At 44.0% G+C, this 72089-nt stretch overlaps 2 protein-coding genes across 2 annotated transcripts; both read left to right on the forward strand.

Annotated features, from left to right (window-relative positions):
• Positions 1-6580: 6580 nt before the first annotated feature.
• Positions 6581-29610, forward strand: LOC140482454 (tubulin alpha-1D chain). Its single transcript, XM_072579960.1, has 4 exons — positions 6581-6836; positions 15850-16072; positions 23082-23230; positions 28203-29610. The coding sequence occupies exons 1-4, from the start codon at positions 6834-6836 to the stop codon at positions 29184-29186; spliced, it is 1359 nt and encodes a 452-aa protein (XP_072436061.1). The 5' UTR covers positions 6581-6833; the 3' UTR covers positions 29187-29610.
• A 4518-nt stretch (positions 29611-34128) lies between these two features.
• LOC140482458 (tubulin alpha-1D chain-like) lies at positions 34129-50346 on the forward strand. The gene is made up of 4 exons (XM_072579963.1): positions 34129-34249; positions 46995-47217; positions 47348-47496; positions 48558-50346. Exons 1-4 carry the CDS (start codon positions 34247-34249, stop codon positions 49533-49535), a joined length of 1353 nt encoding a protein of 450 aa, XP_072436064.1. The 5' UTR covers positions 34129-34246; the 3' UTR covers positions 49536-50346.
• The last annotated feature ends 21743 nt before the right edge of the window (positions 50347-72089 follow it).

Consider the following 72089-nt stretch of genomic DNA (forward strand, 5'->3'; position numbering starts at 1 on the left):
TTGGTTATGGAGAGAGATAGGTGCGCACAACAAGGAAGTTTTTACAATTGGGGGAAGGGAAATTACGATGCTGTAAGACAGGATTTGAGGAGCATACGTTGGGAGCATAGGCTGTCAGGGAAGGATGTGGTGGAAATGTGGGACTTTTTCAAGGAGCAGATACGACGTGTCCTTGATATGTATGTACTGATCAGGCAGGAAAGAAATGGTCGTGTGAGGGAGCCTTGGTTGACGAGGGAGGTTGAATGTCTAGTAAAGAGGAAGAAGGAGGCCTACATAAGGTTGAGGAAACAAGGTTCAGACAGAGCAGTGGAGGGATACAGGATAGCCAGAAGGGACCTGAAGAAAGGGATTAGGAGAGCTAAGAGAGGGCATGAAAAATCCCTGGCGGATAGGATCAAGGATAACCCCAAGGCATTCTATGCGTATGTGAGAAACCTGAGAATGACGAGAACGAGGGTAGGTCCGATCAAGGACAGTGGTGGGAGACTGTGTATTGAGTCGGAAGAGATAGGAGAGGTCTTGAACAAGTACTTCTCTTCAGTATTTACAAACGAGAGGGACCGTATTGTTGAAGAGGAGAGTGTGAAACGGACTGATAAGCTAGAAGAGATACCTGTTAGGAAGGAAGATGTGTTGGACATTTTGAACAACTTGAGGATAGACAAGTCCCCCGGGCCTGACGGGATATATCCTAGGATTATGTGGGAAGCAAGAGAGGAAATTGCAGTACCGTTGGCAATGATCTTCTCGTCTTCACTGGCAACGGGGGTGGTACCAGGGGGCTGGAGAGTAGCGAATGTTGTGCCCCTGTTCAAAAAAGGGAATAGGGATAACCCCGGGAATTACAGGCCAGTTAGTCTTACTTCTGTGGTAGGCAAAGTAATGGAAAGGGTACTGAGGGATAGGATTTATGAGTATCTGGAAAGACACTGCTTGATTAGGGACAGCCAGCACGGATTTGTGAAGGGTAGGTCTTGCCTTACAAGTCTTATTGAATTCTTCGAGGAGGTGACCAAGCATGTGGATGAGGGTAGAGCAGTGGATGTAGTGAACATGGATTTTAGTAAGGCATTTGATAAGGTTCCCCATGGTAGGCTTATGCGGAAAGTCAGGAGGCATGGGATAGAGGGAAATTTGGCCAATTGGATAGAAAACTGGCTAACCGGTAGAAGTCAGAGAGTGGTGGTAGATGGTAAATATTCAGCATGGAGCCCAGTTACAAGTGGAGTTCCGCAGGGATCAGTTCTGGGTCCTCTGCTGTTTGTAATTTTTATTAATGACTTAGATGAGGGAGTCGAAGGGTGGGTCAGTAAATTTGCAGATGATACAAAGATAGGTGGAGTTGTGGACAGTGAGGAGGGCTGTTGTCGGCTGCAGAGGGACTTAGATATGATGCAGAGCTGGGCTGAGGAGTGGCAGATGGAGTTCAACCCTGCCAAGTGTGAGGTTGTCCATTTTGGAAGAACAAATAAGAATGCGGAATACAGGGTTAATGGTAGGGTTCTTGGTCAGGTGGAGGAACAGAGGGATCTTGGGGTCTACGTACATAGATCTTTGAAGGTTGCCACTCAGGTGGATAGAGTTTGTAAGAAGGCCTATGGAGTATTATCGTTCATTAGCAGAGGGATTGAATTCAAGAGTCGTGAGGTGATGTTGCAGCTGTACAGGACTTTGGTTAGGCCACATTTGGAGTACTGTGTGCAGTTCTGGTCGCCTCACTTTAGGAAAGATGTGGAAGCTTTGGAGAGGGTGCAGAGAAGATTTACCAGGATGTTGCCTGGAATGGAGAGTAGGTCGTACGAGGATAGGTTGAGAGTTCTCGGCCTTTTCTCGTTGGAACGGCGAAGGATGAGGGGTGACTTGATAGAGGTTTATAAGATGATCAGAGGAATAGATAGAGTAGACAGTCAGAAACTTTTTCCCCGGGTACAACAGAGTGTTACAAGGGGACATAAATTTAAGGTGAAGGGTGGAAGGTATAGGGGAGATGTCAGGGGTGGGTTCTTTACCCAGAGAGTGGTGGGGGCATGGAATGCGCTGCCCGTGGGAGTGGTAGAGTCAGAATCATTGGCGACCTTTAAGCGGCATTTGGATAGGTACATGGATGGGTGCTTAATCTAGGATAGAAGTTCGGCACAACATCGTGGGCCGAAGGGCCTGTTCTGTGCTGTATTGTTCTATGTAATCTATCTATTCCATTAGATTGGGAAATAGTGAATGAACAAAAAGCTGATGACTACAGACCATTTAGTCTAATATCTGTTATTTTTAAAATTTGCTCATGGGATGTGGGCATTACTAGCATTTATTGCTCACCCCTAATTAAATTGGAAAAGGTGGTGGTGTGCTGTCTTTTTGAACTACGTCTGTCCTTGAGGTGAAGGGACACTGACAACACCGTTAGGAAGGATGTGCCATGATTTTGACACAAGGACGGAACATTGGTGTCGTTCCAAGTCAGGATGATGTGTGGCATGTGGTGGTGTTCCCATGTATCTGCTGCCCTTGCCCTTCGAGATGGTCGAGGTTTTAGGTTTGGAAGGGATTTTTAGTGGGATGCTGCAATGTATTTTGCAGATGGCATGCACTGCTGCCACTCTGAGCCAATGGAGAAGGGAGTGAGTGTTCAATTGACTGAATGATTGGTTTCTGATGTTGAGTTATACTAACAGCGTGGGTACAGTTCCTGTATCAGCTCAGGTCACCGTGATAGCTCCACCTCTACAACCTCGACACTCATCTAATGCATGGTGACCCTCAGGTTAAAATCAGCACCAGCCATCCTCTCTGTGATGAGAGAGCAGCTCTGGCCCCGTGCGGCTATGGCAGCTTTCATCTTGTTCACTTCCCAATGTTTAAGGTGGTGGTTGGGGTGCCAATCATGAAGATTTCTTTTATGTCAAGCTTCTTGAGTGTTGTTGGAGCTGCACCCAACCAGGCAAGTGTGGAGTAATCCATCATACTCCTGACTTCTACTTTCTAGATAGTGGACAGGAATCTGGGAGATTTAACTACCACTGACCTGTTCACCTCTCACTCACTCTTATGATCCAGTTCAGTTTCAGGTAAATAATGTGTATACCCACCTCGCATTACATGAGTGTGTTTTTACATTGATTGGAGATCTTGGTCAACCAGAATATTTAATGAACTGGCACTCTGCTGGTCCCATTGTTTCCAGTTCATAAACATTTAGCTGTGTTTAACATTTTGTAGTAACCTGTCAACTAATGGAATTGAGCATTGCTAATGTCTCCAAAATTTACTCAACTTGATATCCCACAAGCCTGCAAGTGGGATGGAGCTTAATTCAGATAAATACGAGGTGCTGCATTTTGGGAAAGCAACTCTTAGCAGGACTTATACACTTAATAGTAAGGTCCTAGGGAGTGTTGCTGAACAAAGAGACTTTGGAGTGCAGGTTTTTGGTTCCTTGAAGGTGGAGTTGCAGGTAGATAGGATAGAGAAGAAGGCGTTTGGTATGCTTTCCTTTATTGGTCAGAGCATTGAGTACAGGAGTTGGGAGGTCATGTTGCGGCTGTACAGGACATTGGTTAGGCCACTTTTGGAATATTGTGTGCAATTCTGGTCTCCTTCCTATCGGAAAGATGTTGTGAAACTTGAAAGGGTTCAGAAAAGATTTGCAAGGATGTTGCCAGAGTTGAAGGATCTGAGCTACAGGGAGAGGCTGAACAGGCTGGGGCTGTTTTCCTTGGAGCATCGGAGACTGAGGGGTGACCTTATAGAGGTTTATAAAAATCATGAAAGGCATGGATAGGATAAATAGACAAAGTCTTTTCCCTGGAGTGGGGGAGTACAGAACAAGAGGGCATAAGTTTAGGGTGAGAGGGGAAAGATATAAAAGAGACCTAAGGGGCAACTTTTTCACACAGAGGGTGGTGTGTGTGTGAGGAATGAGCTGCCAGAGGAAGTGGTGGAGACTGGTACAATTGCAACATTTAAAAGGCATCTGGATGGGTATATTGGGGTGGCACGGTGGAACAGTGGTTAGCCCTGCTGCCTCACAGTGCCTGAGACCCAGGTTCAATTCCCGCCTCAGGTAACTGTCTGTGTGGAGTTTGTACATTCTCCCCGTGTCTGCGTAGGTTTCCTCCGGGTGCTCCGGTTTCCTCCCATAGTCCAAAAATGTGCAGGTTAGGTGTATTGGCCATTCTAAATTGCCCGTTGTGTTAGGGGAAGGGGTAAATGTAGGGGAATGGGTCTGGGTGGGTTGCTCTTTGGAGGGTTAGTGTGGACTTGTTGGGCCAAAGGGCCTGTTTCCAAACTGTAAGCAATCTAATCATGAATAGGAAGGGTTTGGAGGGATATGGGCCGGGTGCTGGCAGGTGGGACTAGATTAGGTTGGGATATCTGGTCAGCATGGACGGGTTAGATCAAAGAGTCTGTTTCCATGCTGTACATCTATATGACTCTCTGACTCTATGACAACTCAGGATGTTGATAGTAACACAGGGAAGTTGCTCAAAGGACTATTAAGGCATTATAACAGGATACTTTGAAAAGTTCAAAGTAATAATTTGGTGTTAATATGTTTTATTTTTAAACAGACTTTAGCCACTGCGCTTCAGTGGTGAAGGGAGTGGATTTTATTGGAGCTGAACTCATCCAGGTAACTGGGAAGTATTCCATCACACTCTTGACTTGTGCCTTGTAGATGGCAGACAGGCTTTGAGGAATCAGGAGTTACTTGCTGCATATTCCTTGCCTACAAGAGCAGGTCAGAGGCTTAGTGTTTATATGGCTAGTCCAGTTGAGTTTCTGGTCAATGGTAACTCCCAGGATATTGATAGAGGGGAATTCAGTGATGGTAGTGTCATTGAAAGTCAAGAGGAGTTAGTCACATTTTCTTATATTGGAAATGACCTGGGAGAAAGTGAGGACTGCAGATGCTGGAGCTCAGAGTCGAGAGTGTGGTGCTGGAAAAGCACAGCAGGTCAGGCAGCATCCAAGGAGCAGGAGAATTGATGTTTCGGGCATAAGCCCTTCATCAGGAAATGGTCATTGCCTGTCACTTGTGTGGTGAATGTTATTTACCACTTATTAGGCCAAACCTGAATAATGTCAAGATTTTGTTGCATTTGGACATGGGCTACTTCAATACCTGAGGAGCCTCAAATGATGCTGAACATTGCGCAATCATTGGCAAACATCCCTACTTCTGACCTTGTGATAGAAGGAAGGTCATTGATCAAGTAACTGAAGGTGATTGGGTCTAGGACACTACCCTGGAGACCTCCTCCTGCGATGCTGTGGAGCTGAGATGACTATCATCCAAAACCATAACCTTTGTGTTAGATATAACTACAAGCAGTGCAGAGTTTTACCCCTGTTCGCCATTAACTCCAGTTTTGATAGAGTTCCAAATTGCCACATTCAGTCAAGGTCTGTCTCAATGTCAGGGGGCTTTCACCCTCATTTCCCCTCTTGAATTCTGTACTTCTGTCCTCGTTTGCATGAACAACCAGGCCAGGAGCTCAGTGGCATGGTGGAACGAAGCGTCAATGAACAGGTTATAGTTGATGATTTGGAGATGCTGATGTTGGACTGGGGTGTACAAAGTTAAAAATCACACAACACCAGGTTTAATTGGAAGCACACTAGCTTTCGGAGTGCCACTCCTTCATCAGGTGATTGTGGAGGACACAATTGTAAGGCACAGAATTTATAGCAAAAATTTACAGTGTGATGTAACTGAAATTATACATTGAAAAATACCTTAGTTGTTTGTTGAGTCTTTCATCTGTTCAAATTCCACAAAAGTTTCACTTTTTGTGATTTACACATAAAAGAAGTGAAAGTACCATTGTATTCAAACAGATGAAAGACTCAACAGACAATCGAGGTATTTTTCAATGTATAATTTCAGTTACATCACACTGTAAACTTTTGCTATAAATTCTGTGCCCGACAATTGTGTCCTCCACAATCACCTGATGAAGGAGCGCTGTTCTGAAAGCTAGTGCTTCCAATTAAACCTGTTGGACTATAATCTGGTGTTGTGTTATAGTTGAGCAAGTGTTGTTGCTTGATGACACCCAACAACGCGCCCCACACCTCCCCCCCCCCACCACCCCCCTCACTTTACTAATCAAGAGTAAACTGGTGGGACTATCCTTCAAAAACACGACCTTGGCAGTGATGAGAATGAGGTCATGCAACTTATTGTATGATAATTTCTAGTTATTTCTTAACCTCGCTCCCTCCCCCTAATTAGTTGCTACTTTCCTGATCCTAATCACAATACATGCTTGGCTGAGCAGGCGGCACTATTTGATGCAAGTTTTTCCTCTTTTCTCTCTTACATTCTCCCACCACCCAGCATTCCTCCACCCCATTCCCCAGTCATACACAGTCAAGGTTAATAAAGGAAACACTTTTGATAATATGATCGAGGCATGAAATGCAATCTGCAGATATACTTGCTGGAGCTGATTGCTTGGGGGCTGAGAGTGAAAAATGCAGGCACCCTGTTTGGCTAGTTTCAGTGTGTTTGCGAGTACTGTGTTTAACGTCTTGTCACCAGGACGTCGCTCCCTTGGTAGCTTGTCTCTGTTGCGTTGGTGACCAAGTCGAGTAATTTGAGCACTCATCTCCTGGAGAAAGCGGATTGCATAAACAATCGGATCTCTCTGCTGGTTGCTACCAACAAACTCCCTCTGCCTCCCCTCACCTACCCCCACCAACGGGTATTTTTTATAACAAGCCTTTGTCTCTGTTCGGCTATAAATCCAGGCAAGGAGGCAGCTTTCAGTCTGCTGAAAATCTTCTTCGTCGATTCCTGAAGGTTGTACGAGAGGAGAGCTATAATCATGGTGAGCTTGCTGGTTTTATTTGTGCATGTAAAAATGTACAAGTTGCATTTATACAGAGCCTACAGTTTAGTAAAGAAAGTTGTTAGGTTCTTCATGGGAGCATGACTCAGACAAGAATTTGATATGAGAGGTTAGGACAAGTAAACTAAAACTTGGTCAAAGAGATAGGATTTTAAGAAGCATTTTTGAAAAGAGGAAAAAAATCAAGTGAGAGAGAGGGAGAGAGAGAGACAGGTGGATGGGCTCAGGGAGCAAATTTCAGAGCTTAAAACCTGCGAAGTCAAAGTGAGGAGGTAGACAAAACGTCAGAATTGGGTGAAGTTGAGAGTTAGAAGAGTTTCCCAGATTTAAGGTCGTGGGTAGGGGGGTAGGCAGTCATTGTTTTTACCTGGTAGGCACTGCTGTTGAATAAGGTAGTAGAGGGATTTGGATGGGAATTTTCAATGCACTGAAACGGTGTGCAGTATCAAGATTGTTGATATCATTGCCCCTATGATAGTGAGGCAATGAACTTGGGGTGATGTGTGTGGTTAATGGTACAGAGCTAGTGTAATGGACCCAACACCACATCATAATCTCTCAAGATTGTGCATTGCCAACATATTGACCTTATCGAAGTTTAGAAAATCTTGAGGGGCATAAATAAGATGAATAGCCAAAGTCTTTTGCCCAGGGTGGTGGAGTCCAGAATTATAGGGTGTAGGTTTAAGGTGATGCAGAAAGGTTTAAAAGGGATCTGAGGGGCAATTTTGCCACACAGAGGGTGGTGTCTATATGGAACAAACTGCTGGAGGAAGTGCTAGACGCAGGTACAATTACAAAATTTAAAAAGACATTTGCACAAGTACTTGGTTAGGAAATGTATAGAGGGATATGGGCCAAATACAGGCAAATAGGACTTGTTCAGTTTAGGAACCATTTTCCAACTGCCAGGAAATGAAACTGGGATAAAGGAACCCTGGTTTACAAAGTTTCCCAGGGATAGTCTCCCCTAGACAGAGACTCCCTAGACAGCAAGACCTCTGATAAACAAGACTCCTCAACCAGAGAATCCTTAGGCAAAGAACACCCAACAAGGGATCCAAAGGTGCTCAGGGGATAGGCAGGAAAGTGGAATTGAGGTCACAATTCATGATCAGCACGGACGTGCTGTATACCTTTATGTCACTGTAACTAAGCCATCCTGGCAGGGAAGTCTGGCAATTGGCTGGCCATTGTGGAAGGCTGGAGCGATCGGAGGAGTCTACAGTCCTGCAGAACCGATACTTTCTGCTGATTTTCACCATCACGAGAATCTTTTCTATGTAAGAGGTTAGTCTGTGTTGTGGCTGAAGCATATAAAACAGCTGCAGTAGTAGCCTTTTCTGCCATTTAGTAAGATGATGAATTCCTGATGAAGGGCTTTTGCCCGAAACATCGATTTTCCTGCTCCTCGGATGCTGCCTGACCTGCTGTGCTTTTCCAGCACCACACAAATCTTAGCTCATGAATTGTGACCTCAATTCCACTTTCCTGCCTATCCCCTGAGCACCTTTGGATCCCTTGTTGGGTTTCTTTGCCGAAGGATTCTCTGGTTGAGGAGTCTTGTTTATCAGAGGTCTTGCTGTCTAGGGAGTCTCTGTCTGGGGGAGACTATCCCTGGGAAACTTTGTAAACCAGGGTTCCTTTATCCCAGTTTAATTTCCTGGCAGTTGGAATGTACGTATACAATTGGGGTTCTCTGCTGTAAATAGATTGTGCAGATCAGACTACTATGAGCATGGATGCTGGAATAAGAATTTATCAAGAGGATTCTGAAGGGAACTAGACAGGTTCCTTATTATAGAATGGGAGGGGGCTGCAAGGCTGGAAGCTTCTGTCTACCCTGAAAGTGTTGCAGTGCTACTGTGCAACCAAGCATGTTATGGTGAGGTGGAAGTGATTGGATGAAAGCAGTGTAGAAGCTGAGACAGCAGGATAACTAGAGCTTCAATAAGTGACATTTTTTCATTGATTTTATAGAGTCATACAGATTTACAGTGCGCAACCAGATCGTCTGACCCAACTGCAATTTACCAGATAATAATCCCCTCTTCTCACATATCTCATCTCATTCTAACACCATATCTTTCTATTCCTTCTCTCTCATCAAGCTTCCCTTAAATGAATCTCTAAACTAGGATCCGGAATAGGCAATTCAGCCCTTCAAGTCCGCGCTGCCATTTAGTTTGATTACAGCAGACCCTCTGTCTTCAAGCCATGTTCCCATTTTCTCCCTATATTTGCCCTGACGCTTTTAATAGCTAAGAAAATAATCTTTCTTGAATATATTCAGTGACTTGCCTTCCAAGACTTTCTGTGGAAGAGAATTACACAGTTTCACTGCCCTTTGAGTGAAGAAATGTTTCCTTATCTCCATCCTAAATGGTCTGCCCTATATCTACACTACTTGCCTCAATCCTTCTCTGAGGTGATGATATCCACTTTCTCACCATCCTGGAGATAAAGGGCTTTATCCTGAATTTCTAATTAATTTAACGTGGACCAAATAACATTTACTTAATGGGTCACCGAAAAGCAAGAATGAAGGAAATCAGCGGAATTCACTCTTGAATCTTAGCCCTGGTTTTGGTTTTTCCCATAAATAGAGACATTCTCTCTTCATATAGTTTATCAAACAGATTTATAATTCTAAACATCTCTATTAGGTCAACTCCTGTACCTCCCCTTTTCTAGAAGTTGGAGGCTGGTACAATTACAGCATTTAAAAGGCATCTGGATGGGTAGTTGAATAGGAAGGGTTTGGAGGGATATGGGCCGGGTGCTGGCAGGTGGGACTAAATTAGGTTGGGATATCTGGTTGACATGGAGAAGTTGGACGGAACCGACTGTTTCCGTGTTGTACATCTCTTTGACTCTATGACTCTAAGTATCTTTGAGAGGACCATCTAAGTATCATTTGCCTGCTTTTTGCCTGCAGTCCACTTCAAGTAAATGGTCAGTCTGGATCTCTCTGTAACAAACCAGAAGTTTTTTTTAATGAAAATGCTCACAGAATTCTGGAATGTTGCAGATTCCAGAAGTGTGCTTTAAGTTGGTAGGAGAAGAAGGGGACTGGAAGTCAGAGGAGGCTAATGGAATGTTGGCCTTATTTCAAGGGGGTTTGAGTCAAGGAGTAAGAAAAATTTGGTAAAAACAATGACTGCCGATGCTGGAAACCAGATTCTAGATTAGAGTGGTGCTGGAAAAACACAGCAGTTCAGACAGCATCCGAGGAGCAGGAAAATTGATGATTCGAAGGGCTTTTGCCCAAAACATCAATTTTCCTGCTCCTTGGATGCTGTCTGAACTGCTGTGCTTTTCCAGCACCACTCTAATCTAGAATCAAAGAGTAAGAAAGCCTAATTGCAACTGTACAAGGTTCTGGGGAGACCACATCGGGACCACTGTCAGCAGCTTATTTAAGGAAAGATACATTACAAGCAGTTCAGAGAAGGTTCACTAGGATGAGTGCTTAGTACTGGGGGGGGGGGAATTGTCTTATGAACAAAGGCAAAACAAGTTGGGACTCCACTCACTGGAGTTTAGAAGAATGAGAGGGTGATCTCCTTGAAACATTTTGGACTCTTCAGGATTTGACAGAGTAAATGCTGAGTTGGTGTTTCTCCTCATGGGACAGACTGGGACTAGAGGTGTAGTCTCAGAATAAAGGGGTACCAATTTGAGTCTGAAATGAAGACAAATTTCTTCTCTCAGAGGGTTTTGAGTCATAGAGACGTACAGCACGGAAACAGACCCTTCGGTCCAACTCATCCATGCCGACCAGACATCCCAACCCAATCTAGTCCCATTTGCCAGCACCTGGCCCATATCCCTCCAAACCCTTCCTATTTACATACCCATCCAGATGCCTTTTTAAATGTTATAATTGTACCAGCCTCCACCACTTCCTCTGGCAGCTCACTCCATACACCCACCACCCTTTGCCCCATTTTAAATCTTTCCCCTCTCACCCTAAACCTATGCCCTCTAGTTCTGGACTCCCCACCCCCAGGAAAATACCTTGTCTATTCACCCTATCCATGCCCCTCATGGTTTTATAAACCTCTATAAGATCACGCCTCAATCTCTGATGCTCCGGGAAAACAGCCCCAGCCTATTCAACCTCTCCCTATAACTCAAATCCTTCAACCCTGGCAACATCCTTGTAAATCTTTTCTGAACCCTTGCAAGTTTCACAACATTCTTCCAATAAGAAGGAGACCAGAATTGCATGCAATATTCCAAAAGTGGCCTTACCAATAACCTGTACGGCCTTTGTAACTCCTTGTTGTGGTTCTGTTCGCCGAGCTGGGAATTTGTCTTGCAAACGTTTCGTCCCCTGTCTAGGTGACATCCTCAGTGCTTGGGAGCCTCCTGTGAAGCGCTTCTGTGCTGTTTCTTCCGGCATTTATAGTGGCCTGTCTCTGCCGCTTCCGGTTGTCAGTTCCAGCTGCCCACTGTAGTGGCCGGTATATTGGGTCCAGGTCGATGTGTTTGTTGATAGTATCAACAAACACATCGACCTGGACCCAATATACCGGCCACTACAGTGGACAGCTCGAACTGACAACCGGAAGCGGCAGAGACAGGCCACTATAAATGCCGGAAGAAACAGCACAGAAGCGCTTCACAGGAGGCTCCCAAGCACTGAGGATGTCACCTAGACAGGGGACGAAATGTTTGCAAGACAAATTCCCAGCTCGGCGAACAGAACCACAACAACGAGCACCTGAGCTACAAATCTTCTCCCAAACTTTGTAACTCCTTGCTACAGGTATGAGGGGCAAAGTCCTTGAGTATATTTAAGGCTGAGATCGATAAATTCTTGATCAGTTGGGGAATCAAAGGTTACAGGGAAAGGGCAGGAAAGTGGACATGAGGAATGTTGGATCAACCATGATCCTACTGAAGTGGGGAGCAGGGCCAAGGGGCTGAATGGCCTTTTCTTGTTTTTAAAAGTCTTATGGTGCAGGAGTAGGGGAGAAAGGGGTGAGACAAAGAAGGAGACACATTGGAATGGTCAAGTAAAAAAGGAGTAAGATAGAAAGGAAGATGGAGAAATAGAAAAAGGGGGAGATATAGGATTTAGCATGGGGAGGGAGAGAGGGGAGAGGGTGATGACGGGGATGCCAGGAGAACTAGGTCAAAATCCTGGAATCCCCACCCACCCACCCAAAAGCATTGTGTCGATATCTATATCAAATGGACTGCAACAGTTCAAGAATGCAGCTTCCCCTACCTTCTCCTGGAGAGTGAGGGAAGGGCAATTAATGCATCCCATGACTGAGTGAAAAAACAAGATGGAAACAGAGAAGTGGAAGCATTTGGAGCTGATACCCTGGCATGGGAACAAAGTTAGTCGTATAAAAGTATACAAGTATACAAGTATACAAGTATAAAAGTATAAAAGGAGTTGCTGCTCAATCAATGAGAGTTGAAAGGTAGGGTTGAGAAAAAGGGAGGGTCAGAAAATACAGACTGCAATTTACATTCCTCGGATTTCCTGAGAAGTTTGAGCTTCAGATCTTGTGTGTCAGCAAAAAGTTCCATCGGTTGAGTTTTCATTATTTCATTCAGAGTGTTGGCTTGTGATTTTCATCAGAATTCAATATGTGCCCTACACAGGGAAATAGTTTTTAAAAAATATTAACTGGATGTGGGATGGGTGAGGCATTGTTCCTATTACTCCATAACTAGGGGCCTAACCTACTCCCGATTATAGGAATCGAGCTTTCACCTCCCTTTCTTTCTCTCCACTTTCGCCATGGCATCTCTCTCTCTCTCTCGCTCTCTCTCGGAGTAACTCCCATTCTCTCCTCAGAGAAAATCTAGCGAATCCCTCTCTAGATTTCCAGCTGTTCTTCTGAAATTGTCTGCATCACTCTCTGCTCTCTCTCTCTCTTCTCCAAACTATCTGTAAATCTCTCCACCTGTTCTATATCTTCGCATTCCTTCCTCTCTCCCTTCTTTCTCAGACTTCTCTCTGATTCTGCTCTCAAATCTATTTTCTAAGCAACCTGCTCAGGGATATCATTACACACCTCTGGAGCAAGTGGGACTTGAACCCCAGCCTGCTGTTTCAGTGGGAGGGACACTACCACAGTGCCACAAGAGGGCCCTTTCCAATCCTCTGACTTTTTATCCCATCCTTTTCACATTCCCTCTCTCTCTCTCTCCCCAGTTCCTCTCTCTCTTTCTCCCACCTCCTCCATCATCTCTTACTTCCATCACACTCTTGTCTCTACCATATTCTCTCCCACCCCGACTCCTCGGTTACTTTCCTTTCTCACATCTCCTCTGCCCTCTTTCAGCTCTCTCGTTCTCACTTCAATCTCACCTTCTCATTCTCCGTCCTCACATTCTGTCCCCCTTTCAACTTCTACCCCATCAGTCTCTCATTCTCTCTCTAGCAAGCTCTCTCTCACACTGTTTCTCTTTCAAATTCCCATCCCAAGGTCTCTCTCCCCCTCTGTTTTCTCTCAATCTGTACTCTCACTTCCTCATGTGCTCTATCTGTTTTCCCCATTCTCAGCATTGACAAAGGGTCAGTTAGACTCGAAACGTCAGCTCTTTTCTCTCCTTACAGATGCTGCCAGACTTGCTGAGATTTTCCAGCATTTTCTCTTTTTTGGTTTCAGATTCCAGCATCCGCAGTAATTTGCTTTTTTCCCCATTCTGTTCCAGTAGAATTGAAAACAGGATTACTCGGGTGCGGCAGCATTCTGTTGAGTGAAGGAAGTATAAACTCCAATATTAGTTTATTTGACGAACCAACATCAGACATTAGTACAGTTGAATCTAAATTGTGGCAGGTTTTAACACTTTTTGTCCCCTCATACTGCTAAAGTGGCTTCTTTCCTTCGGTGAAATCTGAAAATCTTATGGGAGCAAGTACTAAAAGGAAGTTTAACACCAGTCACTTAAAGAAGTCTTGGTGTGGGTAAGGAAATGATCGCTCAAAGAAGTGGGCTTAAAAGAATTTATAACAGGAGGAAACAGAGGTGTAGACATTGAAGGTGGAATTCCAAAATTTGGGCACAGCCAGCCAAAGGCACAGTGACCAACAAGTCACAGATGTACAGCACTGAAACAGATCCTTCCGTACAATCGGTCATAAAGTCATAGAGATGTACAGCGCTGAAACAGACCCTTCAGTCCAACTCGTCCGTGCCAACCAGATATCCTAAATTAATCCAGTCCCATCTGCCAGCACTTGTCCGACATCCCTCTAAACCCTTCCTATTCATATACCCATTCAGACGCCTTTAAAATATTGCAATTGTGCCAACCTCCATCACTTCCTCTGGCAGCTCATTCCATACACTCACCACCCTCTGTTTCAATCTTTTCCCCTCTCACCCTAAACCTACGTCCTCTAGTTCTGGACTCCCCCACCTCAGGGAAAAGACCTTGCCTATTTACCCTATCCATGCCCCTCACAATTTTATGAACCTCCATTAAGTCACCCCTCAGCCTCCAACGTTCCAAGGAAATGAGCCCCAGCCTATTCAGCCTCTCCCTACATTCAAATCCTCTAACCCTGGCAACATCCTTGTAAATTTTTTCTGAACCCTTTCAAGTTTCACAACATCTTTCCGATAGGAAGGAGACCAGAATTGCACACAATATCCCAACAGTGGCCGAACTAATGTCCTGTACAGCAGCAACATGGCCTCCCAACTCCTGTACTCAATACTCTGACCAATAAAGGAAAGCATACCAAACGCCGCCTTCACTATCACGTCTACCTTTGACTCCACTTTCACAGGAATATGAACCTGCACTCCAAGGTCTCTGTATTCAGCAACACTCCCTAGGACCTTACCATTAAGTGTATAAGTCTAGTCCTGATTTGCTTTCCCAAAATGCAGCACCTCACATTTATCTGAACTAAACTCCACCTGCCACTTCTCAGCCCATTGGCCCACCTGGTCAAGTTTCTGGTGTACTTTGAAGTAACTTTCTTCGCCGTCCACTACTCTTCCAATTTTAGTGTCATCTGCAAACTTACTAACCATGCCGCCTATGTTCACATCCAAATTATTTACGTAAGTGAAAAAAAGCAGTGGACCTAGCACCAATTCTTGTGGCACACCGTTGATCACAAACCTCCATTCTGAAAAGCAACTCTCCACCGCCACCCTCTGTCTTCTAACTATGAGCCAGTTCTGTATCCAAATGGCTAGTTCTCCCTGTACCTCATGTGATCAAAAAGCTGAACAGAAAACACTGGAATTACTCAGCAGGTCTGGCTGTATCTTCAGCGAGAGAAACACCATTAATATTCCAGCACAATGATCACCTATCATCTTAATTTAGTAACTCAGTTTCTCTCCCTACTGATGTTGATGAATTTTTTCCCACAATGTTTTATTTGTGATTTTCAGTGAGTGAGTAGAAGTTTGCTTTGTTTCACTTACTTTTAAAATTGCTGATAATGGAGTGATTATCATGTGACAGAAATCTGCATTTTTAATTCTTTCATGGGATGCTCATGTCAATATTTGCTGTCCATTCCTACCGTCCTCAAACTGAGTAGCTTGCTCGATTGTTTCAGAGGGCAGTTAAAAGTCAACCACATTGGTGTGGGTCTGGAGTCACATGTAGGTCAGTCTCAGTCAGAATGGCAGATTTCCTTTTCTTTAAGGGCGTAGTGAACTAGATGTGTTTTTGTGAAAATCAACCATAGTTTGATGGACAACAATACTGAGAGTACCTTTCACTTCCAAATGTATTCATTGAATTTCAACTCCAGCTGCTGTGGTGGGATTTGAACCCATACAACGCCCCCCCCCCGCCGAGGACCACACACACACACACACACACACACACACACACACACCCCTCCTCTATTATTCACATCTTATCTCTGAGAGGAATACAGATAGCAAAAGGGTTGAGTTTAGTAGAAACTTATATTGACAAAGTGAGATGAAGCAATTTTGAAGAATCTACCTCTTTGTAATAATAATTGCTTATTTTTCTCCTACAGCGTGAATGTATTTCTATCCACGTTGGCCAGGCTGGTGTCCAGATAGGCAATGCCTGCTGGGAGCTGTACTGTTTGGAACATGGTATCCAGCCTGATGGGCAGATGCCCAGTGACAAGACCATTGGAGGGGGAGATGACTCCTTCAACACCTTCTTCAGTGAGACTGGTGCAGGAAAACACGTTCCACGTGCTGTCTTTGTTGACCTGGAACCAACCGTAATTGGTATGTCTATGTAATATGATATTATAGCTCCCATAAAAGAGTTAGAATCTCTCTCTCATACCAACTTTTATTGTCATTCATGTTTTTATTTTGTTATTAAACATTGGAACAGAAGGAGGCAATTCATCTCCCCTCCACGTCCATGCCTATTCCACTATTCAATTAGATCTTCGGTAATATGTACCTTAAATCTATTTAAACACCATATTTTCCAAACCCTTGATCCACCCACCCAACAATGACCTATTAAACTCAGTTCTGTTTTGATTGCTCCCTAGCCTTGACAGCTTTTTGGGAGCTGATCCAGATTTTTATTCTTGTTGAAAGACTACTTGCATCATTTCTGAACAGCCTAGCTCCAAATTTTAAGATTGTGCTCCCTTTCCTAAACTTTCCCCTACCAGAGGAAATTGTTGCTGCCTGTCCTATTGAGAAGACAGAAGAAATAATAGCAGGAATAGGCCATTCAACCAATATTCCTCACATCCACTTTCCTGCCTTTTCTATACAACCCTTGATTCCTCTGCAGAAGAAGAATCTATCTCAACCTGAAATATACAGGAGATTTTTGCCCCTACAGCTCTGTAAAGCAATGAGCTCCAAAGGGTCACAGCCCTCTGAGAGAAGAAACTCCTCCTCATCTCAGTGTTAAATTGGCATCCCTTTAACTCTGGGATTATGTCTTCAGGTCCTAATGTCTCCCATGAGGGGAATTATCTTCGCAGCATTTACCTGGTCAAACCCCTTAAGAATCCAATATGTTTCAATGACATCACCTGTCATCCTTCTGAACCCCAAGGAGTAGAGTCCCAACCTGTTTAGTGTTTGCTCATGAAACAATCCCTCCATACCCAGGATCATGCTAGAAAACCTTCTCTGAGCTGCCTCCAATGAAATATCTTTTCCTTAAATAGGGGATCAAAACCGCTCACAGTGCTCCTGATGTGGTCTCCCCAGCACCTTGTACAGTTTGCAGTAAGACTTCCCTACTCTATACTCCAATCCCTTTGAAATAGGGGCCAACATTCCATTAGTCTTCCTGATTACCTGGTGCCCCTGTGTGCTAGCTTTCTGCTTCTGTCTAATCTTACACTTTATTATCTTAAACACTTCAACTGAGTGGTGAGGATAACACAATTTATGATTAAACACTGCCTTAAGCCCATGATATCAGATCAATTACTTCTAAAGTCATCACATCCAGCAATTCAAGATTGACTACTGGTTTGGTTTGCCTGTCCTCTGAGTACCAGACATAACTGTCCTGCTGACTAACAGTGCATGCAGTGTACCACATTCTGTGACATTATTTCAATTAATTGCATTATTTCAACGAGGGAAAGTTAATATCCATGTCCAGATCATGGTTAATTTAAATTCAATTCCTACTTTGATAGTGTCCTTGATCAAAAGCAAAGACCAGAAAGGTCCAAGAGTACAGAGTGACCTAACAGTAGTGTGGGTGAAGTCAGAAGTCACATGACACCAGGTCTATGCTACTTTCTCCCCACCCCCACCCTCCTCTCAATTATCTCTCCACCCTTCAGGCACTCTGCCTGTATTCCTGATGAAGGGCTTTTGCCCGAAATGTTGATTTTACTGCTCCTCGGACGCTGCCTGAACTGCTGTGCTTTTCCAGCACCACTAATCCAGAATCAGGTTATAGTCCAACAGGTTTATTTGAATCACAAAAGCTCTCAGAGAGAGAGCTTGTGTGATTTCAAATAAACGTGTTGGACTATAATCCAATGTCTTGTGACTTCTGACTTTGTCCACGCCTGTCTGACACCAGCACCTCCACAGGGTCTGCAACAATTCAGTATGGCAGCTCAACACCACTTTCTCAAGGGCAATTAGGGATGTGCAATAAATATTGGCCTAAACAGTAGCACTTATATCCCATGAATACAAGGTGCTCAGGAGAGAGGGGAAAGGCCAACAAGAGGGTGTTGGGAGGAGGGAGGTGAGGGGTGGTGGCATTGATTGTAGTGAACATGCAGTTCTGGAGGAAGAGGGTGTCCCACTTGGGTCAAGGACAGTATCAATTGGGCCACAGCTAAGGACTAAAAAGGAGCAATTATAATGCTTGGTGTCATCCATAGGCCATCAACCAGTGGGAAGAATGAAGAGAACACTTCCACCTCACAGCATCAGAGACCCGGATTCGATTCCACACTTGGGCGTCTGTCCAATGTTGCGGGGGTTGGGGGGTGGGGGGTAGGATGTGGAGGTTACCCATTTCTCCATGGGTTTCCTCCGGGTGCTCCGGTTTCCTCCCATAGTCCAAAGATGTGCAGGTCAGGTGAATTGGCCACGCTAAATTGCCCTGAGGTGTCCAGGGATATGGAGGCTAGATGGATTAGCCAAAGGAAAAATCAGGTTGAAAGGGTTGGGTTGGGGGCTAGGTTTGGGTGGGATGCTCTTTGGGCTGAAAGGCCTCTTCCATCACTGTAGGGATCCTATGATTCTATGAAACAAAGTTACAAGGAAATTCCAAGAGAAATGCAAAAGCTATAAAGTAGTTATAATCAGGAATTTTGAACATTAGTATGTAGACTGGGATAGTGGTAACATGAAAGGCAGTGAGGGATAAGAAAGACAGCACTGCTGGGCCTGAATCCTGGGAATGAGGTGGGCTAAATGTCAGTGGGAGAACATTTAGGGGACAGTGATCACTATATATTGTAAGGTTTAGGCCACTAAGGAAAAGAATAGCACACAATGCAGAGTAAGAATAATTAACTGGGCAAAAGCTAACTTCAACAGGGGAAGAATGGATTTGGGTTGAATAGGTTGGAAGGAGAAACAGGACCTGAATGATGGACTAACTTCAAAGAAAACGTTCTGCCTTTACAAAGAAAGACACAAATAATGCAATAAAAATCTTGTGAACGCAAAAGCTTGTTGAGGGGTGGGAGCTGAAGGAAACCAGTATTAGCAGGAACGCTGATGGCATGATAATCTACATCCCAGAGTACTGAAAGAAGTGCTCTAGAAATAATGGATGTATTGGTGGTCATCTTTCAAGACTCTGGAACAGCATCTATGGACTGGACTGGAACCCCACGATTTAAAAAAAGCAGGTTGAGAGAAAACAGATAGGCTTTCTTCATGACAGAGTTCAAGTACAGGTGCAGGAATGCCTTGCTGCAATTATATAAGGCCTAGGCAAGACGACAGCTGGAATACTCTGGGCAGTTTTGGGGTCCTTATCTGAGGAAGGATGTACTGGCGATGGAGGGAGTGCAAAAAAGGTCTACCAGACCGATCCCTGGGATGGCAGGGCTGATGCATGAAGAGAGACTATATCACTTTGAACTATTTTGATTGGAATTTAGAAGGAATTGCTTGGGAGGTGGATGGGAGAAGGAGGGATCTCATATAAAGAGGATTAGACAAGATAAATGCAAGAGGGATGTTAGTGATGACTGGGGAGTCTAGAAACAGGGAGTTACAGACTAAGGATACAGGTAGGCCTATTAGGACTGACATCAGGTTAAAAACTCTTAGAGTGGTGATCCTGTGTAATTGTGTCACAGAAATCAGTCCAGACTAAAACATTGGACAATTTCAAGAAGGAGTACGTCTTAGGGATCAAGGGATTGAAGGCTTTAAGGAGAAGGTGGGAACACAGTGTTGAATTGGATGATCAGCCATGATCACATTGAAGGGCCGAATGGCCTACTCCTGCTCCTATTTTCTATGTTTATATAAAAGACGGTTCAAGTTATATTCCTTTGAAAGGGAAAGGTAGGACAAACAAATCTAAGAGTTCCCTTGATGGCAAGATGTGGGAATTATGATAAAGCAAGAAAATGAGTGCTTATGGCAGAGCTCAGCACAAAATACAATTAAGAACCAGGGTGGGTATAGAATTCTCAGAGGAATGATGAAAAAGCAAATTAGAGAAAGAAAGAGGGCATATGAAAAGGGTTGGCAGTTAGTATTAAAGGGAATTCTAAAGGTTTTCTCCAGCCACATAAATAGGAAAGGATGAGAAAAAGAGGAGTGTGGCCAATGAAGGACCAAAAGGCGCTTTGTACATGAAAAAGACAGAATGACTGAAGTATTAGATAAATACCTTGCATCTGTCTTTACCAAAGGAGAATATTCTACTCAGACCAGGATGAATAAAAAGGAAATTCAGTCACTAAAAAGGGTTAAAACTGCTAAGGAGGAGGGAAAAGATTTACAAGGATATTGTCAGGATTGGAAGGTTTGAGCTACAGGGAGAGGCTGAATAGGCTGGGGCTGTTTACCCTGGAGCGTTGGAGGATGAAGGGTGGTTTATAAAATAATGAGGGCATGGATAGGATAAATAAACAAAGTCTTTTCCCTGGGGTGAGAGAGTCCAGAACTAGACAGCAAAGGTTTTGGGTGAGAGGGGAAAGATTTAAAAGGGACATAAGGGGCAACGTTTTCTTGCAGAGGGAGGTGTATGCATGGAATGAGCTGCCAGAGGAAGTCATGGAGGCTGGTACAATTACAACATTTAAAAGGCATCAGAATGGGTTTATGAATAGTAAGGGTTTAGAGAGATATGGGCCAAGAGCTGGCAAATGGGACTAGATTAATTCAGGATGTCTGGTCGGCATAGACAAGTTGGACTGAAGGGTCTGTTTCCAAGCTGTACATCTCTATGAGTCTATTGGATAGACTGTCTGTACTAGCAATGTGCTGGGTGAGATGCATCCTGGGATACTGAGGAAAGTGAGAAAGGAAATTACAGAGACACTGGCAAGAATTTTTCCTCAGTTTCTTAGACTCAGGTCATATCAAAGGACTGGAGAATTGCAAATATTATCCCCTTGGTCAAAAAAGGATATAAGGATAAGGCAGCAACTACAGATGAGTCAGTTTCACTTTGGTGGTTGAGGGACTGTGGTCAAATGCAGGTTACTCGAAACAGAACCAGCATTGATTTCTCAAGACAGCCATGTTTAACTAACTCACTGGAGTCTTCCAATCAGGATGGGTGTTGAAGGCCATGCTCTTGATTTAGCGCACATAGAATTTCAAAAGGCATTTTGAAATAATGCAGAATTGCCTGGAAATCTCTCCCTAAAGAAATTGTCTGTCTACCCTCAGCATCTGGACTGCAGCGGTCCAAGAAGGCAGCTCACCACCACCTTCTTAACAGCAACTCAGAATGGGCAATAAATGCTGGGCCAGCCAGCGATACCCATATCCCATGAGTGAATAAATAAATACAAGTCACAAAATAGACTTGGGATCAAAGTTAGAACTCAGAATAAAATGGACCATAGCAACATGGATACAAATAAAAGCAAAATACTGCAGATGCTCGAGTTCTGAAATTAAAATAGCAAGTGTTGGAGAAACTCAGAAAATCTGGTAGCTTCTGGGGAGATAGAAAACAGTTAACATTGAGTTCAATATGACTCTTCTTCAGAAACAAAATTGGCTTAGTGACTGGAAATGGAACGTAATGGTTAATGAACATTTTTACAGCTGGTGGAAAGATGTGACAAAGTTCCCCAAGGATCAGTGTTAGGGCCTTTGCTTTTCCTGATATACATTTCATGATCTGTCCTTAAGTGTGCAAAACATACTGTCAAAATTTTTCAGATACAAAATGTGGAAGCATCATGAGGAAAGTAGTGTAGAACCTTCACAATGACATAGACAAGTTGGTAAAATAGGCCAACAGATGGCAGATGAAGTTCAATGCAGAGATGTTTTGGCAGAAAGAACATGAACTGGTGACATAAAATATAGAATATAATGTTAAAGGGATGCAGGTGCAAAGGGACCTGGGTGCATATGTCAGCAAATGTGGTAGAATCATAGAATTCCTAGAGTGTGGAAACAGGCCCTTCGGCCCAACAGGTGCACAGCGACCCTCTGAAGAATATCCCACCCAAACCCATTTCCCTACCCTATTAATGTACATTTTACCCTGACTAATGCACCTAACCTACACATCCCTGAACACTGCAGGCAATTTAGCCTGGCCAATTCACCTAACCTGCACATCTTTGGATTGTGTGAGGAAATCAGAGCACCCGGAGGAAACCCAGACACAGGGAGAATGTGCAAACTCAACACCATACAGTCGCCCAAGGCTGGAATTGAACCGGGTCTTTGGCTCTGTGAGGCAGCAGCGCTTACCACTGAGCCACCGTACCGCCAGGACATGCAATAAATATCCTGGGCTTTATTTGCGCAGTCTTTAAATACAAAGGCAAGGACGCTATGTTGCTTTTATTTGTATAACACCAGTTTGGCCTCAGCTGGAGTATTGTATCCATTTCTGGGCCACACAATTTAGGAAGCATGTAAGGGCATTGGAGAAAGTGCAGATGTTTATAAGAACAGATCCAGTAAAAAGGAATTTTTTTTTCTGAGGATTAATTGGAGAAGCTGGGAATTTTTACCTTTGAGGAGAGAAGGTTCACAGGTGATCTTAATGAAGTATTCAAAATAGAATACTTAGAGAGAATATGTTCCCAATCATGAAAGGATCAAAAACAAGAGTGCACAAATGTAAAGTAATTAAAAATAGCAAAATTAACATGAGAAAAAAACATTTTCAAGCAGCAAGTATTTAGGATCTGCCATGCACTGCTTGAGAGTATGGGGGAGGTAATTTCAATCGAGACAATAAAAAGGGAATCAAATGGCTTTTTAAAAAATAATAATGTACAAGGTTATTGGATGAATTGGCCTCCTGTGCTCTAACAATTCTGTGACAAACAAAATACTGTGGATGTTGAAAATCATAAATAAAACCAGAAAATGCTGGAAATTGTGTTCCAATTTGTTAGGTCTTTGAAAATCACAGATCTGTTCCCTCAGTCTTTCTCTCTGCTGTGATGTCAAATCTGAGTGTTTCCAGTATTCTCTGTTTTTATTTCCTCTACTACACGCCTAGCCCTTTAATTTCTCATTTAAAAACAAGGAGGCCCACACGCTGAGCTGCATGCATGTGTATAGTGTGCATGGTCCTGCACAAGTGAACATACTTTGAAATGATTCTGCATTATAGATGAGGTCCGTACTGGTACTTACCGTCAGCTGTTCCACCCTGAGCAACTCATCACCGGGAAGGAAGATGCTGCCAACAACTACGCCCGTGGGCACTACACCATTGGCAAGGAGCTGATCGATCTGGTTTTGGACAGACTTCGCAAGTTGGTAAGTATTGCACCAAGACCTGTCAGAAAGAACTTGCATTTTGAGAGTGCCTTTCAACAGCATTTTACCTGCATTGAAGTACTTATTGTACTGTAGTCATTATAATGTAGGGAAATACAGGATTTGTAAAATGCAGTTCCTAATAACAGCAGGAAAACTGAAGGCAAATCATCCACTGGTGTTTTAGCACACCAAATCTCCCTCCAGGTAGTGACTTTGGGATCTTTGATGTGCATTAAAGAGGGGACACATAGCCCTCTGTTAAACAGCTCATTTGAAAGGCAGCATATCAGAAAGTGCAGCACTCCCTGATAATTGGCAATGGGTGTTTGCCTGGGGGTTGAACATAGGAAGTATAGTTTGTAAGTTTGCAGGTGACATTAAAATTGGAGGTGTAGTGGAGAGAGAAGAAGGTTACCTCAGAGTACAACGAGATTTTGATCAGATAGGCCAATGGGCTGAGGAGTGGCAGATGGAGTTTAATTTAGATAAATGTGAGTGCTGCATTTTGGAAAAGCAAATCAGAGCAGGACTTATACACTTAATGGTACAGTCCTAGGGAGTGTTGCTGAACAAAGAGACCTTGGAGTGCAGGTTCATAGTTCCTTGAAAGTGGAGTCGCAGGTGGATAGGATAGTGAAGGCGGCATTTGGTATGCTTTCCTTTATTGGTCAGACTATTGAGTACAGGAGTTGGGAGGTCATGTTGCGGCTGTACAGGATATTGGTGGAATATTGTGTGCAATCCTATCGGAAGGATGTTGTGAAACTTGAAAGGGTTCAGAAAAGATTTACAAGGATGTTGCCAAGGTTGGAGGATTTGAGCTATTGGGAGAGGCTGAACAGGCTGGGGCTGTTTTCCCTGGAGCGTCGGAGGCTGAGGGGTGACCTTATAGAGGTTTATAAAATCAAGAGGAGCATGGATAGGATAAATAGACAAAGTCTTTTTCTTGGGGTGAGGGAGTCCAGAACTAGAGGGCATAGGTTTAGGGTGAGAAGAGAAAGATAGAAAAGAGACCTAAGGGGCAATGTTTTCACACAGAGGGTGGTACGTGTATGGAATGAGCTGCCAGAGGAAGTGGTGGAGGCTGGTACAATTACAACATTTAAAAGGCATCTGGATGATTATATGAATAGGATGAGTTTAGAGGGATATGGGCCAAGTGCTGGCAAATGGGACTAGATTGGGTTAGGATATCTGGTCGGCATGGATGAGTTAGACCGAAGGATCTGTTTGCGTGCTGTACATCTCTATGACTCTATGACTGCAACAGCTTAACTATGAACTGTCTGACTTGAGAGTGTAGTGCTGGAAAAGCACAGCCAGTCAGGCAGCACCTGAAGAGCAGGAGAATCAACGTTTCGGGCATAAGCCCTTCATCAGGAATGAGGCTGTGATGGACTGTCCGAATCGTGCCTTGTGAATCAGGTAGAACCTCTGGGTCCGAGCTCTGCAGCTTCTGTGGATTTATTGTTTCAATTCCATGTCACTAAAGATTCAAAAAGAGGCATATTTGGTGCCTTATTTTTGGTTTACTGGCAAGAGCATCTTTAGTAGGAGCACAAATTGATGCTGTTGTGCACTTGTGCTGCTGACGTAATGGAATCACATGGGCTTAGAGGCTCTATGTGTTCAAAAATAATTGGCACTTGTATAGACCATAAGACACAGGAGAAATAGACCATTCAGCCCATCATGTCTGCTCCAAAATTCAATGAGCTCATTGAATGATGAACTTTTAATTCACTTTGCTGCCTTTTCTGCATAACCCTTGATTCCTATATAGAGGAACCTCGATTATCCAGCATTCGATTAACTGAACTTCAGATCATCCAAACAAGATCGATATGTGGCTAACTATGTTATCCGGCAACGATTATCTGGCATTCAATTAACTGAACAAAATACACTTCAAATAATCAGTTTCCTCTGTACTGATTAAAAATCTGACTATCTCTCTAGCCCTCTGTAGTAAAGAATTCCACAGATTCACTCCTCCCTTATCTCAACTCAGCTGGGTCATCCCTTACTATGCAGATTATGCCCTTTGATCTCAGACTCTCCCACAACAGAAAAAAACCTCTGCACATCTACTCTTTCATACCCCCTAAAAATCATGTAAGTATCAATTAGGTCACTTCTTTCTTTCCTAAAGTCCAATGAGTAGAGGCACAACCTACTCAATCTCTCCTCGTAAAACAATTCTTCCATACCCAGTTTCAACTTAGTGAAATAAAAACAGAACCAGCTGGAGAAACTCAGTAAGGCTGCCAGCATCTGTGGAGAGAAAGCAGAGTCAAAATTCCCTATTACCTGCTGAACCTGTATGTTTTTCTTGTGATTTATGCATGAGGACTCCCAAATTCTGTAGCTTTTTACTGTCTTTTTCCATTTAAATCATATTCAGCTTCTCTAGTCCTCCTGCCAAAATGTACAACTTCATATTTCCCCACTTTATATTCAATCTGCCAAATTTATGGCCACTTGCTTAACCTGTCCAAATCCCACATCCTATAAATTCATTCTCACCACTTGCATTCCTGTCTATTTTTGTTTTCTCCATAAACTTGGCGATAGTACATTCACTTTCCTCATATATATTAATTAATGTTGCCCCAGCACTTCTCCCTGTGACAGTTCACCAGTTACAGGTTACCCCACTTTTTCCAACTCTGACTTCTATTAATTAGCCAATGTTATACCTGTGATAAAATACTACGCCCAACACTACGAGATGGTATCTTTGTGAGGCACCTCATCAAAATGCCATCTAGAAATCCAAATTATATTACATCTACTGCTTCCTGATTATCCATCCAGCTTGTTACCTCTTCAAAGATATCTAATAAATTTCAGGCATGATTTTCCCTTCATTCTGACTTTGCTTGATCAGATTCCAGAAGTCCAGATAATTTACATCTACAGCATCCCCATTATCCACTTTGCTTGTTACAGCTTTGAAGAACTCTAGCAAATTAGTCAAAAGTGATTTATCCTTCACAAAACCCTGCTGACTCTGATAGATAGCATTTTGACTTTCCAAATGTCCTGCTATTGCTTCCTTGATAATGTTTAACTAACTGTTCTGTAATTTCACACATATTGGCTCCCTCCCTTTTTGAATAAGGGAGTTAGATCAGCATTTTTCCAATCCACTGGAACTTTTCCTATGTCCAGGGAATTTTGGAATATTGTAACCAATGAATTCATTATCTCTGCCGTCACTTCCTTTAATACCCTAGGATGTAGGCCATCAGGCCCAGGGGACTAGTCTGTCTGAATAGTTTGCTGAGTACCATTTCTCTATTTATGTTGTTTATTCGATGTTCTACCCTTTCTTTCACCTCTGACTTGTCCATTCCAATAGGAATGTTACTATTATCATCCACCGTGAAAACTGAGGCAAAATATTGATTTAGCATCTCTGCCAATGTTCCCCACTATTAACTCACTGGGTTCATCTCCCAAGGGACCAACATTCACCTTGGTAACTCTACCAATTCATCCGTTATCATTGTAGCTACTTCTTGTAATTTCCTAGGATGCATCCCATAAGGTCCAGGCGACTTATTGGTCTTAACGCCCCATTACTTTAGTCTATAGTGCTTTAATCATTGTGGCAATTATCAGGCAAAACAATACCAGGTCACACAAGGGGATATTAGGGCAGGTGACCCAAACCCTCACTCTATCATAGGAACATTTTAAAGGAGGGGCAGAGGGATTTGGAATTGGTGACATGGTAGCTGGTTGCACAGCTTCAAATGGTACTCAGAGATATATGAAAGTGAGTTCATGCATTTATTCAGGGAAGCAGTGAATGATGCCAGGTATCCTGAGAACTTGCATATAATCCCTGAGAACAGGAGAAGATCCTCTGGTTCATTCAGTCCTATACAATTATGGTACCTTGTGCATCACAATATATTCACTTTCTAAACAGCCCCAAAATCTCTCCTGGAAAATGCAAAACTCTCGCTAAAATCCTCGGCTCATTTGGGACAAAAAAATCTATGGAATTACTCTCAAAATCCCTTCCTTCGGGTCACTAAACAAGGCCAGAAGATTACTCTGACATAGTTTAGTATTCCTGGATATCAACCTCTTGTATGAAATGATCTTCACTCCAATCTGGATCATGTCCAACTGTTACTTGAATAAGTTCAGCGATTGGTGTTCACCTATCAACATGGCTCCTTATTGATAGATACACTACCCTCTGAGTAAAGAAACACTCTCACTATCTCCAACAGCTAACCTTAACCTGTTCAGATACGACTCCAAATTGTGCTTCCCTAATTCTTTCACACCCGAGACACTTAGAAACACAGAGGGAGGCTTTTAAGCTCAAACAGCAAATGAACTCAGTTTCTACAACCTCACTTTTTGCCCTTAATCATCAATGCTTCTTATCCTTGAATTTTATAAAATGAGCTTCCAGTACTTTTTCAGGTGAGATATTCCAATTCCCAATAATGGCGAGTGAAAAACATTCTCCTCAATTTACCAGCATGACCAAGTTGATTAGATTAGATTACTTACAGTGTGGAAACAGGCCCTTCGGCCCAACAAGTCCACACCGCCCCGCCGAAGCGCAACCCACCCATACCCCTACCTTTACCCCTTACCTAACACTACGGGCAATTTAGCATGGCCAATTCACCTGACCTGCACATCTTTGGACTGTGGGAGGAAACCGGAGCACCCGGAGGAAACCCACGCAGACAATTTGCCTCTAGGTATTTTGCAAATTTAAGTCAATGACCTCCATACGTAATCTGTGACAAAACCAAATCAGATCACCCCAAGTCAAATGATTCCTTTAGTCTAATTTTATAACTGATGGACTTTAAACTTTGAATGTGTCAAGTGGCCCTCCAGTGCACCTGTTGGTGAATTCCCCTGAGGGAGCAGCTTCCTGCTTTGTTCTGCTGCATTATTGCTGATTAAACACCAATGCTCTATTCCACAGGCTGACCAATGCACGGGGCTCCAGGGTTTCCTCATTTTTCACAGCTTCGGTGGCGGCACTGGCTCTGGGTTCACATCCCTGCTGATGGAACGTCTCTCTGTCGACTATGGCAAGAAATCCAAGCTGGAGTTTTCCATCTACCCAGCTCCTCAAATTTCCACAGCTGTGGTTGAACCTTACAACTCTATCCTGACGACACACACCACTCTCGAACACTCGGACTGCGCCTTCATGGTGGACAATGAAGCTATCTACGATATCTGCCGCAGAAACCTGGACATTGAACGTCCAACCTACACCAATTTGAACCGACTGATTGGTCAGATTGTGTCTTCCATCACAGCCTCCCTTCGTTTTGATGGGGCTTTGAATGTTGACCTGACAGAGTTTCAGACCAATTTAGTTCCCTATCCACGTATCCATTTCCCTCTGGCTACCTACGCCCCAGTCATCTCAGCTGAGAAAGCTTACCATGAGCAGCTCTCTGTGGCTGAGATCACCAATGCCTGCTTTGAGCCAGCAAACCAGATGGTCAAGTGTGACCCTCGCCACGGCAAGTACATGGCTTGCTGCCTGCTCTACCGTGGTGATGTGGTGCCAAAAGACGTCAATGCTGCTATTGCCACCATCAAGACTAAACGCACCATCCAGTTTGTGGACTGGTGCCCAACTGGCTTCAAGGTTGGCATCAACTACCAGCCCCCTACAGTGGTGCCTGGTGGGGACTTGGCCAAAGTGCAGCGAGCTGTGTGTATGCTGAGCAACACCACGGCCATCGCTGAAGCCTGGGCTCGACTGGACCACAAGTTTGATCTGATGTACGCCAAGCGCGCCTTTGTGCATTGGTACGTGGGTGAGGGGATGGAGGAAGGGGAGTTCTCGGAGGCCCGTGAAGACATGGCTGCCTTGGAGAAAGATTATGAAGAAGTTGGAACTGACAGCATTGAGGGTGAAGGAGAAGCAGAAGAAGGTGAGGAGTATTAAATGCTCAAAAGTAGTCCTAGCACTGATAATATTAGGGTTCAATGAGCTGATGTGATTCAAGTTGAAAACTCTGATCTCAAGCATTCTTGACAGGCAAATGGGCACAAAATCGAGAAACGACATAGAGACACAAAAGTAGACTGCAGGCCCATTGCTGGCTGGAAAGAAGGATTAGCATATCTGTCAAAGGATCCTGCCCCTTAACTTCTCTGTACTGTTCATTTTTTATTTCAAATCTTTGCAGATTCTTCCCTTTCCTTTAATAATGCATAATTCAGTTCATTGCCTGCACAACAAGTTGGTACCAACTAGCTTAAAATCAAGAAAAAGCAAGCATTGACCATTTCTTAGTTATCAGGATTGTAGTGATGGAATACATGAGATGTATGCAGCAATTAACAAATAAAATTTCATCTATATTAAACAGTTGTGTATGACTTTCTGTTGACATGGAAGCAGGAAGAGGCCATCCAGCCCCACTGGCTTCTCCTGCCTTTCAATCAAATTATGGCCACTCCGTATCTTAATTCTGTTTATACATCTTGGTGCAAGTACCCACCACAGCCCTAACAACAAAAATCAATTAGTTTCACTGACCATAAGTCTCAACAGCATTTTGGAGATAGTGTTGCAGATTTGAACTCCACTTTGCGTGCTTCCTGAATGGCCTAGCTTTAATTTTAAAGGTTAATCTCCTTGTTCTGGCCTTCACCCAACAGAGGAAATAGTTCCTCTCCACCATTTAATCATCTTAAGAATTTCAATTAGGTCATGCATTAATCTCCTATATGCAAGGGAATTCAAAACTAGTCTGTCAAATCTGTCCTCATAATTTAACGCTTTTATCACAGTATCACTCTGAACAATCTGTACAACATTCCAATTTCAATAGACCCTTCTATGATTACACAATTGCATGCAGTGCTCCGGATGTGGTTCAATCAGTTTTAATCTGACTTCCACCTCTATGTAATCAAGCCACCCCAGATAAAAGTCAAAGTTTCCTTACCGTTTTTAGTGAACTAATAGATATTTACAACATTGAAGGAGGCCATTCAGCCCATTGTCCCTGTGCATGTGATTACATTTTCCGATTTATAGAACTAAAAACAATGGCAACACAAGTCAATATCTAAATACTGTTTAAATTTTAGGAGTTTCTGATTCAACCATCCTTTCAAGCAGTCAGTTTTAGGCTCCTACAAGCCTGTAGGAGAAAAACTTTCTCCTGAATTCTCCTCTTAGTCTAAATCTATGCCCCCTGCTTATTGACCTCTTTACTAATGGACAAAGTGTCTTTGTATCCACTCTATCTATGCCCCTCATGATCTGATATTCCTCTAACAAGTCCTCTTTTAATCTTTGCTGCTATAAGAAAAATGACCCTTGCCGATCCAATGTTTCTTCATAGCTCAGACCCTCATCGCCCAGGCAGCATCCTGGTAAATCTCTGCATCCTTTCCAGTGAAATCACATTCTTTCCATAATGTATTTATTTACCAAACTGTATTTAGTACTCCAGTTGTGGCTTAACCAGTGTTTTGTATAGTTGTAGCATAAACCTCATTGCTCATGTATTCTAAGCCTTGGTTAGTAAAGGCAAATATCGCACATGTCTTCTTAAGCACCTTATCAAGTTGCATTGCAACCTTCAGGAGAATCTCTGGATATGCAAAATGAGGTCCTTCTGATCTTCAGTACTTTCCAGGATTGTACCATTCATTGTCTAATCCCTTGCCTTGTTAGACTTCCCCGAATGCATTACTTCACTCTTTTCCAGGTTGAATTCCATTTTTTAAATATTCATTCACAGGATGTGGGCACCAATGTCTGAGCTGTCCCTAATTGTCCCTGAATTGGTTGGCTTGCTAGGCTCATTTCAGAGGGCAGTCAGGAGTCAACTACATTGCTGTGGGTCTGGAGTTACGTGTAGGCCAGACCAGAAAAGGACAAGAGATTTCCCTACCTAAAGGACATTAATTTTTACGACACATGAGAATGATTATATGGTCACCTTTAGACTAAGTTTTATTTCCAGACTTTTGTCGAGTTCAGATATCACAATCTCCGATGTAGGGATTTGAACCTATTTCTCCAGAACATTAGATCGTACCTCTAAATTACTAGTTTTGTGACATTACTATTGCACCAACTGCTTTGCCCAGCTAATTAGTCCATCAATATCCTCCTGCAGTTCACAGCTATCCTCCTCATTATTTGCCACCCTGCCAATTTTTGTATCATCCACAACATTTTCATCATATCCCCCACTTTAAAGTTCAAATCATTCATGTTAAACATGAACCACAAGAGCCCCAGCACCGAGCCCTGCTGAAATCCACTGGAAAACTAGTACAAATGACATAGGTATGACTTGAAAAGAGGTTCATCTAAGGAAGTTTGAGCAGTTTGGATCGAAAATAAAAATCAGAACCACTAAGGTAATAATCTGTGGATTACTACCTGTGCTATGTGCAAATTGGCATAGGATAAAGAAGATTAGATAGGTAAATGCATGGTTCAAAGACTGGTGTGGGAGAAATGGGTTATGATCGATGGGATACTAACAGTGAGAGCTGTTCATTTGGGATGGGGTCCATTTGAACCATGCTGGGCCTGGTTTCTTGGCGAATCATATAACTACAGGTGTGGATTGGGCTTTAACTAATTAGTGGGATGGATGATTTGGTTGAAAGGAAATATAGAAAGACAAAAAGAAACAAGCTGCACGATAATGAAGAGGCAAATGATAATCAAAGTGTTACAGGAAAACATGCACAGAAGAGTGTAGCAGAAATTGGAACTAGAGAAAGTAATACTGGTAAAGAAAATAAAAGGTTAAGGCTCTTTGTCTGAAAACACAGCATTTTTAACAAGCTAGACGAGTTGACTACACAAATAGTAATAAATGGAAATGATTTGATAGCTATCACAGAAACATGGTTGCAGGGTGACCAGGATTGGAAAATCGATATTCAAGGGTATTCAGTTCTAGAAAAAATAGGCAAAAAGGAAAAGGAGGTGGGGTAGCTTGGTTAATAAATGAAGGTATCAGCGCAGTGGTAAGCAGTGATACAGATATGTCGTGATGTGGAATAGTTTGGGGAAGAAAAGGAATGGCAAGGGTAAGAATTCACCTATAGCCTCCAAAGCGATGCCTTGCTATAGGACAAAGTATAAATCAGGAAATAATGGAGGTGCGTAAGAAGGACACTATGATTGTCATGGGTGATTTTAATCTGCAAATTGACTGAATAAATCAAATGGGGAAGGGCATCACAGAACATAAATTTGTAGACTGCATCGAGGGTTATTTCTTAAAGCAGTACATTGCAGAACTTAGTCAGAAACAGGCTACTTTAGATTTAGGAGAAAGTGACTGCCAATGCTGGACATCAGAGTGGAGAGTGTGTTACTGGGAAAGCACAGCAGGTCAGGCAGCATCCGAGGAGCAGGAGAATCAACGTTTCAGGAATAAGTCCTTCATCAGTATGGATTTTAGATTTAGTAATGTATAATGGAGCAGGATTCATTAAAAAAATTATAGTGAGGGATCCTGTAAGAGAAGCAATCACAAAATAGTGGAATTTCAAATAAAAGAAAATCTAGTTGAAAATAAAAGAAAATGTAGTTGGAAAATCTGAAACACACAATCTGGAAAAACTCAGCAGGTCTGTAAGCATTTGTGGATAGAGAAACAGAGTTAACTTTTCAAGTCTTCCTCATTCTGAATAAGTCACACTGGACTCAAAATGTTAACTCCATTTCACTTTTCACAGATACTGTCAGACCTGCTGAACATCCCCTGCACTCCCTGTGTTTCCTGTATGTTGTGAAGCTTGAAAAACTTACACGGATGTTGCCAGGGTTGGAGGATTTGAGCTATAGGGAGAGGCTGAATAGGTTGGGGCTGTTTTCCCTGGAGCAGAGGCTGAGGGGTGGCCTTATAGAAGTTCATAAAATCATGAGGGGCATGTACAGGGTAAATAGACAAGGTCTTTTCACCAGGGTGGAGGCCAGGTCATTGAGTATATTTAAGAATGACATGAATAGGTTTTTGAGTATCAAGGGGATCAAAGGTTAAGGGTTGAGAAACTTATCAGTCATGACTGAATAGCAGAGCAGACTCAATGGGCTGAATGGTCTGATTTTTGCTCCTATATCTTATGGTCTGAATGCAAAGCTTTTAAGAGAGTCATCTAAAGTAGCTGAAAATGTGTTGCTGGAAAAGTGCAGCAGATCAGGCAGCATCCAAAGAACAGGAGAATCGACGTTTCGGGCATAAGCTCTTCTTCAGGAATCAGGAATGAGTAGGGTGTGCCAAGCAGGCTAAGATAAAAGGTAGGAAGGAGGGACTTGGGGGAGGGGCGTTGGGAATGCGATAGGTGGGAGGAGGTTAAGGTGAGGAAGGGCTTATGCCCAAAATGTCGACTCTCCTGTTCCTCGGATGCTGCCTGACCTGCTGCGCTTTTCCAGCAACACATTTTCAGCTCTGATCTCCAGCATCTGCAGTCCTCACTTTCTCCTCGAGTCATCTAAAGTAGGCTGGGAAAATAAACTAAAGGGAAAGCCAATGGATGGGTAATACCATCGTCTCCCCTCCCCAATGCCTTGATCTATTGCAACAAATAAAGGCATCTACAGACACTGCAAAACCTTGCAGTTTCTCCAGAAATGTCTGTTTGTTTTGTGTTCTGCCCTTGTCTTACTGGAGTAGGGAAGAGGGGTCATGGGTTTGGAAAGTTGCTGGAAGTTGTAGTCATGGATGCGAATTCCACCCACAGATGCTGCAATGATGTGCTGATCAATCCCTAATTTTTTGTCAGCCTGGCACCCTCTGCGGTATTGGAGCAGCCTCTACGTCACCGCGCGACCGCCTCCAAGGGGGGATGGTATGGCGCTTGCGCAGAGACTCTCGCCAATAACCCGCCCCAGGTTTCGCCACGCATGCGCGGTGACTCACGCCAATAACCAGCCCCAGGTTTCGCCACGCATGCGCAGAGACTCGCGACACTATCCCGTCATTCATTCCTGAGCAAACGCGCCAGCCGAGGAGCACAATGGTAGGTGAACGTTTTCCCTGTGTCATCATTCTCTCGGTGTTCTTTTTCTGTGTTAAACAAAACAAAAGAAACTAGCTCCAATATTCCTCAGAGCCGGTTTGGTGAAATTTTCCTTTTTTTTTCTAATCTCCATTTCGGACGGTTCTCCTACGCTTTGGGGCCCACCGTCCTCTTCCCGCCTTTACTTTATTTGAAACGCCACATCCGAATTTAAGGTGAGGCAGCCGCCTATAGCTACGTCTCGATGGAATTTCGAGGTCGTTTAACCGAAGGCGACAGGCTGTACCGGGAAAACCTTATTGTTGTTTCTCCTCCCTCCCTGCATTTTTTTCTAAAATGGCGGCGCTCTCCCGGGGGGAGGGGGTGGTGTGGGATGGAAAATGGCGACGGCCCCGGTGCGCTTGCGTGGTGGCCGGCTGTCGGCAGGCCGGTTAGTGCGCACGCGTCAGACGCGGTGATGACATTGTTTTTACCCCAATGACTGCAGATGCTGGAAACCAGATTCTGGATTAGTGGTGCTGGAAGAGCACAGCAGTTCAGGCAGCATCCAACGAGCAGCGAAATTGACGTTTCGGGCAAAAGCTTTTCATCAGGAATAAAGGCAGTGAGCCTGAAGCGTGGAGAGATAAGCTAGAGGAGGGTGGGGGTGGGGAGAGAGTAGCATAGAGTACAATGGGTGAGTGGGGGAGTGGATGAAGGTGATAGGTCAGGGAGGAGAGGGTGGAGTGGATAGGTGGAAAAGGAGATAGGCAGGTAGGACAAGTCCGGACAAGTCACGGGGACATGCTGAGCTGGACGTTTAGAACTAGGGTGAGGTGGGGGAAGGGGAAATGAGGAATCTGTTGAAGTCCACATTGATACCCTGGGGTTGAAGTGTTCCGAGGGGGAAGATGAGGCGTTCTTCCTCCAGGCGTCTGGTGGTGAGGGAGCGGCGGTGAAGGAGGCCCAGGACCTCCATGTCCTTGGCAGAGTGGGAGAGGGAGTTGAAACGTTGGGCTACAGGGTGGTGTGGTTGATTGGTACGGGTGTCCCAGAGATGTTCCCCTAAAGCGCTCTGCTAGGAGGCGCCCAGTTTCCCCAATGTAGAGGAGACCGTGTCGGGAGCAACGGATACAATAATGGCATGGGTTTCCTTCAGGTGCTCCAGTTTCCTTCCACAGTCCAAAGATGTGCAAGTTAGGTGAATTGGCCATGCTAAATTGCCCACAGCGTTCAGGGATGTGTAGGTTAGGTGCATTAGTCAGGGGAAATGTCGGGTAGGGGAGTGGGTCTGGGTGGTTTACTTTAGAGGCTTGATGTGGACTTGTTGGGCCAAAATGGCCTGTTTCCACCCTGTAGGGATTCAGAATCTGTCAGCAGGTCGTAGTCATACAGCAAGGAAACAGACCATTTGATCCAACTTGTCTGCACAAACTCTCTCAAACTAAACTAGTCCCATTGCCTGCTGTGGGCCCATGTTCCTCTAAGCATTTTCTAATCATGTTCTTGTCCAAGTGTCTTTTAAATGTTGTATTATAGCTGCTGCTACTGCTTCCTCTGGCAGTTCTATCTATAAAAGTACCACCCTGTGTTTAAAAAAAAAAGCCCCTCTGGTCATTTTTAAATCTTTCTCCATAAAAATATGCTGTCTAATTTTGAATTCCCCAACCCTAGAGAAAAGACCTTGGCTATTCACCCTAGCCATGCCCCTCAATTTGATATACCTCTACGGGTTACGTCAACCTCCTACACTCAGGAAAAAGTCCCAGCCTACCCAGCACACCACCCACCTCACCATCTGTGCCCCAAACAGCCCTTCCAGGTGTGACAGAGGTTCACCTGCATCTCATCCAACCTAGTTTACTGTATACGGTGCACCCAATGTGTGAGTAAACTCAATGTTTTGCTGAACATCTCAGCTGAGCCCACATGCGACAGACCTGACCTCCCAGTCACCTATTTTAATTTCCTTCCCACTCCCTTTACAACATGACCATCCTTGGCCTTCTCCATTGCCACAACGAATCATACCACAGATTGAAAAAACAGTACCTCATCTTCCGCCTGGGCAGCCTATAGCACAGACGATGCAACATCGAGTGCTCTGATTTCAAGTAACTTTCCTTTTCAGCCCTCCGTTCCTGTTCCCTTTCCTTCCCCGCCCCTCCCCTGCTCCCTTTCCTGCCCTACTCCTCTCCTCTCCCTTCCATTCTTCTTATCAACCCTGCATTCTAGCCACCAACCAATATCATTCCACCCATCAACCAACGAGGTCATACCCTATACCTGTATTCATTTATCCCTACCTCATCACCCCCCTTTATCTGCAGCTCTCTTTACACCCAACCCCCAGTCCTGAAAAAGGGTTACACCCAAACCGTTGACTTCTCCACCTCTTGATGCTTTATATGACTTACTGTGTTCTTCCAACTTCCTGCTTGTGTCCTTAACTCAAACCCCCTAGACCCGGGTACGTGCTTGTAAATCTTTTCTGTGCCCCTTTCCAGTTTAATAATATCCTTCCTACAGCAGGGTGACCAGAACTAATGAACAGTTAGTGTTTTAAACCCAGTGACCCTTCTTGCTTTACCTTTTTTATTCACTGTTTGGATGTGGCTGAGAACACCTTTGAGGGCAGTTGAGAGAATCAACCACACTGCTGTGGGTCTGACATCACGTAGGCCAAACCAGGAGAGGATTACAGATTTCCTTACCTGAAGAACATCAGTGAGCCAGATGGGATTTTGTTTGACAATCAGCAAAAGTTTCGTAGTCATCAGTAAATTCTTAATCCCACATTTTTTTCTTTAGAATTGAATTCACATTTCACTATCTGCCATTTTGGGACTCAGACCTGGGTCCCTAGAACATTAGCTGAGTTTGTGGATTCATTGTTTAGCAATAATACCACTAGCACCCTCATCTGCTTGAAGTGGGGCTCATAGTCTGAGAATAAAAAGAAGGCCATTTAGGGGAAATAATCTTGACCCAGAGAATGGGCTGAGCCTGTGGAACTCTCTGCCAGAAAGTGGTCAAGGCCAAAACGTTGAATATTTTCATGAAGGGTTTAGGTATAGTTCTTGAGACTAAAGGGATCAAAAGAAATGGGGAGAATGCAGAAATAGGATACTGAGGTAGGTAATTAACCATGCCCATTCTGGCATTTATACTCTCTTTGGATGTTTTTTGTAGAAATTCAGCTTTGGTATGAAGTGGCTAGACTAGCATTTTGTTTGTCCTTAATTACTGTGACAAAGGTGGTGGTGAGCTGCATTCAAGAATATGCATTCTGTGGTCTGGGGATGCCCACAGTGCTGTTAGGGCAGGAGTTCCAGGACTACATTTCCAACACTGAAGGAATGGTGGTATAATTCCAAGTCAGGATAGTGTATGTCCTTGAGGAGAACTTCTAGGTGGTGCTCTCCTTGTCCTGCCGAGTGGTAGAGATCATGGGTTGGTCTCTAATCTTTAATTCCAGGATCTTTGTCAGTTAAACTCATCTAATTCTACTCCCCGGCATTTAGAAAAATGAGGTGATCTATTCAAGCATACCAGATTCTTAGGCCTTGACAGGGTAAATGTGCGGAAGTTCTTTCTTCTTGTGGGAGAATCTAGACCCACAGGGTATAATCTCAAGGTAAGGAGTCACCCATTTAAGACACACAAGGAAGCATTTCTTCTGCAGTTAGTAAGTCTGACATTCTTTGCCACTGTACAGGTTAGATCATTAAATATATTCAAGATTGAGAGATTTATTTTTAATCAGCAAGGGAATCTAGGATTATGAAGAAAAGGCAAGAAAGTGGAGTTAAGGTTTATTGGTTCAGACATGATTTTATTCGAATTGTGGAGTAGATTGCTCTTGCCTGTCATGCTGTCTCCTTTTTGTCACTGCATCCAGTTATATTTCTACCCTCCCATCTTGAAGTAGCTTCAAATTCAAGTAATAGCTCTTTCTGTCTCCACACATGTTGCTAGACCAATATTTTCAGCTATTTATGTTCTTATTTCAGATTTCCAGCATCTGTAGTGATTTCCTTTTAATCCAGCTATCAAATTTTGCTTTACATCCCAACTTTTTTCCCATTAAGTTGCAAATTGCTTTTTTGGCAGAGTCCCGTTGCGATTTAGAATTTTGGATAGAATCTGGTTCTACCACTTTTTTAAAATCATGTATCACAAATTTTAACCTTCTGTGAGGCCATTTCTTCTTCCCTATTTAGTTCGTTTGGCAATTATCTTATGACAAGTGGGAACTGGTCTGCTTGCAAGTGGAAATAATTTTCCCCAAAACCTTATCTGCTAAGAGAACAATCCCAGCCTTTTAATCCATTATCTTTATGTAACTTAGTTTGGTATGAATGATGCAGTGTACATTAAATAGCATAATGAAGGATGGTGCTGCACCAGAGAAATAATTTACCATAGAAGGGGAGTGGAGTGATCTAGTTATAAGGCTGGAAAAGCCTTGGGAGGCTCTTAAGAATATAAACACAAGATTGTAAATATTAAACTTGGAAGATTTGAGGTCTAGGAGATAATATAGGTTGGTGGGTTAATTACTCATTTTCACTCAAATCTCCTAGCCAAATAATTAGTTTATTAAGATCTTTGAGTCCTTTTATTGCACCCCATGCAACTGGAATGTAACAAACATGAATTGAATACAAACCTTGGTAATTGATAGTATTCCACCACCTACAGCACCATTGTCCAAATCGATTGGCAAGTATGGTCTTTAGTTGCTGATTGTTTAGTTGAGACAATAAATTTTTTAAAAGTTGGAGTTAAACATTTTGCAGTATTTTAGAAATACATTAAATACTACAAGTTTCCTTGTAACTTTAAAAGCTACTTATTTGGGTCTGAATGGTCCACAGCTGCTGCAAGAAGTATTTCCCCATACAAACTATAGGAAGTTTGAAAATACATTCCTCATAGAATAGAGGAAAAAAAGTACATTAAGCCAAGTGTGTGTTCTGAGTATCTCTGATCTGTCAGCATTGTCCTTCCTTGCTTATTCAAATCAGTGAATTTTCAGCCCTTGCAAGGTATTTGCAGTTGTGTACATTTTCCCACAGTAGATGTGGCTTTTCCAGGCTTTTTTGGCATTAGCATTGACCAGTTGTCTACTCAGTGTGCTTTCATCTAGGGAATGATCTGTATCAATAGCATTTGAAAGAAAAGGCAAAGACTGGGATACGTTTCTCTTTGCAAAAACCTCCAAATAAATCATTCAGACATTCCTTTAGGGCCTTAATTGTTCTTGATTCTGAGAACTGATTATATACTTGTCAGTTTTCTACACTTGCTAGTTTTCTACTGGAGGTGTGCTTTAGTTACTAGTGTTAGTGGAGTGTTCTCCTAGGGAGGTGTGCTTGTTCGGTTTCTGTAAATAGTCTGAGACTAGTTTGCTTGGTCATTGTTCTGTATCTGTCTGTTTTCTGGGGCACCGAACTCCATTTTGCGTAACCCGTTTAATTCCTGAAAATTGCATGATAGTGTATTGTCATGGTGAGCAATAAGATTTAATTGCTTAATATTTTGAAATATTTGTTTAGGGCACTAAGGATATTGTACAAGATATCAGAGGGCCTGTACCTGCAAATACAGAATTATAATCATTTTAATTGTCCCCTAATTTCAAAGTTGCATGTATTATGTTACATGCAACTGTTTTTAATTAAATTTATCAAATTGAGCCAGGATCTGACTGGTGGAATTGATAGTCGGTTTAAATTCCAAACAAGTTGCACATTTAGCAACTTGGCTCATTTTTGTAGTCCATGAGACTTCTGTGCACACAATTCTCTTGACTTTATCAGCAAATTCCATAATTTAAACTATGCCAAAATGTTTGTTCTAAAAGTTGCTGTATAGACAGGCATTCTATTGTGTACAGCAATGAGTCCTATTCTGGAATTTTTCTATGACCAATCTTTCTATATAACAGGATTCAGATTTCTACTGCATTTAGTTCTCTTCTGATCCAGTACTGACATGTAACGGGGCAGTGAACTAAACAATTCAGTTTTGCAGCACTGCTCCCTTGACTTTTAAACAAAGGGATGCTAAATTTTGTGCTGCAAGCATGTTTCTTTTGAAGAAAATATATAAAATGTAATGGATTTATGTTTGTGATAGTTCATATTAATATATGAAAATATACCATAACCATTGTATGCAAGTATAAATGAATGAGCTAAAATTAATGTTGTAATGAGAAGAGCAAAATCTGTTTTAAAGGAGCATTTTAAATGAGAAAAAGTAGACATAGAGGAATTTCTACAATAGTGCTAATACAGTTGGAAACAGTGGGGTGAAGGAATGGATGAAGACTGCTACAGAAACCATAAGACATAGGAACAGAAGTTGGCTATTCAGCCCATTGTGTCTGTTCCACCATTAATTGAGATCATAGTTGATTTGATCACCCTCAACTTCTCTTTCCTACCTTTTTCCCCATAGTCCTTGATTCCCTTACTGATTAAAAAAAAACAATATCTACTCAGGCTATCCATTCCCCTTTATGATTTTATAAACTTCTATACGGTCACCCCGTAGTCTCCGATGCTCCAGGGAAAATAGCCCCAGCCTTTTCAGCTTCTTGCTGTAGCTCAAACCCTCCAAAGAGATTAGCAAAGGAACTGCAACGCAAACTGAAACATCTAGTAGAAGACTCAAGCCACACTGTCCACTCCACCCAGGAATTCCTCAACATCATCAAAGACACCGAGGTAGAGGACTACGAGGTCTTGGTTTCCTTCGACGTGATGGCCCTATTCACTTCAATAAACATCACCTTGGCTAAAGAAACACTGGCCTCACTGCTAGGCGAACCAAGGACACAAACACCTGACAGCACCGACATCATCCTCAAATTAGTAGTCCTAAGACTCTCAACCTCCTTCACCTTCACCTTCAATGACAAGATCTACAAACAAATCAATGGAATACCTATGGGATCACCAATATCAGGATTCTTAGCAGAAACAGTTATGCAGAAGTTAGAACAAACAGCCCATTCCACGATCCAGCTGAAGTTTTGGGTCTGCTATGCGGATTACGTCTTTCGCATCACGAAATGCAACAAGCTATAAGAAGCCCACAAACAACCTTTTACAAGTGTAAAGCTCACCAAAGAGGAAGAGAACAATGACAGACTCTCCTTTCTAGACATTACAGTAGAACGAAAAGCCACGCACGTTGATCAGATACTCCACTTCATGATAAAGAGCACATACTTGAAATATTGACTGTCCTGCACCTCGGATACTGCCTGACTGACTGACTGGCTGTGCTTTTCCAGGACCACACTCTTTGATTCTGATCTCCAGCATCTGCAGTGCTCTCTTTCTCCTGTGTAGGAGAAAATCATCCCAACACCCACAAATGGAGCTGCTTTAGGACATTATTTAAATGAGTCACAACACACTGCAGTGCCCAGGAACTAAGAAGCCCAGGAAAAACACCTATTCAATGTATTCAGGATCAGTGGGGACATGATAAGCACAGTCTGTCAATTCCTACACATCAAATCTAAACAAGAAGAGACAACATGCCCAGAGACTCTCAGCGGCCCTGCCATACATTAAAGACATTTTTTGGAGATGACGGTAAGACTACTCCGACCCCTTGACGTCATGGTAGCCCACAAACCACCTACCACAATGAAACAGCTCCTAATGAATTTAAAGGACACTACCAACAACCAGCAGAACGAACGTCATATACAAAAATACCCTGCAAGGACTGCATCAAATACTACATTGGACAGAAGGACAGGAAATTAGTCATCAGGATACATGAGCACCAACTAGCCACCAAAAGATATAACCAACTATCACTAGTATCCTTACACACAGGCGAAGAGGGATACCAGTTCAACTGGGAGAATCCTGGGACAGGCTAAACAAAGACACTCACGGGAATTCCTAGAGACCTGACATTCAAACCAGAACTCCATTGACAAACATCGATTCGGACCCCATTTACCAACCTCTCAGAAAAAAGACCGGAAGTGATATCATCCACCACAACAGACCAAGACTCAAAAAGCAAGCAGGACAGAACATCAGTGCTTCGTCAGAGGCTCACTGATGTTACGTTGCATGGGTATGAGAACAAATCTACCAGCTCAGCGAGCAAACTTACACCCTGATCCACAACCTGAGCTATAGATTTTCTCCAAAACCACTTGTGTGGATGTTGCTGGGATTGGGTGGTTTGAACTATAGGGTGAGGCTGAAAAGGCTGGGGCTATTTTCCCTCTAGCATTAGAGGCTGAGGGGTGACCTTACAGAAGTTTATAAGATCATGACGGCCATGGATAGGCTGAATAGATGAGGTCTTTACCCAGAGTATAGGAGTCTAAAACTGGAGAGCATATGCTTAAGGTGAGAGGGAAAAGATTTAAGGGAACTAAGGGGCAAGATTTTTGATTAGAGGGTGGTACGTGTATGGAGTGAGCTGCCAGAGGAAGTGGCAGAGGCTGGTACAAGTACATTTAAAAGGCATCTGGATAGGTACATGAATAGGAAGAATTTGGATGGATATGGGTAAAGTGCTGGCAAATGGGACTCCATCAATTTAAGATGCCTGCTCAGCATGGATGAGTTGGACTGAGTCTGTTTCCGTGCTGTACAACTCAATGACTCTACAGGCCCTATCTACTTAAGCTCGTGACAACACAGTTGCCCCATACATGGTGTTAGCTTGGCAAGTTTTGAGAAACTTTTGAGTGACCAGAAGAGGGTGTTCTGAAGAGGGGTCAGTGGAACCAAAATATTAACTCTGCATTCTCTCCACAGATGCTGCCAGACCTGTTGAGTTTTTCCACCAGTTTGTTTGCGCTCTTGTAGATTTCTACCTGGATAAATAACCCAAAACGGTTTTCTTGTAGAGTTTTGGAAGGGTCAGGTCATTAAGAGTTTTTAAACACAAGATAGATTTGCACTTGTGTAGCCATTTTCACAACCATCAGATCTCAAAGCATCTCGAGACCAATGAAGTACTTCCTGAAGTGCAGGTGCTTGTAAAATGAGGAATATGGTAACTCACTACACTCAGCAAGCTCCCACCAGCAGCTTTGTCATAACAGCCAGGTAATCTATTGTATTGATTGAGGGATAAATAGCGGTCAAATTGTAGGAGATAACTTTGCTGGCTTTTATTTCAGAATGGGGTCATGGAACTTTCTGCAGTGACTCAGTTAATGACTAGTATTTCAGCAGTCTGATATTCTGAATTCAGCATCTATTGTTTTGAATAGTTTGGGTGATTTTTTTATTTGCTGGGACACTGATAAGTGCACATTTCTGTTCATAGAACCTTATCAGTTTTCTGAAAGACACAAGTCCCACTTGTTTCTGTGTTGAGTTTTTTTTCCCCTGAGGTTCTTCCACACTTGATGCAACTGTAACACACCAACTTCTGTGAACAAGCAACCAAATTTATTGAACGCAATACAGTACAGGCTTTGGCAAAACCTTTAAGACCTCGCAAGGCTTACGGGATTGTGGTAAAACAAAGGAAACAGTCCTTCCTTTATATAAAATCTTTACATCACACTTAGCAATGCCCACAAGACAACCCGCAGTCACTCCCTTGCAGTCACACGCCACTGAAGATAAAATGCAGTGACCACCTCACTCCTAGAGACAATGCAATCCAAATCATCCCTTAATGGCTAAATCTGATGTGAATTTTTTTTGTGCAAATATACAGTGCAGTCAGAATTTAAATTGCAGTGTTCCAGCTGACTTCTGCGTAGGTGATGATGATGCAAATCATCCCTGAATGGCAAGGGATAGGAATGTAAACCTCCCATCTTCCACCTATAAGACAAAGACACACCACCTTACCCTCTGGGCATTCAATTTCTTGTCGGTCAGCAGAACAAATTAACTCTAAGATCACATGCCACCCCTTGTTTTATTTTGTTCGTCATTTCAAATATTTATTCATTAATAAGCTACCATTCAATCAATCTGCATGCGTTATCTTTTTTTTAACAAATGTTCATTTTCTTTTTGCTGATTGTTTTAAATTGATTATCTTCTGATTGCTCATGAATGTTTTGACGATTTTCTTTTCAATTTACCAGTTTTTTAATGAAAATCTCTTAACTTTGAGCACCTATTAAACTTGTCCGCGACCATCTGTACTCCACGACAAATAATCTTACTTCTCTGTGTAACTAATCCTTAACCTGCTATAATTCTGGTAAATTTCTACCTCTGACATCCTAATGTGTGGACAAGAATGCCCAGTGGGGAAAATTTGATAGGATAAAACATCCCAAAAGGAGAGGAAATGGTGTAGATCTGAATTCTGCACAGATTTAACATGTGTACGTATGCATCATGAAGTACATATTTACATTGTCGTGATCCTAGCTGATTGAATACTGGACAGATCCAAGAGTAAAGCCTGGCTTGATAGAACAAACACTACTGCACAGATACAGGCTCTTCAGCCCACCATGTCTGTGCCAGCCATAATTCATTCTAAACTATTCCCACCTGTCTGCATGTCCTCTGTTCTCTTCCTGTTCCTGTGTCGGTCTAAATGCTGCTTAAATGTTGCTCTTACCCATCTCCTCTGAGTCAATGCAGAACTTCCCACTACTATCCTTGATTGGCCCTAATCTTACTGTAAGTCATTCCTTTATTACTGATATACCTATATACCTATAGAAAGCCTTCGAGTTTTCCTGGGCAGCATAGTGGTTAGCACTGCTGCCTCACAGCACCAGAGACCCGGGTTCGATTCCCGCTTCAGGCAACTGTCTGTGTGGAGTTTGCACATTCTCCCCGTGTCTGCGTGGGTTTCCTCTGGGTGCTCCGGTTTCCTCCCACAGTCCAAAGATGTGCAGGTTAGGTGAATTGGCCATGCTAAATTGTCCATAGTGTTAGGTGAAGGGGTAAATGTAGGAGAATGGGTCTGCGTGGGTTGCTGTTCGGAGGGTCGGTGTGGATTTGTTGGGCTGAAGGGCCTGTTTCCACACTAAGTAATCTGATCATATCTGCCAATGACTTCTCATGTCCCCTCCTGGCTCTTCTTAGCTATCTCTTTAGGTCTTTCCTGGCTAACTTGTAAATTTCAAGTGCCCTAACTGAGTCTTCATGTCTCGTCATAACGTAAGCCATCTTCTTCCTCTTGACAAGAGATTAGAATTCCTTGGTTAACCACAGCTCCCACATTTGACAACTTCCCTCCCTGCCTGACAAGTACATACTTACCAAGGACCCACAGTAGCTGTTCCTTAAATAAGCTCCACGTTTCAATTGTGCCCATCCCCTTCAGTTTCCTTCCCCATCTGAAGTATCCTAAATCTTGCCTAATCGTACCTTAATTGCCTTTCCCCAGCATTGACTCTTGCCCTATGGTATATACCTATCCCTTTCCATCGCTAATGTAAACCTGACCGAATTATGGTCACTGTAACCAAAGTGCTCCCCTACCTCCAAATCTAGCACTTCACCGCGTTCATTACCCAGTACCAAATCTAATGTGGCCTCACCCTTATTGGCCTGTCTACATACTGTGTCAGGAAACCCTCTTGTATACACTGGAAAAAAACTGACCCGTCTAAAGTACTTGAACTATAATATTCCCAGTCAATACTTGGAAAGTTAAAGTCCCCCATAACAACTACCCTATCTCTCTCACTCCTTGCAAGAATCATCTTTGCTATCCTTTCCTCTACATCTCTGGAACTATTCGGAGACCAATAGAAAACTCCCAAAAGGGTGACCCCTCCTTTCCTGTTTCTAACTTCAGTAGACAAGTCCTCAAATGTCCATTCTGCAACCCTAATACTGTCCTTGACTAACAATGCCACCCCCACCCACCACTTTTACTATTTTCTCTGTTCTTACTGAAACATCTAAATCCCGGAATCTGCAATAACCATTCCTGTCCCTGCTGTACCCATGTATCCAAAATAGCCACAGCATCAAAATCCCATGTACCAACCGATGCTGCAAGTTCGCCCACCTTACTCCGGATGCTCCTGATGTTGAAATACACACTTCGAACCAACTTCTTGCTTGCTGGTGCTCTCTTGTGACCTTGAAACCTTATTTCTGACCTCGCTACTCTCACCTCTCATATACATGAACAACAACTTGGGTTCCCATCCCCCTGCAGAATTAGTTTAAACCCACCTGAAGAGCATTAGCAAATCCCCCCCAGGATATTGGTACCCTTCTGGTTAAGGTGAAGACCATCCTATTTGTAGAGGTCCCACCTACCCCAGAAAGATCCCCAATTATCCAGGTATCCAAAACCCACCCTCCACCATCCTTGTAGCTGTGTGTTCAACTTCTCTGTCGCCAGCACGGGCAACAAACCAGAGATAACAACTCTGTTTGTCCTAGCTCTAAGCTTCCACCCTAGCTCCCTGAATTTCTGCCTTAAATCCCTATCTCTCTTCCTGTCTGTCGTTTGGTGCCTATGCAAACCATGAGGGGGCTGCTCCCCCTCAAGGATCCCAAAAACACGATCAGAGACATCGCAGACTCTCTGGCATCTGGGAAGCAACACACCAACAGTGAGTCTCTCTCATTCTACAGAACCTCCCATCTGTCCCCCTAATGATGGAGTCCCCAGGTCACAGGGAAGGGTGACCTTTTAAAGACTTGTTTTTAAATATCCTCGCTGATTAATATTTAGGTACTAATGTGATTATTACTGTCACCACTAATATCTTAAGTTTTTCTTTCAATTTGATGTGACTTACACTTTTTGATTTCTCCTACAGCGTGAATGTATTTCTATCCATGTTGGCCAGGCTGGTGTCCAGATGGGCAATGCCTGCTGGGAGCTGTACTGTTTGGAACATGGTATCCAGCCTGATGGGCAGATGCCCAGTGACAAGACCATTGGAGGGGGAGATGACTCCTTCAACACCTTCTTCAGTGAGACTGGTGCAGGAAAACACGTCCCACGTGCTGTCTTTGTTGACTTGGAACCAACTGTTATTGGTATGTCTATTGTGAGAATTTGTTTATAATTCTTCTGCTTATGGAGCTGCATTGTCAAAATTGATATGTGGTTTATCCCTTGTTTGTTTATGCATGGGAAGGGAAAAGTAATGTTTCATCTGCCTTCCAGATGAGATTCGTAGTGGTACCTATCGGCAGCTATTTCACCCTGAACAGCTCATCACCGGGAAGGAAGATGCTGCCAATAACTATGCCCGTGGGCACTACACCATCGGGAAGGAGCTTATTGACTTGGTCCTTGACAAGCTCCGTAAACTTGTAAGGTTCTTGCATTATCCATTAATTAAGGGATAAACTTAATTGTACTTTGTGTAATGCTTTAACAGTGTCTATTGTCAGTATTTACCTTTTTGAATCACCACGTTACTCTCACATGATCTATTTTCATATATTTTATTAAAGGACGTGATGATGCATTCGGCTGCAATGGTGGCTTCAGAGATTTCCCTTCACATCTGAAAACCTGTGTATCAATCCTCACCAGGGAGTGGATAACTAAAAGATCACATCTCCTTGATGCGTGTTAAGAGTCACAAGTGAAATGCCTTCTTATAGTTTCCATCTAGCTGCTGGTAATCATCATTCCACAGCTCATAAGGTACCCTGTGTTGGGTGGTTTAAGGTGTGGATCATTGAATTGGCAGCTTGAAGTACACAAGAAAGGTTTTCTCTAAAACAAAAAAAGTCCCAGATCCTGAACTGGCATTTGCAGAAAACTGTGTAAACATCCAGTGGATCAATTAAAGATCGTGTTTGAAAAAACTCAAATTGGCACATTCTGCAAAGTCTGCTGACCATTGTGTTCATAAAATGAATAGAGGAAGTTATAACATAGTATTGTATTTGCTGACGATGCATAACAGTGTGACCGGAGACAACTACAGGATACTGATGGCATTCAGTGTGATCTGGACTAATTAAGCAGGTGGGAAGATAATTGTTTGTGATGTGCAAATAGGGAAGATCCATCATGGAATATGAAGCTTAAAGAAATAATATGTCAAAACTCTGCTGGATATGGATTTGCTTTGATTGTTGCTCATTCACCCAGTAATAGAACATCTCGTACAGTCTAATTTTGTCCATCTCATTGCTGTATCCATATTTGAAATGCTTGGGAAACTTTTCTTTATTATAAACTAAAAGGACATAAATGAGTTCAGAGCTGAGTAGCTAGAATGATTCCAGGACTTGCTGCCATAAATTTAAGACTCAAAACAATTAATTTCCCAATCAAAAAGAATACTTTTTAATTTTCTTCCTTCTGAATACTACACTCTGACTGAATTGTAACATGCTACCTATTCCTTCCCCCACAGGCTGACCAATGCACGGGGCTCCAGGGTTTCCTCATTTTTCACAGCTTCGGTGGAGGCACTGGCTCTGGGTTCACATCCCTGCTGATGGAACGTCTCTCTGTCGACTATGGCAAGAAATCCAAACTTGAATTTGCCATCTACCCAGCTCCTCAAATCTCCACAGCTGTGGTTGAACCTTACAACTCTATCCTGACGACACACACCACTCTCGAACACTCAGACTGTGCCTTCATGGTGGACAATGAAGCTATCTATGATATATGCCGCAGAAACCTGGACATTGAACGCCCAACCTACACCAATTTGAACCGACTCATTGGTCAGATTGTGTCCTCCATCACAGTATCCCTTCGCTTTGATGGGGCTTTGAATGTTGATCTGACAGAGTTTCAGACCAATTTAGTTCCCTATCCACGTATCCATTTCCCTCTGGCTACTTATGCCCCTGTAACCTCATCTGAGAAAGCTTACCATGAGCAGCTCTCTGTGGCTGAGATCACCAATGCCTGCTTTGAGCCAGCAAACCAGATGGTCAAGTGTGACCCTCGCCACGGCAAGTACATGGCTTGCTGCCTGCTCTACCGTGGTGATGTAGTGCCAAAAGACGTCAATGCTGCTATTGCCACCATCAAGACCAAACGCAGCATCCAGTTTGTGGACTGGTGCCCAACTGGCTTCAAGGTTGGCATTAACTACCAGCCCCCCACAGTGGTGCCTGGTGGGGACTTGGCCAAAGTGCAGCGAGCTGTGTGTATGCTGAGCAACACCACAGCCATCGCTGAAGCCTGGGCTCGACTAGACCACAAGTTTGATCTGATGTACGCCAAGCGCGCCTTTGTGCATTGGTACGTGGGTGAGGGGATGGAGGAAGGGGAGTTCTCGGAGGCCCGTGAAGACATGGCTGCCTTGGAGAAAGATTATGAAGAGGTTGGCGCTGATAGTGTTGAGGATCAAGGTGAAGAAGAAGAAGAATATTAGGAAAACTGAAAAGTGTTGGTTGAGATCCGTTTGCTGGTCGGATACAAAGTGACCTTTAAGAAGTCACGTACTTTCTTTCCTCCTCAAGTGGAAGTTGTGCTATTAATTCTCACATTGTGCTATGTCTGTGGTAGGCTTGAATATTTACTTTGCAGCAATTTTTTAAAAAATCTAGAACTCAGCAACTGGTAAAAGCTTACATTCCAGTATAAGGATTTGACCAATAGACATGTTTGAATTGTGCACCCAGATTGTAGTCATCATCCATATACCATGCAAACAGTTTGACCCATCGTGGTCTGTTGTCTTGCCAATGAATATCCTAAATTTTAGATTATTCAATCTCTCTCTTTTTTCAGTTTACTTTTTACACTTGTGCAATTATCAGTGAGATAATTGTATGTAATCCCTCATTCCAGCTATGTTGTGCTTGTCAAGTCACTGTACATTTTTGTGGATTGCACACAGCTTTACCCTGCTGGGGAGCAAATACATCTTTGCTAAAAGTAACTATGTAACACTGTTTTGCAATGTACTTTGGATTAATTACAAAGTTCAAATGGAAGGAATTATACCTGTATTTTGTTCTGCATCAGGAGTGAAGCTATATGTAGGTGTGCACTTAATAGGATCTAAGTATTTCAGGAGACTAATCAACCACTCTTGTCTCGAACACAATACTATTAAAATGGTAGCCACATCAAAATGGCACAGCTTCCAACTTAAAATGTTTGAAGAAATAACTAATTGCTTTTACGACTTGTAATGTTCAGAACAACGTTTCAATAAACTCTGACCATATAAAAATGCATTTTGATTTCCTGTTGGTGATTTTGCAAAATTAACCTGGCAAGCCTCCATTGCGCACTGGTTAAGAATATTGGCAGATTAAGTTTGGTTCAAGGTATATCTGGGTACAGAATTAAGGAACTAACCCAAGTAACTGGTGGTATGGACCAGGCCAGATCCTCTCAAAACATTTCAAGAAGGTAGCCCAGACCCTAACTGTTCTAGTAGTATAAAACAAATGTAAGGCGGATATTCCAGGAGTGATGCAGTTGGTCAAACCACTCCAATTCAAAACAATTTATTTACAGACTACAGAACGAAACACAAACAAAAGAGAACAATAATAGAATAACAACCCACCTGAAAACCTAAGCAACTCTAATGCAACTTAATGATGTTGCTCCAATTTTCTGAAACATCCCCATAAACACATCTCTTGGCAAAAAGGTAAACTAAACACAGCTGCTTGCAAAATAGATGTCAGAGAGAGAGAAACCACATGGAACCTCTTTTCACTGTAGCTGTTGCTTTGAGTTCCCAGCTAAAAACTAAACCAAACTTTTTTTAAAAAAATCCCTGAATTGGGAGAACTGGCCACTCTCATTGTACAACTGCACAGTTACCGCCTTTGCTGTTTGAATTCGTGTGTCACTGGACATCGGAGTGCATCTGGGAAAATTAACAAACGGTGAAATTCACAGCTAATCTTGGAGGAACTGTTGGATGAAGTTCACAGCACAGATAAATTAATTGTTGTTTTAAGAGAGAATCTGCAGTCGTAAGTAAAGTGGATTCTTTCTTGATTATATGTTTTTGGAGATAAGTCTCTTAATTAAACTTAAGCTATTAATTTAACCTGGGGCAGTGTTTGTAGAGGAATAAGATGGTGTTATTTTCTGGGTCTGTAGATTGTGAAGGAGCAAAAATGGCCTTTTGCAGTGATATGCACTACTTGTCAGATGTGGGAGTTTAAAGAGAGTTTAAGGGTTACTGCAGATTATATCTGCCATGAATGCTGTTGGATGCGAATCTTATCAGATCGAGTGAATCAGTTGGAGAAACAGAAGCGATGAGGAATTTGCAACAGTATGTGATGGATGGCAGTTATAGGAAGGGGGGAAAGTCTCAGATACAGTCACATAGATGGCCGGCACCGAGGGCCGGAGTGTTTTGTGGATATATCCATTTCAAACAGGTTTGCTGTTTTAGAAAATGTAGGGGGTGATGGATTCTCAGGGGAACGTAGCACGAACAGCCAAGTTTCTGGTATTGAGACTGGCTCTAATGCAAATAGGGGTATGTCGGCTTCCAAGAGATCAATTGTGTTAGAGGATTCCGTAGTTAGAGGTACAGACAGACTTTTCTATGGCCAGCAGAGAAAAAGCAGAATGGTGTGTTGTTTCCCTGGTGCCAGGCTCAAGGATGTCTCCGAAAAGGTGCAAAATGTTCTCATGGGGGAGAGGGGCCAGTAGGAAGTCATTGTCCACATTGGAAGGGAAAAGGTTGAGACTCTGAAGGGAGATTAGAGAGGCAGAAATTTAAAAAGGAGGTCCTCAAGGGTAGTAATAATCTGGATTACTCCCAGTGCTACAAGCTAGTGAGGGCAGGAATAGGAGGATAGAGCAGATGAATGCATGGCCGAGGAGCTGCTGTATGGGAGAAGGATTCACATTTTTGAATCATTGGGATCTCATTTGGGGTAGAAGTGACTGGTACAAGAAGGACGGATTGCACTTAAACTGGAAGGGGACTAATATACTGGCAGGGAAATTTGCTAGAACTGCTCGGGAGGATTTAAACTAGTAAAGTGGGGGTGGGTGGGACTCAGGGAGATAGTGAGGAAAGAGATCGATCTGAGACAGGTACAGTTGGGAACAGAAGTGAGTCAAACAGGGCAGGCAGGGACAAGGTAGGACTAATAAACTACATTTATTTCAATGAAAGGGGTCTAACGGAAGGCAGGTGAACTCAGGGTATGGTTAGGAACATGGGACTGGGATATCATAGCAATTACGAAAACATGGCTCAGGGATGGGTAGGGGAAAGTGAGGACTGGAGACCAGACATGAAAAATGTGGTGCTGGAAAAACACAGGCCAGGCAGCATCCGTGGAGCAGGATAATCGATGTTTCAGGCATAAGCCCTTCTTCAGGGATGGGCAGGACTGGCAGCTTAATGTTCCAGGATACAAATGCTACAGGAAGGACAGAAAGGGAGGTGAGAGGGAGAGGCATTTTTGATAAGGGATAACCGCTATGCTGAGGGAGGATATACCCGGAAATACATCCAGGGAAGTTATTTGGGTGGAACTGAGAAATAAGAAAGGAATGATCACCTTATTGGGATTGCATTATAGACCACCCCAATAGTCATAGGGAAATTGAGAAACAAACTTGTAAGGAGATCTCAGCTATCTGTAAGAATAATAGGGTAGTTATGGTTGGGGATTTTAACTTTCCAAACATAGACTGGGACTGCCATAGTGTTAAAGGTTTAGATGAAGAGGAATTTAAGTGTGTACAAGAAAATTTTCTGATTCAGTATGTGGAGGTACCTACTAAAAAAGGTGCAAAACCTGACCTACTCTTGGGAAATAAGGCAGGGCAGGTGACTGAAGTGTCAGTGGGGGAGAACTTTGGGGCCAGCGACCATAATTCTAATAGTTTTAAAATAGTGATGGAAAAGGATAGACCAGATCTAAAAGTTGAAGCTCTAACTTGGAGCAAGGCCAATTTTGATGGTATTCGGCAAGAACTTTCGAAAGCTGATTGGAGGCAGATGTTTGCAGGTAAAGGGATGGCTGGAAAATGGGAAGCCTTCAGAAATGAGTTAACAAGAATCCAGAGACAGTATATTCCTGTCAGGGTGAAAGGGAAGGCTGGTAGGTATAGGGAATGCTGGATGACTAAAGAAATTGAGGGTTTGGTTAAGAAAAAGAAGGAAGCATATGTCAGGTATAGACAGGATAGATCGAGTGAATCCTTAGAAGAGTATAAAGGTAGTAGGAGTATACTTAAGAGGGAAATTAGCAGGGTAAAATGGGGACATGAGATAGCTTTGGCAAATAGAATTAAGGAGAATCCAAAAGGCTTTTACAAATATATTAAGGACAAAAGGGTAACTAGGGAGAGAATAGGGCCCCTCAAAGATCAGCAAGGCAGCCTTTGTGTGGAGCCACAGAAAATGGGGGTGATACTAAATGAATATTTTGCATCAGTATTTACTGTGGAAAAGGATACAGAAGATATAGACTGTAGGGAAATCTTGCAAAATGTCCAGATTACAGAGAAGGAAGTGCTGGATGTTTTGAAACGGTTAAAAGTGGATAAATCACCAGGACCTGATCAGGTGTACCCGAGAACTCTGTGGGAAGCTAGAGAAGTGATTGCTGGGCCTCTTGCTGAGATATTTGTCTCATCAATAGTCACAGGTGAGGTGCCGGAAGACTGGAGGTTGGCAAACGTGGTGCCACTGTTTAAGAAGGGCGGTAAAGACAAGCCAGGGAACTATAGACCGGTGAGCCTGACCTCGGTGGTGGGCAAGTTGTTGGAGGGAATCCTGAGGGACAGGATGTACATGTATTTGGAAAGGCAAGGACTGATTAAGGATAGTCAACATGGCTTTGTGCATGGGAAATCATGTCTCACAAATTTGATTGAGTTTTTTGAAGAAGTAACAAAGGATTAATGAGGGCAGAGCAGTAGATGTGATCTATGTGGACTTCAGTAAGGCGTTCGACAAGGTTCCCCATGGGAGACTGATTAGCAAGGTTAGATCTCATGGAATACAGGGAGAACTAGCCATTTGGATACAGAACTGGTTCAAAGGTAGAAGACAGAGGGTGGTGGTAGAGGATTGTTTTTCAGACTGGAGGCCTGTGACCAGTGGAGTGCCACAAGGATCAGTGCTGGGTCCTGTACTTTTTGTCATTTATATAAATGATTTGGATGCAAGCACAAGAGGTACAGTTAGTAAGTTTGCAGTTGCACCAAAATTGGAGGTGTAGTGGACAGCGAAGACGGTTACCTCAGATTACAACAGGATCTGGACCAGATGGGCCAATGGGCTGAAAAGTGGCAGATGGAGTTTAATTCCGATAAATGCGAGGTGCTGCATTTTGGGAAAGCAAATCTTAACAGGACTTATACACTTAATGGAAAGGTCCTAGGGAGTGTTGCTGAACAAAGAGACCTTGGAGTGCAGGTTCATAGCTCCTTGAAAGTAGAGTCACAGGTAGATAGGATAGTGAAGAAGGCGTTTGGTATGCTTTCCTTTATTGGTCAGAGTATTGAGTACAGGAGTTGGGAGGTCACGTTGCGGCTGTACAGGACATTGGTTAGGTTGGAATATTGCATGCAATTCTGGTCTCCTTCCTATCGGAAAGATGCTGTGAAACCTGAAAGAGTTCAGAAAAGATTTACAAGGATGTTGCCAGGGTTGGAGGATCTGAGCTATAGGGAGAGGCTGAACAGGCTGGGGCTGTTTTACCTGGAGGCTGAGGAGCGACCTTATAGAGGTTTACAAAATTATAAGGGGCATGGATAGAATAAATATGCAAAGTCTTTTCCCTGGGGTCGGGGAGTCCAGAACGAGAGGGCATAATTTTAGGGTGAGAAGGGAAAGATATAAAAGAGACCTAAGGGGCAACTTTTTCACACAGAGGGTGGTGTGTGTATGGAATGAGCTGCCAGAGGAAGTGGTGGAGGCTGGTACAATTGCAATATTTAAGAGGCATTTGGATGGGTACATGAAGGGTTTGGAGGGATATGGGCCGGGTGCTGGCAGATGGGACTAGATTGGGTTGGGATATCTGGTCAGCATGGACGGGTTGGACCGAAGAGTCTGTTTCCATGCTGTACATCTCTATGACTCTATAACTGGTTTTTAAACAAAACATAAAGGCTGTTTTCCTGATTATTGCCTTGGACAGTATCTGTTAGCTATTAGCAAAGACCCCAAATTGGCCTTTTACAACCTGTTTGAAAAAAACCAAGGACCACATAACCATGTTAAAGGAACAGCATCCTCACACTGGGAGGAGAAAATGCTTGTGTTCTGCCCAGTTTAATCTGCATCATAGCAATGATGTTTTCACATTTTTCATTTGCATGGATTGTTAATAGTCAAGCCCAAAACTATTTCCAATTACTTAGACTGAAGACTTGGTTCCAGCTAATTATCAGTATTAAAAGCAGGCAGTGTGCTGTGTTCAACTGGATGGGAACGAGTACTTGTATTGTGTTTGGACTTGCAGAAAAAGTTCAACAATGTACTTCAAATGTTTGTTATATGGTAAGAGTCCACGGTCAAGAGTGTGGTGCTGGAAAAGCACAGCGGGTCAGGCGGCATCCGAGGTGGTTGGTGGAGTGGAAGGTGAGGGAGGGGGAGGGTTCTACCCTGACCAAGGACAGAACCACACTGGTCCTCACCGTCCATCCCACCAACCTCTTTACACCACATCATCCTCCGTCACCAGAGATATATTTCCCTCCCTACCCCTATCAGTTTTCCGGAGGGACTATTCCCATCGTGGCTCTCTTGTCAGATCCACATCCCCGCCCACACCCCACTCCCAGCACCTTGCCCTGCCACTACAGGAAGTGTAAAACCTGCACTCACACCTCCCCCTCACCTCTATCAAAGGCCCCCATGGATCTTTCTACATCCAACAGAAATTTACCTGTACCTCTGCCGATGTCATCTTCGCTATCTGCTGCAACCGATGTGGTCTCCTCCACACTGGGGAGACAGGACATCAACTTATGGATCATCTTTGGGACACATGCACCAACCAACCCCAATGCCCTGTGGCTGAACACTTCAACTCCCCCTCCCACTCCTCTAAGGACATGCAGGTCATGGGCTGCTTCCATCGCCAAACCCTGACCATCTGAAACCTGGAGAAAGAACACCTCATACTCTGCCTTGGGATCCTGCAACCACACAGGATCAATGTGGATTTCACCAGTTTTCTCATTTCCCCTCCCTCCACCTTATCCCAGTCTCAAGCCCAACCTCAGCACTGTCCTATTGACCTGACCATCGTCTTTCCCATCTATGCACTCGACCCTCCTCTCTGGCCGATTTACCTTCACCACCTTTATCTAAAAATTGCATTCCCAGCTAGTGTCCCCCAGCCCGCCCCACGCCCCGCCCATTTATCTCTCAGCAACCGCCCCAGCCCACAGCTTCATTCCTGATGAAGGGCTTATGCTTACGACTCATCTGCTCCTCAGATGTTGCCTGACCTGCTGTGCTTTTCCAGCACCACATTGAACTCTGATCTCCAGCATCTGCAGTCCTCACTTTCTCCAAAAGCCCACTGTGTTGGAGGCAGTGTATTAGCATTTTAGAGAATTGGCTCATGGGCAGAAAGCAGTGAGTGGGGATACGGTATTCTTTCTCAGGTCTGTGACATGTGACCTATGGAGTTTCACAGGGATCAATGTTAGGATTGCAATTGTTTACAATATATATGAAGGAAGGGAGTGAGTGTACAGTAGCCAAATTTACAGACACTAAGTAGAAATGTAGTTTTGAGAGGGGAACAAAAGTTTAGAGTGATATTGATAGGTTAAATAAGTGAGCAAGATGTTAGTAAATGGAATTTAATGTGAAGTTCATTTTGGAAGTGAGAGCAAGAGATTTATATGATATAGAACAGCATGAAAATAGGCCTTTTGGTCCATCAAACCCGTGTCAATTCCTAATCCTTACCTGAATGCTGCCCAGATTGGAGGGCTTGACTTATGGAGAGAGGTTGAGGGAGCTAGAACTTTTCACACTGGAGAGAAGGAAGAGAGGTGACTTGATAGAGGTGTACGAGATAATGAATTGGAGGCACTGATGTTGGACTGGGGTGGACAAAGTTAAAAATCACACAACACCAGGTTATAGTCCACTAGGCTCATTTGGAAGCATTAGCTTTCGGAGCACCACTCCTTCATCAGGTGGTTTGTGGAGGTTAAGATCGTGCAAATAGAATTTACAGCCAAAGAAGTTCAGTGTCATGGAGATGTGATACAGTTAACAATCTTAGATTAAAATTTTCATCTTTTATAATGGGACATGCTGCCTTGTCTGCAACATATGAGATAGACCATGTTGGGCGAGTCACATGATTACTTGCCGCATACATGGTGGGAGGTGTCCCCACGTGTAATGGTATTACTCGTGTCGACACTCTGACACATCTTGTAGTAGATAGGCAGAGACATTTGCCTAAGGCAGAAATTGCTGTTACAAGGGGTCCTAATTTTAAAGTGATTAGTCCTAATGTTAAGGTGATTGCAGGAAGCTACAGGGGAGATGTCAGAGGTAGGTGGGAGTAGAAACAAAAAAAATCTGCAGATGCTGGAATCTACAGTAGACAAGCAGGAGGCTGGAAGAACACAGCAAGCCAGGCAGCATCAGGTCATAGATTCATAGAGGTGTAGTGGTGGAGAAGTCGGTGTTTCGGGTGTAATCCTTCTTCAAGATGGATTAGGGTTGGGATTACCTAACCCTAATCAAACTGCAAATTGGGGCAACAACACCTCACCTTCCACCTGGGCAGCCTGCAGCCTGGAGGACTCAACATTGAATTCTCCAATTTCAAATAATCTCCCTTCCCATCCCCCGACTCCCTTCCCAGCCCCACTCTCTCCATTCCATTCCTCCCTGCCAGCAACCGGATTCATTCCTCCCATTGACCAATCCGCTACCTGTCTTAACCTATCCCCACTTCACCACCCCCCTTTTATCTACAGCTCTCCCCACACCCACCCCCCAGTCCTGAAGAAGGGCTACACCTGAAACGTCGACTTCTCCACCTCCTGATGCTGCCTGGCCTGCTGTGTTCCTCCAGCCTCCTGTCTGTCTACAGTGGTGGTAGTAGAGTCAGAGACATTAGGGACATTTAAGTGACTGCTGGACAAGCACATGGACGGCAGTAAATTGAGGGGTGTGTAGGTTAGGTTGATCTTTGATTAAGATAAATGCTTGGCACAACGTGGTGGGCCGAAGGGCCTGTAGTGTGCTATACTGTTCTATGTTCTATAATTAAAACCCTCCATACATACTCGGCAAGATGGCGGCGATTCTGTCGGACTGCTGTAGACAGCTCTGCCTAACAGCCAAGGCATACCGGTGTTTTTTATGTGGTGGAAATATAAGTTGAAAACCTTACAGAGCACATATTTGTTAATATTTGGGAGTGGGAAGGATGCCAAAGGGAAAAGGAGCCAGCAAACAGCAGCAGGGAGGACTCTCCCCTGCAGCACCTACCACACCAGAGACTGCAGCAGCAGCAGCCTCTCCTGACCTCCCCGGGGGCCCTGACAGGAATTGGCTGTGGCGATGGAGAGACTTACCTTGAAAGTTGGGGCTGCGATTGAGGAGATCCGTGGGGAGATTCGTGCCCAGGTCCAACCTATCGCATCCATGCTGCAGAACCATGAGCAGGAGATCCAGGGCCTCGGGGAGAGGCTGGAGGAGGTGGAGGATCGAACTAAGGCCTTGGAAGCTGCGATGGGGTCCTCATCCAGTCGGATCCAGGTGCTGGAGCGAGAGGTGCGGGCCTTGCGAAACCATATCGACAAACTCGAAAATCATACAAGGGGTCAAAAATCATGTTTTTCCGGGATTTTTCAGCAGCTGTATTTCTGAAAGAGGAGGTCCTTCGATGAAGTTAGAAAGAGGCCGAGGAACCTGGGCATCCAGTACTCCGTGAGATACCCCACAGTACTTTGTTTCAGTCACGAGGACTCAGTTTATACATTTGACTCGGCAGAAAAGGCTAAAAACTTTGTGGACACTTTAAAATAGACGGATTGGCCTGAGGAATATGGTTAATGTTTGTTCTCTTTTCTATTTTTCCCCATGTTTTCCTTCCTTTTGTTTTATTCCTTTCTTTCTCCCTAATAATTTCCTTTTTGGAAAGCAGGGAAAAGATTTTGGAATAAATTGTTCCTTTTATTTTTAATAACTGGATTTTCTGATGGGAAATTTTGTGGATGTTCCTTGTTGTCTCCCTCCCTTTTTTTTGTTCTGCTTCTCTTTTGAGTGGGAGCAGCGGCCGAGGAAAAACGAACCCGGGAGACTACAGCTAAGGTAAGATAGTTTGTTTCAAAATTACTTACCTGTAGCGGGCAGCGGTTTTTTTTTCTCTCTTCACAAAAAGAGCGGGAGCAGCAGAGGAAGTGACGGTAAACAGAGGGGCAGCCGGGAAGGAGAACGGTGAGTATAAATACTCCCCCTTTAATCACCAACGGTCATTTGAGTGGGAGCAGCGGCCGAGCAAAAACGAACCCAGGAGACTACAGCTAAGGTAAGACAGTTTGTTTCAAAATTACTTACCTGTAGCGGGCAGCGGAAGTGAGGTTGGAGCGCATAGCTGGGCGGGAAGGCAAGTGATTAGTATTTGAGTGGGTGTGTTCTAGACCCCAGGTCCTACTTTCGTAGGGCCTCCCTCCCACCCTCCTCCTCTAACCTAACTTTAAAGTCCACAGGTTATTGACTCAGTGTTCTTGTTTTTGGAGACAGTGTACAGTCATGGCAGCGCAGGCGGTGGAATGTTCCTCCTGCAGGATGTTTGAGGTAGGGGTGACCACCGATACTCCTGCCGACTTCGTGTGCAGGAAATGCAGTCAGATCCTGATCCTCACCGAACGAGTTAGGGAACTGGAACTGGAGCTGGATGAGCTGAGGATTATTCGAGAGGCTGAGAGGGTGATCGATAGAAGCTACAGGGACATAGTTACGCCAGAGAACAGAGGTAGCTGGGTAACAGTTAGAGGTGGGAAGGGGAAGAAGCAGGCAGTGCAGGGTTCCCCTGTGGTCGTTCCCCTAAAAAATAAGTATGCAGCTTTGGAAACTGTTGGGGGGGACAGCCTTGCAGGTGTAAGCTGCAGTGAAGGGGTCTGTGGCTCTGAGATTCAGAAGGGAAAGGGGGAGAAGAGGAGAGCGCTAGTTATAGGGGACTCTCTAGTTAGAGGGACGGACAGGCGGTTCTGTGGACATGGGCGAGACTCTCGGATGGTTTGTTGCCTCCCAGGTGCTAGGGTCCGAGACGTCTCGGACCGTGTCTTCAGAATCCTTAAGGGGGAGGGTGTGCAGCCAGAAGTCGTGGTACACATTGGCACCAACGACATAGGTAGGAAGAGGGGTGGGGAGGTCATTCAAGAGCTCAAGGAGTTAGGCTGGAAGCTAAAAGCTAGGACAGACAGAGTCGTCATCTCTGGGGTGTTGCCGGTGCCACGTGACAGAGAGGCAAAGAATAGGGAGAGAGTGCAGTTGAACACGTGGCTGCAAGGATGGTGTAGGAGGGAGGGCTTCAGATATTTGGACAATTGGACTGCATTCTGGGGAAGGTGGGACCTGTTTAAACAGGACGGGTTGCACCTGAACCAGAAGGGCACCAATATCCTGGGGGGTAGGTTTGCTAGCACTCTTCGGGGGGGTTTAAACTAATTTGGCAGGGGGATGGGATCCGGACTTGTAGTCCAGCAAGTAAGCTAGCTGTGTGTCAGGATGTCCAAGACTGTAGGGAGGCTGTGGAGAAGGTAGCACTGACAGGGACTACTTGCGGACACAGAGATGGGCTCAAGTGCGTATACTTCAATGCAAGGAGTATCAGAAATAAGGTGGGTGAACTTAAGGCGTGGATCGGTACCTGGGACTACGATGTTGTGGCCATCACGGAAACATGGATAGATGAGGGACAGGAATGGCTGTTGGAGGTTCCTGGTTACAGATGTTTCAGTAAGATTAGGGAGGGTGGTAAGAAAGGAGGGGGGGTGGCATTGCTAATTAGAAATGGTATAACGGCTGCAGAAAGGAAGTTTGAGGGGGATCTGCCTCTGGAGGTAGTATGGGCTGAAGTCAGAAATAGGAAAGGTGCAGTCACCTTGTTGGGTGTTTATTATAGGCCCCCCAATAGCAGCAGAGATGTGGAGAAACAGATTGGGAAACAGATTTTGGAAAGGTGCAGAAGCCACAGGGTCGTAGTCATGGGCGACTTCAACTTCCCAAATATTGATTGGAAGCTCTTTAGATCAAGTAGATTGGATGGGGCGGTGTTTGTGCAGTGTGTCCAGGAAGCTTTTCTAACGCAGTATGTAGATTGTCCAACCAGAGGGGAGGCCATATTGGATTTGGTACTCGGTAACGAACCGGGACAAGTGGTGGGCTTGTTAGTGGGTGAACATTTTGGTGATGGCGACCACAATTCTGTGACTTTCACCTTGGTTATGGAGAGAGATAGGTGCGCACAACAAGGAAGTTTTTACAATTGGGGGAAGGGAAATTACGATGCTGTAAGACAGGATTTGAGGAGCATACGTTGGGAGCATAGGCTGTCAGGGAAGGATGTGGTGGAAATGTGGGACTTTTTCAAGGAGCAGATACGACGTGTCCTTGATATGTATGTACCGATCAGGCAGGAAAGAAATGGTCGTGTGAGGGAGCCTTGGTTGACGAGGGAGGTTGAATGTCTAGTAAAGAGGAAGAAGGAGGCCTACATAAGGTTGAGGAAACAAGGTTCAGACAGAGCAGTGGAGGGATACAGGATAGCCAGAAGGGACCTGAAGAAAGGGATTAGGAGAGCTAAGAGAGGGCATGAAAAATCCCTGGCGGATAGGATCAAGGATAACCCCAAGGCATTCTATGCGTATGTGAGAAACCTGAGAATGACGAGAACGAGGGTAGGTCCGATCAAGGACAGTGGTGGGAGACTGTGTATTGAGTCGGAAGAGATAGGAGAGGTCTTGAACAAGTACTTCTCTTCAGTATTTACGAACGAGAGGGACCGTATTGTTGAAGAGGAGAGTGTGAAACGGACTGTTAAGCTAGAAGAGATACCTGTTAGGAAGGAAGATGTGTTGGACATTTTGAACAACTTGAGGATAGACAAGTCCCCCGGGCCTGATGGGATATATCCTAGGATTATGTGGGAAGCAAGAGAGGAAATTGCAGTACCGTTGGCAATGATCTTCTCGTCTTCACTGGCAACTGGGGTGGTACCAGGGGACTGGAGAGTAGCGAATGTTGTGCCCCTGTTCAAAAAAGGGAATAGGGATAACCCCGGGAATTACAGGCCAGTTAGTCTTACTTCTGTGGTAGGCAAAGTAATGGAAAGGGTACTGAGGGATAGGATTTACGAGTATCTGGAAAGACACTGCTTGATTAGGGACAGCCAGCACGGATTTGTGAAGGGCAGGTCTTGCCTTACAAGTCTTATTGAATTCTTCGAGGAGGTGACCAAGCATGTGGATGAGGGTAGAGCAGTGGATGTAGTGTACATGGATTTTAGTAAGGCATTTGATAAGGTTCCCCATGGTAGGCTTATGCGGAAAGTCAGGAGGCATGGGATAGAGGGAAATTTGGCCAATTGGATAGAAAACTGGCTAACCGGTCGAAGTCAGAGAGTGGTGGTAGATGGTAAATATTCAGCATGGAGTCCAGTTACAAGTGGAGTTCCGCAGGGATCAGTTCTGGGTCCTCTGCTGTTTGTAATTTTTATTAATGACTTAGATGAGGGAGTCGAAGGGTGGGTCAGTAAATTTGCAGATGATACAAAGATAGGTGGAGTTGTGGACAGTGAAGAGGGCTGTTGTCGGCTGCAGAGGGACTTAGATATGATGCAGAGCTGGGCTGAGGAGTGGCAGATGGAGTTCAACCCTGCCAAGTGTGAGGTTGTCCATTTTGGAAGAACAAATAAGAATGCGGAATACAGGGTTAATGGTAGGGTTCTTGGTCAGGTGGAGGAACAGAGGGATCTTGGGGTCTATGTACATAGATCTTTGAAGGTTGCCACTCAGGTGGATAGAGTTTGTAAGAAGGCCTATGGAGTATTATCGTTCATTAGCAGAGGGATTGAATTCAAGAGTCGTGAGGTGATGTTGCAGCTGTACAGGACTTTGGTTAGGCCACATTTGGAGTACTGTGTGCAGTTCTGGTCGCCTCACTTTAGGAAAGATGTGGAAGCTTTGGAGAGGGTGCAGAGAAGATTTACCAGGATGTTGCCTGGAATGGAGAGTAGGTCGTACGAGGATAGGTTGAGAGTTCTCGGCCTTTTCTCGTTGGAACGGCGAAGGATGAGGGGTGACTTGATAGAGGTTTATCAGATGATCAGAGGAATAGATAGAGTAGACAGTCAGAAACTTTTTCCCCGGGTACAACAGAGTGTTACAAGGGGACATAAATTTAAGGTGAAGGGTGGAAGGTATAGGGGAGATGTCAGGGGTGGGTTCTTTACCCAGAGAGTGGTGGGGGCATGGAATGCGCTGCCCGAGGGAGTGGTAGAGTCAGATTCATTGGCGACCTTTAAGCGGCATTTGGATAGGTACATGGATGGGTGCTTAATCTAGGATAGAAGTTCGGCACAACATCGTGGGCCGAAGGGCCTGTTCTGTGCTGTATTGTTCTATGTTCTATGTTCTATGTTCTTTTAGTCACAAGTTAGGGTGTAATGAAGCCAGGGATGGGTGGAGTGACTTTGTCTTTTGATTTAAGGATCATTTCCTTGTTATTTTTTCTGGCCTAAGGCTGGGGCACAGTCCAGGTTTGAAGGAGCTGTGAAGGAGCGGATGGGTAGGGTGAGTGCCCCCTATGGGCAGGGGGAAGAGTCTTCCATTCAAGGTTCTATAGTTGGTTTTCTTTGTAGTTTTTGGTAGTAATAGTTGTTTATAGTTATGATAGAGTAGTTTTTGTATATATAGTTTCTCGATTCTATGAGTCTTTATTTATTTATGCTCGGCGCTTTGTAAGCAGGGTTCTCCCTCTGAGGGGTTCAAGGGAGTCTGAAAGGGGATATGGCTAAGTGTCTTATTAAGTGGTGCACCTGGAACATTAAGGGAAGTCATTCGCCTATTAAAAGGAAAAAAGTGCTTTCTAGCCTTAAGAGGGTAAGGGTTGATATCACTTTGTTGCAGGAAACCCGTCTTGATGATGGGGAACACCTGAAATTACAACAGGGAGGTTATGACCAGGTATTCTTTTCATCCTTTCCTACTAAAATTAGGGGGGTGGTGGTACTTATCCAGAAAAATCTTCCATTCACATTATTAGAGCAGGTGAAAGATGAGATGGTTTGTGATACTTAAAGCCCTGATACATGGGGAGGAATATGGCATTTTAAACGCCTAGTGTCCTCTGACGCATCCCCTCAAATTTTTGATTCATGCTTTTTCTAAGTTTTGGAACACGGCACATTATTATAGGGGGGGATTTTAATTGTCTTTTGGATCCGACAGTGGACAGGATGCCTTTTGGGCCCCCAACTATTTCTTCGTAGGCAGGCCAAGCAGGTGGTTGACTTATGCGAGGAGTTGGGGCTGGTGGATGTTTGGAGATGTCTTCACCATACCAGCAGGGACTTCACCTTTTTTTCAAACCCACATAAATGACACACAAGGATTGACCTCCTTCTGGCTCCCTCGGCCCTTCTGGATTCGATTATGGGTTGTAAAATTGGGAATATAGCTATCTCTGATCATGCTGCAGTATATTTGGAGGTTAAGGCCAAGAGTGAAGGGCTAGGTTTGCAGCACTGGCGTTTGGACTCCTTTCTCCTTAAGGATTCCAAATTTGTGGAATACTTTTTGAAGGAGTTTCAGGAATTCTTGACTATCAACTCATGCACGGCTAGTAGTCTGTCCATGCTATGGAAGACTGCTAAGGCCTTTGCTAGGGGTTTAGCTATTTCCTATTTGGCTAGCTGGAAATGACAGAAGGAGGAACAGCAGCTCTACTTGAGACACGGTTGAAAGCCGTGGAGGCAGCACATCTTGCGCGGCCTTCGGTGACTAAGCTACAGCGGATCATGGCCCTTTGGGCTGCCTTGAATTCAATACTGACACAAAACGCAGCCTCAGGCGACTGACTGTGTGGAGTTTGCACATTCTCCCCGTGTCTGCATGGGTTCCTCCAGGTGCTCCGGTTTCCTCCCACAGTCCAAAGATGTGCAGGTCAGGTGAATTGGCCATGCTAAATTGTCTGTAGTGTTAGGTGAAGGGGTAAATGTAGAGGAATGGGTCTGGGTGGGTGCAGATTGGCGGGTCAGTGTGGACTTGTTGGGTGGAAGGAACTGTTTCCACACTGTAAGTAATCTAATCTAAAAGAACTTGCTTTTGCTAGACAGAGGCTGTTCGACTATGGGGATAGGCCAGGGAAGTATTTAGCATACCTGACTAGGAAAAAGCATGCTCCCCAATCCATTACTGCAATCAGAGACAGCACCGGGGTCCTTACATACAATGCTAAAAAGATTAATGAGGCTTTTCGGAGCTTTTACTCTGAATTGTATCGGTCTGATGGTTGCGAAGACAGAAGTGCTAAAGTGGAGACCTTTTTTAAGAACCTGGACCTCCCAGGGGTAACCTTGGAACAGGCCTCTCTCCTTAATGCCCCCTTGACAGTTCAGGAAATACAGGAGGCAACTTCAGAGTGGGAAAGCGCCTGGCCCTGATGGACTTCTGGGTGAGTTTTATAAGGAGTTTATAGGGATTCTGTCAGGGCCGATGTTGGAGATGTACAATCACTCCTACATGCATGAATGCTTACCACCATCTTTGAGAGAAGCTAATATTTCCTTAATTCCTAAGAAGGGGAAGGTTCCTGAGGAATGTGCCTCATACAGGCCCATCTCTCTATTAAATTCAGATTTCAAGATTCTGTCCAAGGTTCTGGCACTGAGATTGGAAAGGGTGTTGCCCCATATTATTAAAGAGGACCAGACAGGCTTTATAAGGGGCCGTAGGTCCTCGAATAATATTAGAAGGTTGCTGAATATGATCCAAGTTTGTCAGCAACGATCGATTCAGTGGTTGGTGATTTCCTTAGATGTAGAGAAAGCATTTGACCGGGTGGAATGGCAGTATCTTTTTTATGTCTTAGAACAGTTTGAGTTGGGTGGAGTCTTTGCGAGGTGGGTGGAGGTTTTATATCACCACCCTCTGGCCGTGGTCATCACCAACGGGGTGAAGTCTGGGAATTTTACGATTGTTAGGGGGAGTTGTCAAAGCTGCCCCCTCTCACCGTTGTTGTTTACGTTGGTGATAGAGCTGCTGGCAGAGGCCATTCATCAGAACGTCCACATAACTGCTCCGGAAGTCAGATCGTGGGTGCACAAGATTACACTGTACACGGATTATGTCCTTGTGTTTTTATCGAACCCAATGACCTCCGTACCCCATTTGATACAATGTATCAATTCATTTGGGGCTATTTCAGGATATAAGATTAACTTTGCAAAATCGGAGGCTATGCCTTTGGGGAACCTTAAGGATGTGCCAGGAGTTGAAGGTGGCCCTAAGTTCCCTTTTAAGTGGTCACAGGTAGGGTTCTGGTACCTAGCCATTTTTATTAACCCCAAGTTTGATCTGTTATTCCGGACTAACTTTGCTCACTTGCTCGACAATATTAGGCGAGATCTCCAGAGATGGGAGGCTCTTCCAATTTCATGACTGGGCCGAATATCTCTCATTAAGATGAATGTTCTTCCTCGTTTGCTTTATCCCATGCGTATGCTCCCTATAATGTTTCCCAGGTCAACGTTGTAGAAGCTTATGGGGTGGTTTGGTTCCTTTGTCTGGCATCGTGGGCGGCCCCTCATCAAACTTACTAAATTGCAGTTGCCTCAAGGAGGGGGAGGAATTGATTTCCCAGACATCAGGAGGTATCAATTGAGTTCCCTGCTGTCCTTTGTCTGTGATTGGGTAGGTAACGATCCAAAATCAATATGGCTGGATATTGAAGCCTCCCAAGTAAAGTGCCCTTGTATTAACCTGTTGTTCATGGATAAGATGAGGACAGTTATGGACCATTACCGGAATCCCATTGCCATTAGTACAGTCAAGGCATGGAGGGCAATGCGTCAGAGTGAGGGTTGTTTATCCAAGACTTCGCCACTTACACCTATAGTTGGCATGCCAGGGTTCCGACCAAGAATGGTGGACTCAGGGTTCAAACTATGGGCAGCGAGAGGAGTTTCTAGTTTAGGAGACTTGTTTGAGGGGGAGGTTATGATGTCTTTTGAGCAACTGAGCCACAAATATGGGTTACCCAGCAGAGACCTTTTCTGTTTTTTTTAGGTTAGGGATTTCATCCAGAAGAAGCCTACGCTTCTCACTAAGCCCTATAATCCCAATACAGAGAGGATATTGCTACATTCCACAAGCACCCTCTCAGTTAATGCCCTCTATCACCTGCTGGGTGGCAGGGCCTGGCAGGATATTAACCGGTTATGTGAGGTCTGGGAGCAAGAACTGGGAGTGCAGATCTCTTCTGAACCATGGGAGAACATATGGGAGAATACTCAAAAGATCTCAATCTTTAATAGGACATGCTACACAGTTAAAAGTTCTGCACAGGGCTCATCTGGCACCAGACCGTCTGGCGAAGTTTAAAAAAGGGGCATCTTCAGTGTGCCCCAAATGTAAAATAAGTGTAGGTACTCTTACCCATTGCTTCTGGACATGCCACAGACTCCGTGTTTATTGGAGTGCGGTGAAGGGAGAGATAGGGAGGGTATTGAGGACTGAAGTCAAAGTAGACCTGATGTCTCTCCTCTTAGATCTACTGAATTTACCACCTTTAGACAGGCATGGGAAGAAACTATTTAATATTCTTGCATACTGTGCATGGAAGAATATTCTGATGAATTGGGTGTTTGAGAACCCCACAAGGCTTGCTGGGATGACAGAAATTAGTTATGGAGCTCATTCCCTTGGACTTTTTCACAAACATGGTGCATCACACAACAGACCATTTTTATAAGACATGGCAGCCCTACTTGAGTTATTTGGATATGGATTTATCAGTTATCTTAACTAGGGCATTTGTTTAACCAGGATGATTAGAGTTGTCAAGCTCTGGGCCCCGGAGGGGGTCTCCCGCGTTAATACTATAGATCAATGAGCCTGACCTCGGTGGTGGGCAAGTTGTTGGAGGGAATCCTGAGGGACAGGCTGTACATGTATTTTGAAAGGCAAGGACTGATTAAGGATAATCAACATGGCTTTGTGCGTGGGAAATCATGTCTCACAAACTTGACTGAGTTTTTTGAAGAAGTAACAAAGAGGATTGATGAGGGCAGAGCAGTAGATGTGATCTATATGGACTTCAGTAAGGTGTTTGACAAGGTTCCCCATGGGAGACGTATTAGCAAGGTTAAATCTCACGGAATACAGGGAGAACTAGCCATTTGGATACAGAACTGGCTCAAAGGTAGACGGTGGTGGTGGAGGATTATTTTTCAGACTGGAGGCCTGTGACCAGTGGAGTGCCATAAGGATCAGTGCTGTGTCCTCTACTTTTTGTCATTTATATAAATGATTTGGATGTGAGCATAAGAGGTACAGTTAGTAAGTTTGCAGATGACACCAAAATTGGAGGTGTAGTGGACAGCGAAGAGGGTTACCTCAGATTACAACAGGATCTGGACCAGATGGGCCAATGGGCTGAGAAGTGGCAGATGGAGTTTAATTCAGATAAATGCGAGGTGCTGCATTTTGGGAAAGCAAATCTTAGCAGGACTTATACACATCATGGTCAGATCCTAGGAAATGTTGCTGAACAAAGAGACCTTGGAGTGCAGGTTTATAGCTCCTTGAAAGTAGAGTCACAGGTAGATAGGATAGTGAAGAAGGCGTTTGGTATGCTTTCCTTTATTGGTCAGAGTATTGAGTACAGAAGTTGGGAGGTCATGTTGCGGCTGTACAGGACATTGGTTAGGCCACTGTTGGAATATTGCGTGCAATTCTGGTCTCCTTCCTATCGGAAAGATGTTGTGAAACTTGAAAGGGTTCAGAAAAGATTTACAAGGATGTTGCCAGGGTTGGAGGATCTGAGCTACAGGGAGAGGCTGAACAGGCTGGGGCTGTTTTCCCTGGAGTGTCGGAGGCTGAAGGGGTGACCTTATAGAGGTTTACAAAATTATGAGGGGCATGGATAGGATAAATAGGCAAAGTCTTTTCCCTGGGGTCGGGGAGTCCAGAACTAGAGGGTGTAGGTTTAGGGTGAGAGGGGAAAGATATAAAAGAGACCTAAGGGGCAACCTTTTCATGCAGAGGGTGGTACATGTATGGAATGAGCTGCCAGAGGATGTGGTGGAGGCTGGTACAATTGCAACATTTAAGAGGCATTTGGATGGGTATATGAATAGGAAGGGTTTGGAGGGATATGGGCCGGGTGCTGACAGGTGGGACTAGATTGGGTTGGGATATCTGGTCGGCATGGACGGGTTGGACCGAAGGGTCTGTTTCCATGCTGTACATCTCTTTGATTCTATGTATACAATGCTCCCGTTCCTTTGTTTGGGAGCGTTGCGCCGAGCATACATGTTCTATATTTTGTGTTTCTTTTTGCTTTTCTTTCTTTTTTGGTGTTGCTTTGCACCGTGCTAAGGTTTGCTTTGTATTAACGAGTAGGTTAGTAGTTAGTAGATAGTAGTTGTATTGTAATTTGTGTTTTTTTTCTTTTTATTGTACTGATAGTTGTGATTTTTTTTTCAATAATTTTATAAAGTTAAAAAAAATTGCTAATAAATATATTTACAAAAAAGACCCCTCCATTCCAGACAACATCCTGGTAAACAAAATGTTGGAGCAAATTAACTGCAGATGCTGGACTCTGTTCCGATCACAAAGGTCCAGGCATCATCCATGGAGAGACAGCAAGCTAACATCTCGAGTCTAGATGACTTTTCATTGGAGCTGACGTGTGGAGGAGCAGCATTTATGCTATAGTTTGGGGGGGGGAGAGGTTGCGGGGATGGTGAGGGTTAGCGGATGTAGAGTACTGGTGGAGAAAAGATGTTGATAGTTCAGATAGTGATTGAAATGTGAAAATGGCTGAACAATGGTCTGTCTACCTGCCAGACCTGAAAGGATAGACACTCCCACTGGGATGGGGGCAGGAGAGAGAAGACTTGATAACAGAACATAACAATGTCATCTGCAAACTTACTAACTGTACCTCTTATGCTTGCATCCAAATCATTTATATAAATGACAAAAAGTAGTGGACCCAGCACCGATCCTTGTGGCACTCCACTGGTCACAGGCCTCCAGTCTGAAAAACAACCCGTCCACCACCCTCTGTCTTCTACCTTTGAGCCAAATGGCTAATTCTCCCTGTATTCCGTGAGATCTAACCTTGCTAACCAGGGTGGCACGGTGACTCAGTGGTTAGCAGTGCTGCCTCACAGCACCAGGGTCCCAGGTTTGATTCCAGCCTTGGGCGATTGTCTGCGTGGAGTTTGCACATTCGCCCCGTGTCTGCGTGGGTTTCCTCCCACAGTCCAAAGATGTGCAGGTCAGGTGAATTGGCCATGCTAAATTGCCTGTATTGTTAGGTGCATTAATCAGAGGGAAATGGGACTGAATGGGTTACTCTTCGGAGGGTCGGTGTGGACTTGTTGGGCCGAAGGGCCTGTTTCCACACTGTAGGGAATCTAAATCTTAAAAAAAAAATGGTTTGTAGATGTTGAACTTAACGTTAAGTCCAGAAGGCTGTAAGCTGCCTAAACTGAGTTTGCGCTGGGATTGACTGGAACACTGCAGCATGCCGAGGACAGACATGTAGGCACACAAGCACGGTGCCATGTTAAACTGACTGGCTATGGGAAGGTCGGAGGTGTCCCACAAAGCAGCCACTCAGTCTGCGTTTGGTTTCTCTGATGTAGAGGAGGCCACATTGGGTGCAGTGAATACAATCCACAAGATTGGAGGAGGTACAGGTGAAATGCTGCTTCACCTGGAATGCCTTAGGTCCTTGGATGGTGAAGAGGGAGATGGGGAAGGGGCAGGTATTGCACCTTCTGTGGTTACATGCAAAGGTTCCGTAGTGTTGGTAGTCCAGGGACAGGTAGGAAGATGTATCTAAGAGCTGGCGTTGACCTTCCACAAGGTAAGGATCGATGCACCAGACTGGTAAACTCTATACCCTCTTTAAAGCATCCACATCGTGGTCGTGTGGCGACTAGAACTGCAAGCAATATTCTAAATGTGGCCTAAGTAACGTTTTGTACAGCTGGAACATAACTCACTAACTTTTATATTGGGTACCCTGGCAATGAAGGCAAACGTGCTGAATGTCCTCTTAGAACATAGAACATGGAAAGGTACAGCACAGAACAGGCCCTTTGGCCCACAATGTTGTGCCGAGGATTAATCCTAATGTAAAATAAAATAATTTAACCTATGCACCTTTCAACTCACTGCTATCCATGTGCATATCCAACAGTCGCTTAAATGTCCGTAATGACTCTGCTTCCACCACCACCGCTGTCAACCCATTCCATGCATTCACAACTCACTGCGTAAAGAACCTTCCTCTGACATGCCCTCTATTACTTTCTCCTAATATCTCAAAACTATGACCCCCTTGTGCCAGTCAGTCCTGCCCTGTGGAAAACTCTCTGGCTATTGACTCTATCCATTCCTCTCATTATCGTGTACACCTCGATCAGGTCACCTCTCTTCCTCCTTCCAGAGAGAAAAGTCCGAGCTTAGTCAACCTTTCTTTATAAGGCAAGCCTTCCAGTCCAGGCAGCATCCTGGTAAACCTTCTTTGCACCCTCTCCAAAGCCTCTGTATCTTTCCTATAGTAGGGCGACCAGAACTGGACATAATATTCCAAGTGTGGTCTCACCCGGGACTTGTAGAGCTGCAGCAAAATCTCGTAGCTCTTAAACTCGATCTCCCTGTTAATGAAAGCCAAAACACCATAGTTAAAAATCACACAACACCAGGTTGTAGTCCAACAGGTTTAATTGTAAGCACTAGC

Source organism: Chiloscyllium punctatum, chromosome 10 (assembly GCF_047496795.1).
Source record: "Chiloscyllium punctatum isolate Juve2018m chromosome 10, sChiPun1.3, whole genome shotgun sequence".
In the NCBI taxonomy this organism is placed as follows: domain Eukaryota; kingdom Metazoa; phylum Chordata; class Chondrichthyes; order Orectolobiformes; family Hemiscylliidae; genus Chiloscyllium; species Chiloscyllium punctatum.

Excerpts from the sequence above, each read along its gene's own strand:
- LOC140482454 (XM_072579960.1), top strand. Across the intron at positions 16,073-23,081 it reads CCTGGAACCAACCGTAATTG|ATGAGGTCCGTACTGGTACT; the intron begins GTATGTCTATGT and ends TCTGCATTATAG. Across the intron at positions 23,231-28,202 it reads TGGACAGACTTCGCAAGTTG|GCTGACCAATGCACGGGGCT; the intron begins GTAAGTATTGCA and ends TCTATTCCACAG.
- LOC140482458 (XM_072579963.1), top strand. Across the intron at positions 47,218-47,347 it reads CTTGGAACCAACTGTTATTG|ATGAGATTCGTAGTGGTACC; the intron begins GTATGTCTATTG and ends TCTGCCTTCCAG. Across the intron at positions 47,497-48,557 it reads TTGACAAGCTCCGTAAACTT|GCTGACCAATGCACGGGGCT; the intron begins GTAAGGTTCTTG and ends CTTCCCCCACAG.